This window comes from Leguminivora glycinivorella, chromosome 26 (assembly GCF_023078275.1).
Source record: "Leguminivora glycinivorella isolate SPB_JAAS2020 chromosome 26, LegGlyc_1.1, whole genome shotgun sequence".
Lineage (NCBI taxonomy): Eukaryota > Metazoa > Arthropoda > Insecta > Lepidoptera > Tortricidae > Leguminivora > Leguminivora glycinivorella.
In genome coordinates, this window is record NC_062996.1 from 8551448 (window position 1) to 8623536 (window position 72089).

Here is a 72089-nt window from a genome sequence, read left to right on the forward strand (position 1 = left end):
TTTAGAGTACTTCAAATTAAACAACATACTCCTATATAGTCTGAATTTAACTATTTATATTACATGAAATGATCGATTGATATGATAGGTCAGATATATACATCTGATCCTAATACATACATCTTGTGAAATAGTAGTTATCTATATGATTTGCATAATTTATGGATAATTCTTACTTGACATATTTATTATTCCAGATCTGCGTCCTGTACTTTGGTTAACGAGTGCCGAAAATAGTTATTAACCAAAAAAGACCGCCAAATTAACAGCATTTCACCGACAAAAGCTGCCTTGCACCATTTTTGTAAGGGTTATAGGTATATCAAGGTGTCCATGTATGGGGTCAACTAAACCCAATTCAAAATTTGCCATTATTTTCTACTTGTGGCTGGACGAAAGTCTGTAACAATTGGGATTTGGGAGCCTACTTGCCCGCAACGTTGCCTGTTGCTGCAGAAACATGCCTCGAAATTGTCGGATGCAGGTGTAATAAAAAACAGTGCCGCGTAAGGTGCAACCGTAAAAAAATACTTTTTAAATTAAATGTTCGGAGCTGATGTGCTTATGCAGTGGATGTTGTGATATATACATAATTAAATTCAGACTATTCATGTTGTTTTATTTGAATAACTCAAAATAGCTACACTTTTTGAGAGCCTTGAGTACTAGCCCCGATACACATTTCTTTTCGTCTAGTCAGACCATTTTTTGAGGTTCTCCTTTGTACAAAAGCAATGTCTTAGTTCAAAAATCATTAATGTTTAATGCTAATACGAATCTAGTTTATTTTTTATGGCACTATTGCGCAATAACTAACTATCATTGATACTGAAAGGAAGAATATGACGATTTTTATTTTATCTTTTATGGATGGGTAAAACCGATTTAAGGGGGCCCAAAGGAAGACTAAATTCTGCTAGTAAACTAAAAAATCTTCAAGCCTATGCATGCAGAACTGCTTTAGGAGAGGAGAACGTGATTAAGACATTTTTTTGCAATATAAGTCACATGCAATTTTATTTTACAATCAAAATAAACTATATTATAGGACTTTTACAATTTTCTGTACTGGGTCGTGATATACCTACATGTGTAAACGTTATTAGAATAAGTATATTTCTGTATTACTAGACGAACTCCACTGCATAGCGGGTAGTACCTTTACCTCACCTCATCGAATAATGCAACGTAAGATGTACATTAAAATTTTCATTTTCATTATTTTTTATCTCGCGTTTCGTAATATATTTATATAACAAACTATATATTTTTATAAACTGTATAAATGTGGCTTTTTATTGATATTTATTGCTTTTAGATATATATTGTGTAGAAAGAACAAAATAGGATAATGTTAAAAAAAATATCACATTTTTAATATTTTTTAAAAATTTGTATTTTTTTTTATTTTAAGTACATTAATCACTAAAATAGCCATAAACTACAATGATTACGGCTTTCGTGTGTTAAAAATAGTGATTATACCTGAAATCATTGACAAAACTTATTGAAATGAGCATTCAAATCACCCTATCGGGCGATGTAAATTATTTTTTATCACTCGTCCTATAATATATTTCTATAACAAATTATACATTTTCTAAAACTAGATAAATGTAGCTATTAAATAATATTTTTTATTTAGAAAAAACCATTACAGTTTTCATAAAATGTGCAATAATATGTATAAAAAAAAATCTCGTTTTCAGATTTTCCCATTTTATTTTGTATTTTTGTTCTAAAATACATTTTTTTTGTTCCAAAAATGAATTCCTCGTCCTTCATTTATCCGAAAATGATATATCGCATGCCCTATTTTGTATAGTTTTAGAGAAATATGGTTTCAAAGGAAGCGCGGCGGCGCCAGCCTTCCCCCTCTTCCCTCCTAAATTAAGGGGGCTCTCAATGCCTCCCGATCTTTATCTACTCAGGGCCACCCAAGGAACAACCTGTGCCAAGTCTCAGTGCTTAATCATAAAATGCAGGGTGTTGTGCAATAGCGTCCCCAGTAGAACGATTTCCTTTTAAGAGCATTTCTTTTTTTTTGCCAATATTTTTTTTTGTTTTAGGGAATTTTAGGTCAATTGTACTCACGAGTACTTTCAATCTCACTGGGAGACAAAGTGTCCCAGAATTTCCATACATTTTTGTTACTTTCCTCTTTTGTTACCCCATACAAAATGTACGGAAAATGGTAACAAAATAAGAAAAAAATCGTATGGGACAATTTTTTTTACTACTTACTAGGATTGAAAAGGCCAGTAATTCTGAGTAGAAATAGCATATTTTTTTTCAAAATATCACACTTCATAAAAGTGGCAAAAAAAAAAAATGCTCTTAAATTACTTATTACAGAGTTTGACAAAAATAAAACATTTCGCACGCTGGTTCCGAAAACTCATTAGCATTACATGGAGCCCAGAACCTTCGGATTGAAAGCCTTACTCTCTTACTGCTAAGCCACTAGCACTTTTTAATCCCCGCCGCAAAAACGAAGGGGTGTTATAAGTTTGACGTGTCTGTCTGTCTGTCTGTCTGTCTGTCTGTCTGTTTGTCTGTCTGTGTGTGTGTCTGTCTGTGGCATCGTAGCTCCCGAACGGATGAACCGATTTAGATTTTGTTTTTTTTTGTCTGAAAGCTGAGTTAGTCGGGAGTGTTCTTAGCCATGTTTCATGAAAATCGGTCCACTATGTCGCGGTCGGGGGTTTTTTCAAAATTTTAATTTTTAAATACTAGTGCTATAACTTAATGTATAACCTAACCACAAAATTAAAATTTTGAAAAAACCCCCGACCGCGACCTAGTGGACCGATTTTCATGAAACATGGCTAAGAACACTCCCGACTAACTCAGCTTTCAGACAAAAAAAAAACTAAATCAAAATCGGTTCATCCGTTCGAGAGCTACGATGCCACAGATAGACACACACACAGAGACAGACAGACAAACAGACAGACAGACAGACAGACAGACAGACATACACACAGACAGACACGTCAAACTTATAACACCCCTTCGTTTTTGCGTCGGGGGTTAGAAAGCAACCACAAACAAGAGATATCATTACAAAGGAAGTATTTTTTTAAAGACCAAAATTTCTAAAATTTGTGAATGTTTTCACGGGTACAGTACGATACAAGTGCGCAAATAATACATTACGATACAATATATTGATTTAAACTAACACGATCTTCACTCATATTATTACGGACGTAATGTCATGTCCGAAACGTCGGGTTAAATATAAAACGTAAGTTTTACGCGATTAAGTCCCGTTTTAATTTAATAATATTACGATACAAGTGCGTAAAAAAGGAAGTTCGAAACGAGTGGCGATAAATTAAAACACGACCGAAGGGAGTGTTTTAAATCGACACGAGTTACGAATGTCCTTTTCGCACGTGTATCGTACGACATTTTTCAGTACAGATGACCCTCCGAAGTTTCGACCTGACATATAATGAACAGTGCGTAAAAAAATCACCATCTGTACTGAAAAGTTCTTGGTATCTATTGTTCTTCGGGTTCTTCACACATTTTTTGCCAACGTTTAGGGTTTTCTTTAGGTACAAAGAGCCAGTGTGTCACTCAAACAAGTTTTTTTTTTAATAGACTACGTCGGTGGCAAACAAGCATACGGCCCGCCTGATGTAAAGCGGTCACCGTAACCTATGGACGCCTGCAACTCAAACAGTGTCACATGCGCGTTGCCACCCCATTAGAAACTTGTACATTCCCCCTTGCTGTGTGTGTTTCCAGTAATTTACGGAAATTTTGAGAATATCCTGCAAAGTTTTTTTTTTAATACCACGTCGGTGGCAAACAGGTATACGGCCCGCCTGATGGAAAGCGGTCACTGTAACCTATGATGTTGGCAGCCTTAGATTACGTTGACTTAAGCGGCGGTTACATTAGATTTATTATGCTATATTTACTTTAGCCATTGCCAAATGTTCCGGTGTAATTGTACGATTAACCGCCCACTTACCCGTTAGTCTGCCACTAATTAGGCCAATTTACCCTATTATTTAGGTGTTTATTTGTACATAAATATGGGTAATTATCTCTCATTTCGTTTGCGCATTTGAACAGCAGTGAGACAATATCAATGTGACTATTACCACAGAATGTAATAATAGTACAAGTACTTACTACAATAATTAAAATTGCTGTCAACTTAGATTGGTATCCTAGCTCTTTTAGCCCTTCAGGTGGCAGGCGAAAGCCGGAAGCCGGCCGCACGTAAAGTGGCAGATAACCGTGAGCCGGATTTGAAATAAAAAGATGCTGAGTGGCAAGGTTACCGATAAAATGACAGAAATAACAGTAAATTGTAGAAAAAAGTAATTTAAGGGCTTAAATATACATTTTTTTACACTTGTAACCCATTTGTTAACATATTACAGAACATTTTTTGCAAAATAGACGGTTTTTGGTCGGTCCAATCAAATTGGGTCATATTTCAGGTTGTTTTAAAGTTGAAGGTGTGGAACCTTTACTGAATGCCGTCCTTGTTAAGCGACGGATGCTCCTTACAAGTATGAGGAAGCTAGATATAGTTTGGACGGTTTTAAGTATATCGTCGTAAAGGTCCATGAGCCGGTCCCTGCCAATTAACGGCATGTTTTTTCCAGAGTCTGGCTCTCGGCGCCTGCCACATAACGGCGTGTTTTGTCCAGAGTCCAGAGTTTTTTTTAAAACGGCCGCGCCACTTCTCCGCTATGCAAGTTGTAGCACTGCCACCTGCAGGGTTAGCACATGATTGCCTCGAGAGTATGTCGCCGCGAGATAGACTACCCGTCCTTATGTCTTTAATACAGTCAGAAGAAGACGTGTCTATACGTATCTATCTCGCGGCCATCATGTGCTAGACCTACTAAGGGGTTAGATAGTGTGGAAAGAAAATTTCAGCGTGTGATAAAAGCTTGTAGAGTTGAATTTTTTTTGACGACGTACTTATATCAACTAACCAAAAAAAAATTGAATTTCGCACCATTTCTTAGTGCCGAGATTTGGTTGACTGTCATTATATTTTAGAAGTTAAAGAAACAAAATATTAATGCAGTAAAACGAAGTCAAACTTACGTTATTCTTTGATCAAAGGATCACCCTACTCACCTACTGACAGGAACCCAAATCTACATTTGAAACCAACCCACCTGTGTACTTTAATATCCAATTTAACTTGACCACTATTTCTATACAAACTACTTGAAAATACAGGCCAAGCTTACCTGGTTGATGTTCGTAAACACTCAAACAAGTCCAATATATCGTAGACCCCTTGGTCTATATCAAGAACCATGAACGATATACGACTTAAACTGGTTTTAATCGGTAAATATCGTTCACAATTCTTTTGTCGCTCGTCGTTACGCATAAATGAATAAATTCGCGATACAATGCTGGACTATCGATGTTTTAGTGATGTACCAGTTTTGGCAATATTAGGAATATGGCCATATTGCAAAAAAAGATACGGGTTAACCGAAATAGTCGATAACTTAAATGTTATAAACGTTAAACTTTCGTGAGAGTGAAACCAATGTCCAAGATGCAGATAATTCTCAAAATCTGCGCAAATACTAATCGGACCCTCGTTGAGCTCTGGCAGCCTTACTCGCCGGCAGGAACACAACACTATGAGTAGGGTCTAGTGCTATTTGGCTGCGGTCTTCTGTAAGACGGAGGTACTCCCCCAGTTGGGATCTGCTCTAGAATAGAGCAGGGGCGGCTCACTCTGATTCTATCCGATTCTATCGCCGCGCTACACGCGTTCGGCGGCGCGCGTTCTTACGGAACGAACGTTCGCACTTTCTATTGTTACTTTATGTCGCGACGTTTTTTCTAGGTTCATAAGCGATTTCTAATAAAACAAATACCATAGGACATTCTTACACAGATCTACTATTGCTTAAGTCCCACGGAAAAGTTGAATAAGGCTTGTGATGTTGGAAATATATAAATACTGTATATATATACCTAGACAGTGCCCAAGATTTGAATATAATAGTATAAAATTTTATCTAAGCATTCATTCGTCGCACACGTGCGGCTCGTTTATTTGTAAGAATTTTGTAGGCATTTAAAAAGGCGGCATTTCGTGAACATCAAAGCAGTGGGCCTTCTGTACTTGTACTATTAATATATCCTGTGATTCGAGCGAGATGATATCCGCTGTGCTGTGCTTATCCGTAGGGCGGTGGATTATTGGTCCAGGTTTCCTATTGTAGTTTGTATCAAACCTTCCTTTTTAGTTACCAGATTTCTATACATTTTCGTTAACAAAAAAGGAAAGTTTCATACAATCGACCAAGGACATTTTGGGACACCTAGTGGATCTTGCTCAGCATCATGGACTCTATCAGCCTACCAATTTTTATCCAAATCGGAGACGTGATCCACATGTACAAACTTAGCAGGAATTGCTGTAATATCCTTTCCCATCACTAGTTCTCCAGTTTCAATCTGAATTCAGGTTATTCCCGTACACAGCAGGAAACCGATACCAAAGCTGTTATGCGACTGATTTTAAAACTATTTAAAATCGATAGCCAGGGGACCGATTTTTAAATCTCGAATGTCGATGGGAAACGGTGAAAAGCTATTTTTGAAAAAACGAGTTTATAATTCTACTAGCTTTTGCTCGCGGCTTCGCTCGCGTTAAAAAGATAATAGGTTTGATGTTTTCATTATGAATCTGAGCAAAAAAAAAAAAACCAACGAATTTTCCAAATTCCAAAACTTTTTTTTTTTTTTTTTATATGATGGGTGTTGTTGGAGTTTGGAGCAAATGCTCCATTCTATCCAAAGTCGAACCCGAAGGGACATCCCGGGGTAATTCCAAAACTAACATGAATATTTACAATTTAACTACACATAATTAACCATAGAATGTCGTTCGCTAGTTTGTAGGTGGTACAGCGACATCTAGCGAAAAATTTGGACATCAAAAAATACTTAATACATTTTACGACAACAAGAAATTACCCAGTTTGCGGGGTTAACAGTGACATCTAGCGAACAACTTGCACTACGGCATATAATTATTATTTGACGACCGGTCTGGCCTAGCGCGTAGTGACCCTGCCTGCTACGCCGCGGCCCTGGGTTCGAATCCCGGGAAGGGCATTTATTTGTGTGATGAGCACAGATATTTGTTCCTGAGTCATGGATGTTTTCTATGTATATAAGTATTTGTATATTATTTATATCGTTGTCTGAGTACCTGCAACACAAGCCTTCTTGAGCTTACCGTGGGACTCATTCAATCTATGTAAGAAAGTCCTATAATATTTATTTATTTATTTAATTGTTTTTTACGTCCTCTATCGTTGAGTTTCCTAAACATATCCTAAGTACATCGGATTTACTATTTACTTTGACTGAAAACACCGTGGTATGTACAAATATGCGGCAATTTTAAATCTCAACAGCCCGCAAATACCTAAAATAATAGCATCATTGTGAAACCCCGTTTATTTTGTGTAATTATAACACCTTTTACCAGAGACAAAGGAATAATAAGAAGTGCAAACTGCTATACACGTTAAACTTTCGTGAGACATATTCAAATAATTAATTAAAATACGGTTATTATCGCTATTGCTGCGACATGTTTCGGGCCAATTTGGAGGCCCCTCTTCAGGCATATAGGAGTTCACGCGACGGTTAAACTCCGCAGACTAACCTGCGCCGCCCGCTGCGCGCGCGCCCCCGTCCTATCAGCGCGCGCAGCGGGCGGCGCGTATTTTAATTAATTAGTGCAAACTGCTGTTTCATCATTCATCATCATCATAAGTTCAGCCGTTAATTGACCACTGCTGTTGCTCTAAACCTAAAATAATAGTAGCGTGTAACTACTGTAACTTTCAAATCATCGATTTAAAAATAGTTTAGATCGATGTTTCAAATATGTTTGAATTAAGCGAACTTGTAACACATAATTATTTTTAAAAATCGGGACTTAATCGCGTATAACTACATATTAAACTGACCTCCAACGTTTCAAGGACGGCGTTGTCCCCGTGGTCTCGGAGAAGACTGGCTTGAAATGACATCAGCACCTTCTGACAGCCGCGCGAGTTTTCCGAACTACCCGTACTTGGTTTTGATTATCAACTTGAACTGTTTGCGCACTAGGGATGTTACTCTGTCGACATACAACACTGACGATATTCGATTTTATTTTCGGCTTACACTTATTAATGACAGGATTCCATGTGGAATCCTGTCGATTAAGTCCTAAGATTTTAAAAATAATTATGTGTAATAATCGTGAAAGTTTAAATCAACTTGTAACACCACTGAATCACAGAATACAATAATAGTTTACAAGTCAGAAGGCTCACTCCTTTGAAGTTTACAAAATGCCGCCATTCTAAATTCTTAGCTACGACATTGAATTCTGAATGTGGGTAGGTACGTGCGTAATTGGATAGTTGGTATGGAGTTATCAGTCAAGATTTTGTCCCGGGTTCGAATCTCGGTAAAGGCATTTATTTGTGCGATCAGTACAGATATTTGTTCCTGAGTCATGGATGTTTTCTTATAAAAGTAATTATCATTCAAACGTATATATCGTTGTCTGAGTACCCACAACACAAGCCTTCTTGAGCTTACCGTGGGACTCAGTCAATCTGTGTAAGAATAAGAATGTTTAATTTATTATTTATCTTATTTATTTATTACCTACCTGCCTGTGCCTGTGTGGTGACGGGTTAAGAATTTCACCACCCCCTTTCTTCCCGTGGGTGTCGTAGAAGGCGACTATGGGATATGGGTTAAATTGTGGTGTAGGCGAGAGGCTGGCAACCTGTCACTGCAATGTCACAGTTTCGTTTTTCTTTTAACCCCTTATTTGCCAAGAGTGGCCCTGAAGCTAAAGTAGTTTCATGTGCTCTGCCTACCCCTTTATGGGATACCTACAGGCGTGATTGTATGTTGTTATGTTGTATGTTTATTTATTATTTATTTAACACGTATTTACCTATATAATACACAGCTTAGTGTACCAACATAATATATATTCAAAATAACGTAAGGTACATCGGGGCAAATCTAGACTGGGGGCAATTGTAACTAATCCATTTTTTTTCGTTATTACACTATGATATTGAATTCTACGTGTATCTACTGAACACGCCTACCATATATAACCGGTGGACAATCTATTTAATAACGCAAACATTGGAAAAAATGGACCAGTTACATTTGCCTTCCAGTCGAGATTTGCCCCGCTGTACCTTAGGTAATTCACAAATGTGTGGTAACTGGTAACTTATTTATAGTCAGTCTGCGCCAACTTAAAACCGTCTTAAAATCTGTCTCTGTGTGTGTATTTACCAAATTTATACGTCTTAAAGCTCACTTTCCATCTATGATATATATGTAGGTATATCATACGCGGTTTACACGAGTTCGCACATACATATACATTCATACGCGTAACTCCATTAACTCGTACTAAATATGAGGCCGTGCGGGGTAATATGCTGAAATATTCATGGGACACACTGACGGATAACATAGCTAATAAGATTTAGATTTTAGATTAGACACTTTAGATTTTTTCTTCTTCTCTTAGTTACGATATACATGCCAAATGGGACTATGAGTGACATCTATCATTTTCGCTGGAATCAATAGAGTTTCGTTTTGACGGTCGCATTTTGTGGTACGGGACGAACTAGTCTGTATATATGTGGTTTGTGGATATACACATATATACATACATATAATCAAGCCTGTATCTCAAAAAGGGGTAGGCAGAGCACGTGAACTACTAAGTTTCAGTAAAAAAGGGTAAAAAGGGGTTGAAAGAATCCACATTGCGGTGACAGGTTGCCAGCCTCTCGTCTACGCCAGAATTTAACCCATATCCCACAGTCGACTTCTACGAAACCCACGGGAAGAGAGGGGTGGTGAAATTCTTAACCCGTCACCACACGTCACGTTACGATATAAAACATAATTTATTGATTTAAAGGATTAATTGGACTGAATAGAGGTACAAACTGAATAATTGAATATTCAGCACATTCTTCGTCAAAATCGTCCTCCATGTCCAAACATCTAATGTCTCCATGTCCCTTAGCCTTCGGAGAGATGTTGGCTCTCTGTGCTTGTTCTACCGTCTGTACAACGGGGAGTGTTCTGAAGAACTTTTTGACCTGGTGCCACCGTCGCGCTTTTATCACCGCACCTCCCGCCAAAGAAACAAAGTTCATCTTCACATTCTCAAAGGTCGGCAACGCATAAGTGACTCCCTTGATGTTGCTTATGTCCATGGGCGGCGATGACTGCTACCCATCAGGCGGCTCGTCTGCTACTTATTTCATAGAAAAACTACAATATAGATTTCCATGGGCATCACATGGACACCCGAAACAAAGAAGGGTTGGAGGTGCGTTGCCGGTTTTGAAGATGGGTGTACGCTATTTTCTTGAAGGTTTGAGGGTCGTATCTGTTCAAAAATACCACAGGCGACGGGGCATTCCACAGCTCAGCTGTGCGAGGCAGGAAGCACACCTCGGACACTGGCGATCAAATATATGAAAGAGGCGCGTTCCTAGCACACAGTCTAAGCTCGTGTAGGCGAACGCGTGCTATGCTTGTATGAGTGAAATATGACAGGTCGACTGTTCGCGTTTTTTTGACAGGCGGTAACTGTGAGGTAGCCGAGAGGGGGTGGGCGGCACTTTCAGCGGGGAGCGGAAGTGGCCATAATTTACGATAGTACTCATTATTATACTGTGCCGGAAGCTTCTGGGAAAAAATAAAAATTACATATTCTTTAAATTATAAATACCTAAATCAATAAATATTATAGGACATTTTTTACACAGATTGACTGAACCCCACGGTAAGCTCAAGAAGGCTTGTGTTGTGGGTACTCAGACAACGATATATATAAGATACAAATACTTATATACATAGAAAACATCCATGACTCAGGAACAAATATCTGTGCTCATCACACAAATAAACGCCCTTACCGGGATTCGAACCCGGGACCGCGGCTTAGCAGGCAGGGTCGGGTAGTGACCCTAGCCTAGCTAGGCCAGACTGGTCGTCTTTTGAGATTAAAATTTTGAAAAAACCCCCGACCGTGACATAGTGGACCGATTTTCATGAAACATGGCTAAGAACACTCCCGACTAACTCAGCTTTCAGACAAAAAAAAAACTAAATCTAAATCAGTCCATCCGTTCGGGTGCTACGATGACACTGACAGATAAACACGTCACAAAAACTGTCCATTTTATAAGACCGTGTGTCCCCCGGAGTTATTTTCAGCGTTATTACAGCCACAAAAGCGGTATTAAGGCGATATTGCTGCTAAATCGGTTTAATTATATTACGATTACGCGAACCTTGAACGTACTTCACATGACAAATAAGGGTACATAAGGAAAACCTTTGAAATTTTCAATTAATTTAATGAAATCTGTGATAAAAATAAAATTTTGAGTTCGTTAATCAGCCTTTATTTATTTATTTATTTAATCTTTTATTTCACAAAAGAAAAATCTTACAGTACAAAAAGGCGGACTTAATGCTTTAAAGCATTCTCTATCAGTCAAACTCGAGGCTAAGCAGAGAGACTGTAAGCGGTGCTACAATTTCAACAGTAAAATCAAAACAAAGGGAATAAAAGAAATCATATTAAATAAACTAAACATAAGTACACACCTTTGTATTTACAGTACCTTTGTGTGCTTTTTATGGCATGTAAGTAAACAAGCATACAGCTAAGTTGTCCTAACAGCATATGGATGCCTGCAACTGCAGTTACCCTTTAGGCACTGCCGGCGCAATCGTCGCAGGGTACGTAGTCGAATGGCACAAACGCTCACGAAACGCTCACGAAACGATGAAGACGCTCGTAGATATATATCTCTATCGCTCTTGCGTATTGGCGCAACAGAGCCAGACTACTTTTCACGTCGTATCGCGTCACAGAAATGCCATTCGGCTACGGAACCAGGCCCCGTAGCCGAATGGCATTTCTCCGACGCCAAACGAAAACGAAACGTAGTCCGGCTCCGTCGCGCCAATACGCAAGAGCGATAGGGATAGATATCTACTAGCGTTTCGTTTCGTGAGCGTTTGTGCCATTCGGCTACGCACCCAGGTGCCGTAGCCAAATGGCATTTCTGTGACGCGAAACGAACTTTTTTTGTAACATGGATATTTATTACGCGGTTGATACTCAGAATCGCGAGGTCTTTCGATCCTGATAGGACAAAAGAAATGTCCCAAGATTTCTATACATTTTTCAGACCTTCCATTCCGTTACCGCCGTTACGTATGAAAAAATGGTAATGGAATGGGAAAAAACCTTGGAACACTTTTTTTCTCCTATTGAGAGATTCTCCTGTCACCAACCACGACCACCCGGGACAGAGCGTCCTGGCGCCGAGCCATATAAACTAAAATCCATAATCCTACGGACCAAATTGACAAGTAAGTTTGAACAAATGTTGCCACAGTTTGGCCAGTGCCGTTCTTATCGATATTAAAATTATTATTACACCGTAGATTTAAGGTGCACCCAGACGGTACAATCAAATTGGCAATTTGATATTTTAATCAATATACCAACTTTTTTTGTGATTTCGACAGATCGAAAGGTCTGTAGACCCCTAATTAGATATAAAATGTTAATTTCAAACCAGCAATAATGTAAATGAAATTTATATATTTATTATGATAGTTTATTGAATCTTTACAAATGAATTATTACAATAATTATTGTGTTACAGCCGAAAGATGAAAAGATTGTGTAAATCACATAATAAAAACCGAGGACAAAATGTTACAACTCGACCATTTAGTGGACAATGTCTCGGATCGTTTTATTATAAATGTAACTGATGATGATGATGAAGATGACGAAATAACGGAGCTTGGAAATGAATAATATTTTATAATAAAGACTACTCATTGTCGGACAACATATTTTTTTTACTTACTGGTTCGGATACCTTTTTATGCTATAAAACTAGTGGGTAAAAACGCATTTTATCCATCCACTACCTCGAAAACCGAACAAACCAAAATGTTTACCTTGTATTTAAAAGTAACATTCGTATTTTTTTGATTTAAACTAGTCTGTTATTTGTACTTTACAACTTGTCGATATATTGTTATCGACATATACCCTTCACTATTTTTATTTCACTGTTCCTGGTAACATTTCATCTGTCAGTCATTTGTCAATTTAGTCCGCAGAATTGTGAATTTTAGTTTAGAATACCTATCCAACAATATATCACACGTTGGGGTTGGAATGAAAAAAAATATCAGCCCCCACTTTACACGTAGGCGGGGTACCCTAATAAAACATTTTTTTCCATTTTTTATTTTTGCACTTTGTCGGCGTGATTGAAATACATATTGGTACCAAATTTCAGCTTTCTAGTGCTAACGGTTACTGAGATTATCCGCGGACGGACGGACGGACGGATGGACGGACGGACGGACGGACGGACGGACAGACAGACATGGCGAAACTATAAGGGTTCCTAGTTGACTACGGAACCCTAAAAAGGCCCAGCTACAGTCTCTGGCTCATCGGCGGAAAGTGGCCATCGCCAGTCTGTCGGTGTTTTACAAGTTGTACTTCGGGGAGTATGCTCAAGAACTATATAAATACATTCTGTTTTTATTGAATTCCGTTAACTTTAAGGGATGGTTCTTTAGATCAAATACAATTAATTTCTCTAAGAAACAAGCGTCTTACGAAACTCTTAAGGTTATCAAGTTAATAAAAAAATAAAAATAATTACTGAACACGTGTGTGCCAGCCTTTACCACTTCCTAATGTTATTTGTTTTGACATGTGCTGTCAGTTACTTGACACTACCTTGAATAGTATTCTTAAGGGTCTCTCACACTAATTTATTCATTTATTATGTATGAAAACGATGAAAAAGATTTTTTTGCGAAATTAACTAAAAATTATATACAGGGTGGTTCCTGATAACGAACCTAACGACATGTCGAATTTCTATATGTCAGAACGGCGTTACAACGATAATTATGAGTATTTAGTTGTTTAAAATATGATGTCTATTTATCAACTACGTAATATTTATATATTTCACTTTATATTATATTTAATACATTCACAGACCTGTTTATATATTATTCAAATAATTGCTATCCACTTCCTTATTTTAATCAAATTACTTTTTTTGTTCCTTATATTGACACTGCCTTTAGTTTTCTGAGCTATCTTCTTAGTTCCTGGGCTTCACGGAAGACCAGCGCTGTAGCATTATATGCTGGAGCATATGCTGAGTGGAGTCCTTTTGTGGCCTCTATCTGCAGCATCAGCATCTTTTGTTGTATTGTAATAAGCAATATAGTTTTAAGTATTTAGTTCATAAGATCTCTCTTTTTCTCTCTTTTTTTAAAAATGTATGTGATGCTGTATGATGGTTTCTGCAATAAACGTTTTTCTATTCTATTCTATTCTAATTTAACGGAAAACAAATAAAACACGGTGTATACACGAACTTATTCCACCGTCCCCATTCTACTACTACAAAGTTCTTAATGTTTCATAAGTATATAATCGGTTACAAGCTCTTGAAAGCTTTTAGCTCAACCAATATTGAATTCATGGAACTTCGCATACAGTTTCTAGGAATATTGTTAAAAATATTATTGAAGATGTGTTTACCAGTTGCCGAAAAATAAAAATATATTTTTTAAGAGATCATTCCTAAATGGTAAAAATGGAATTGCGAGTCGGACTCGCCCACTGAGGATTTCATTTTAATCGTACTTTTTAGTATACTGAGATATAAATGAGATACAGCTTGGGGACGTAAACGGGTGGACGGACAGCGGAGTCTTCGTAATAGAGTAGCGTTTTTACCATTTATGTACGGAACCCTAAAAACTACCACACCGGACACCGTCAAATTAAGGGTTTGAAATAAATACAAAATAATACATTCTGCCTGATAACGCTCGTTGTTTGAGCTCTTAACGCTTGACCTAAGCCTTCGAGGTTCGAGGGCTTAAACTCTCTATGAAGCCCGAGCACAGAATATATAATAGTACAAGTACAGAAGGCCCACTGCTTTGATGTTTACGACATGCCGACTTTTTAAATACCTACAAGATTCTAACAAAGAAACGAGCCGCACGTGCGCGGCGCCCGGCGATAGGGTTGCCTACGGATTAAAACGATTTAATACTCAGATAAAATGTTATACTATTATATTCAAGTCTTGGGTACTTTCTAGGTATTTATATGGTATTATATATGGTATTTATATATTTTTGTTTAAGTTCCAACATCACAAGCCTTATTGAATCTTTTCGGGGGACTTAATCAATAGTAGATCTGTGTAAACATGTCCTATGGTATTTATTTTATTCATGATATCTATTTAACTAAGCATTATTAGCCATTCCACACGCGGACATAGCATATGAACCTTAAAAAAAACTCGCGACGTAAAGTAACATTAGAAAGTGCGAACGTGCGTTCCGTGAGAACACGCGCCACCCCTGATTAGGCCGCGAACTCGCGGCCGCTGGCATGTACTTGTAGCGCGGCGATAGAATCGCGGAGTGAGCCGCCCCTGGCCCGAGTCTTAAGAGGATACGGTAGCGAAAATGCTAAAATGGAAAGGGCCCCCCTTTCAACTTGGAAATTTTAGTTAAATATACAAGTGTTAATAACTAGATTTATCGAAAAAAAATTGTCCATTAAAGACAACTCAGTCAAAAGATATTTCAAAAAAATCGTTAAAATCGAGGTTCCGCTCTCGACTCTTTCCTCCTTCAAAACTTAATCAATCGGAACAAAATTTGAGAATCTGAATAACAATGAAATAATCTATGTCGGACCGTTTAGCTTTTTTGGTTAATTGTTACCAATCTCGAGTATCACACTTTTTTTTGCGCCACAATGAAAAAGGCCGTTTTTGGAAATTTTTGATTGGCTCCAGTCTTTAAAAGCAGAATATCAAAAAAATCAAAACAGCCCGACACAGATAAAAATAATAACAATCTGTGTTGAAAAAATCATTGCTCTATCTTCAAAAACCAGGGAGGAAATAGTCGAGAGCGTTTGTATAAAGTTGTTAAGGTTCTGAACCGTTTTTGAGCTCAAACCTTTAATGCTCGAGTCTTCAAAGCTCGAACCTTCAAGGTTTGCAAGTCTTTAAGGTTTAAAAGTCTTCGACTAGTCTTTTAACAACACTATATTTTTATGTACTTATAATTTATAATGTAATTTTATATTATGAAATAAATAAATCTAAATCTAAATCTAGAGTTATAGACTTGTACTATTATGTATTCTGTGGTTATAGACAGGTTTTTCCATTTAGGTACAAATAGTTCGTTTTTATCGCCGATTAGTCCATTGCTTAGGTACTCGCTTTTGGTGGGACCAATGCCATGACCTTCGTTTGATTATAATTATAATGTATAATAATTTACTTATGAGTTTTTTTTTTAAATTCTGTAACTTCTGATTCCAGTCCCCGTGAATGATACGGGCGGCTGAATTCCATTAATCATTTTTTTTTCCTGTATGCACATATAAAATCTGTGTGTAATAATGAAATATGTGAAATAATGTAATGATGAATAAATGAATGATAATGAGTTATGTACCATTACATTTTTTGAGTTTGTTAACTATATAAGTGATAAATTAACAGAATGATTCTAGTCGAGTTTTTTGTAATAATTTCCAAAAGGTTATAAGGGTCAATTTTGAGATTTTGACATATGATTTCGTGGTCGAGACGTGGGTTCATAAATTTTCCCCTCACTAGCTCGGAAACACGTGTTTTGTCCTTTAATACCAGCGGGTAAAAACGCATTTTATCCACTAGTGGGTAAAGTGATTTGACCTTGAATAAAGTCAAATTAACTGCTTTAAAATTGACAAAAGTAGGTGAATCTAGTAATAAAGATGATTTACCATCTGTGGAACTACTGGAAGCAGTGATAAACGCATTTTTTGCGTTGTAGTTTCCTCGTTATAAATAGTGAGGGGAAAAGTTTTGTGTTACACTCGGGTGCAAATGTATTTTACGTCTCGTGTGTTAAAAAACTCGCAAGTTCAGGATTCTATTCTCGAACCACTCGCTTCGCTCGTGGTTCAACTATAGAATCCTTTCACTTGCTCGTTTTTCAATTCCACACTCGGCGTTAAAATACAACTTTGCCCCCTTGTATAACAAATAACTATCTGAGGAGATGGTCTATGGATTGTGGAGTGGTTTGATCGCATGGGCATAATTCATCGGGGGTGATTTTGAAGCGGTGGAGGTACGTTTTGTGATAGCCATGGCCGGTTACTTATGAGTATGTAAACTATTAAAATATGGTTCGTTTAAAAAAAAAAATACGTTATAACTGTTATAATGTATCAAAATACACATTAACCCACATGTGCTCAACCCATATATTTTTTTCCCTATTTTTTGAGGTGAAAACCTCATTCCCCTGTGGGTCGAAAACGACCCTATGGCCCATATATATGGGCATATATTATTATAGACATGAACACAATCACATAATCGTTAAACCAAGTTATCACCAATGTTGGCAAGCATTCAATGTAATATCACACAATCAAAAGGACTTGTCTGTGAAATATTGGGCCATATACTTAAGTCATTTGAAGTTTATTACTATAACTTGGCACACCTATAGCTGCAGTTTGATATTTGATATAGCAGTCGCGATTAAATGCGAACACTGCGGAATTCTCCATACCAACGTCCACCCCCCATTTTAGGGAAGTAGGGGGTTAGAAAGAGACAAAAAGTAGCCTATGTCACTCTCCATCCCCCCAACTCACGCCATTTAAAAAATCACGTCAATTCGTCGCTCCGTTTTGCCGTGAAAGACGGTCAAACAGACACACACTTTCCCATTTATAATATTATTATTTAGTATGAATAAGGTTCTTTTAAGAGCGGTAAGAGCGGGCGACTTTCAATCCGGAGGTCGCGAGATCGAACCCCGAATCGCACCAATATGAGTTTTTCGGAATTTATGTGTGATTTCATCATTTGATATTTGCCAGTCGCTTTTCGGTGAAGGGTTTTCCTTGAAGGAAAACATCGGGAAACCGGACTAATCCCAATAAGGCCTCCTTTGGGTTGGAAGGTCAGATGGCAGTCGCTTTCGTAAAATTAGTGTCTACAATCAACGCTACATAAAAATGACATGTCGACTGTTCACGTTTTTGAGGCGGTAAGTGTGTGTGCTGTGAGGAGGGAGGGGTGCGGGAGTGGTCATACTGTACGATAGTTCTTTTTATTATACTGTGTCCAAGTTCTCCTACACACTTTCGCTCCGTCCGCTTCATTTCTTCGTAGCATATTAGGTATGTAACTAGGTACATAAAATGCAGCGGGCTCTCAGACCGCAGACTGTCATAAACAATCTGACCAAACTTGAAAAGTTTTTATTGTTGAGAAGAAGATTTGCATTTTGATGGTCAAAGTTTGGGCTACAAATAACATTCACGTTTCTTGCTACAAATGGTATGGAAATATGTGGAATTTATATTGAGCATAACGTGAATTTTGACGCGATTTCTAAGTTAGGTATTTCATAAAAACTTCTGATTTTGAAACGGTAGATTATTTAGAATTTGCTTTGAAGTTTATGTTGTTAGTTTGTGTATCACTACCATTGTTCGCTATAGACGATATTGAAGCTTAAAACTATACGGCCCCGTAGCGAATGGCGTTTCTGTGACACGAAACGACACCGAAACGCCGCAGAAATGTAGTCTGGCTCAGTCGCGCCAATAAGCAAGAGCGATAGAGATAGATAGCTGCGAAAGAGATATTATCGTGAGCGTTTGTACATTCGGCTACGTACACTGGATATTGGTCGATTTTTTAGCAAAATACTTGGTGATCGAAGAGCTGGCGACTTTCTCGACAACGTTTCAGCGCTGCTATACAGCGAGGAAATGTCACTAGGATCCTGGATTCAAGAGTCTACCTATTTTAGATTTAAGGTAGGCTACTTATAATAAGTTTACCCGGCTGGTACCAATGAGTTTTTCGGAACTTATGTGCGAAATGTCATTTGATATTTCCAGTCGCTTTTCGGTGAAGGAAAACATCGTGAGGAAATCGGACTAATTCCAATAAGGTCTAGTTACCCTTCGGGTTGGAAGGTCAGATGGCAGTCGCTTTCGTAAAACTAGTGCCTACGCCTAATCTTGGGATTAGTTGTCAAAGCGGTTTATTTTATTTATTTATAATAAGTTTTATGTTTAAAATACATATACTTACCGGAATTCTAGAGGTAGTTTTTTTTTGTTTTTAAGTGAAACCTCTTATGCGACTTCTAACTGACAGCGTTAGATAGTAACAAAATATAAAACCATTTTACACGGAAATAAGATTTTTTGCAAAAATTTCATTTTTGGCACAAGCTTTTATCGCTGACTGTACCTTTCTTTCAATAGTCATCTACTGCTCTCCGAGGCGTTTCTAAAAGTCCGTTTTTACATTATCCGGTCCGATATCGGATGTCGGAATGATTCCTATGGAAAAAATGCAAGATGGTGCCTGTAATGTATGGGATATCCGTCCGACGTCCGATATCGGATCGGATAATGTCAAAACGGGAATTACTCGATGGGATACGACGTTTCATGACAGAGTTCCTATGACCACCTTTCTGCTCCATCATCAGATCAGCTCCACGATCCTACCATAATATTTCATTGTCACGTGATTTACATATGCGTGCAAAATTTCAGCTCAATCAGAAACCGGGAAGTGGTTCAAATTTAGCTTCTACGTTTTGACGCACGCTAACAAGGCAAGTTGAATAGCTAAGCTAGCATACTAAGAAGCAAAAAATAGGAACTAGTGAACTAAACAAATTCTATTTTCATCTTTTATAATAAAATAATACTAATAGAGCTTTTACAGAATGGTTGCCCTCGGGCAGTTGAAATATAAATCCGTTTTTATATTTATATTCCGAGTTTGTAAAAAAAAAGGTTGGAAAATGGATTTAATAACAAATTTATATCACGATCACTTTCAGCATAAAAGTTTTTTTTTTTGCTAGTAAATAATGAAAATTTATTCAATTTATTGATAACATAATAGTACATTGGGATATGGGTTAAATTGTGGCGTAGGCGAGAGGCTGGCAACCTGTCACTGCAATGTCACAGTTTCGTTTTCTTTCAACCCCTTATTTGCCAAGAGTGGCACTGAAACTTTAGTTGTTTCATGTGCTCTGCTTACCCCTTTATGGGATACAGGCGTGATTGTATGTATGTATGTATAATAGTACATTACGATACAAGTGCCTAAAAAAGGAAGTTCGAAACGAGTGGCGATAAATTAAAACACGACCGAAGGGAGTGTTTTAAATCGACACGAGTTACGAAATTCCTTTTCGCACGTGTATCGTACGATGAGCCTCCGAAGTTTCGACCTGACATATAATGAACCACTTCTCGCACTAGTGCGTAAAAAAAAAACACCATCTATCTGTACTGAAAAAGATTAAACATACCATTAAAACTAAATTTGATCTAAAAATAAGTAAAAGCTACATAACAAACTATACCTATATACATATAAAAATACTTACCTAATAAGTTTAATTGTATTATTATTTATAAATTGAAACAGATATCATACACGAAAGAAAAACCGACAAGGCCCACTGGTGGCCGAGCCGGGAATCGAACCAGGGGCTTCAGCTTATAAAGACGTTAGCCGCGTAAGCTGAAGACCTGGGTTCGATTCCCAGCTCAGCCACCAGTTGGGCCTTGTCGTTTTTTCTTTCGTGTATGATATCTGTTTCAATTTATAATTTATGTATAGTAGTGTAGAGTAGTGTGACTACTTGAAAAAAAAAAGCAAATCAAAAAATATTCAATAAAATAATTTGATTTTGTTCCCTAGTTGTGTATTATTATTTGTTATAAGTGCTAATACTGTACGCTACGTACAGTCGAGTTCATAAATATGTGTACCTACATTAGGCTAGTTTCCTACTAGTCAAATCCGCTTCTTTTTAAGAACTGTCAAAACGATTATATAGACAACTAATATGGAATTACTATGAAATACTGAAGAGTGACGTCACGGTCAATTCATTTACTTTATATATTTCTCTTTGACTTATTAATAGAAATTATGTTTAAACATGTGGTGCTTTATTATGTGGCGCTTCATAAAATATTTTAAATGTTTCCGCTCAGAATCAAACTGCATAAACCAATTAATTCTGAAATCAGATGCATATGCATACTCATGTGTTGCATACGATGCAATTGAACACAGAATGCATTCGGGGCACGTTCTAATACCGCACACCGGTTTCCTACATTTATGGTAATACCTACTGCGATAATACATTAGCAGACATACGTGCACATTGTATAGTACAATTGTACATGTACAGTACATACATAAACACACGTATGTATTCTCAAAATGGGTAGGTAGATAAACAGAGCTTATGAAACTGTTCAAGTTAGAGGATTGACAGAAGGGCATTTTCGCGAGAACAATCACCAAAGATCACGAAGAGATCTTTCTTTTCATGAGAGTATTTGCAATTTTAGAAACAACTGGAACTACTTTTATTAAAAAAAATTAAAAATTAAATTTTTTTAATTGCTATTAGTACCTATTATATAATTTTATTATTATTATTTATTTATACATACAATTTACACAGCATTACAGTTTGCACCAAAGCGCTGGCAAATTTAAACATGCGCAGTGACAATAATTACAGTATTAATTATGATTAATTCATGCAAATACACAGTATACACAGTATATAATTGTTATTTTAACTCCTGTAAGCAGCTATTAAGTCATTACCCCTGATAGTTAGCAATTCTTTTTTCATACACTCAAAGAAATAGGTACGGGCTGAAAAACAGCGCTGTGCAGTCACTAGACTCGCGGCACAAGCTGAGTCTTGAGCCTATTGCCGCACCTAGTATTTAACTGTTGGTAGTTACTTAGTTATTTTAGTCCTCAAAGTTGTGATAGCTAATATAGAATATAGACATGATTGTACTGTATCATAGCGTAGCTTACTCTTAGTTGCATGATAGAAATAAATACTTAAGTAATTGTACTTTAAAATTATTTGCGACAGTAAATGACTTTTTTATTTTTTATTTTTATTATGGGACCAATGCTGAAGACCAATCAAGAAAATAAATTTAAGCGTTCCACAGAAATGAGTGGCATCGCTTCTGTCGGAATGTGTGGAACTGACATTTTTGTCCGATTTCAGTTAGAAAAAAAAAAACCGGCCAAGAGCGTGTCGGGCCACGCTCAGTGTAGGGTTCCGTAGTTTTCCGTATTTTTCTCAAAAACTACTGAACCTATCAAGTTCAAAACAATTTTCCTAGAAAGTGTTTATAAAGTTCTACTTTTGTGATTTTTTTCATATTTTTTAAACATATGGTTCAAAAGTTAGAGGGGGGGGACGCACTTTTTTTTCCTTTAAGAGCGTTTATTTCCGAAAATATTAATATTATCAAAAAACAATCTTAGTAAACCCTTATTCATTTTTAAATACCTATCCAACAATATATCACACGTTGGGGTTGGAATGAAAAAAAAAATCAGCTCCCACTTTACATGTAGGGGGGTACCTAATAAAACATTTTTTTCCATTTTTTATTTTTGCACTTTGTTGGCGTGATTGATATACATACTTGTACCAAATTTCAGCTTTCTAGTGCTTACGGTTACTGAGATTATCCGCGGACGGACGGACGGACGGACGGACGGACAGACAGACATGGCGAAACTATAAGGGTTCCTAGTTGACTACGGAACCCTAAAAAGCTGTTCATTACAACCTCAAAAGTTACTATGCAAAGTATTTTACCTTTTAATTTAACTATTTTTAGGGTTCCGTAGTCAACTAGGAACTGTCTGTCCGTCCGTCCGTCCGTCCGCGGATAATCTCAGTAATCGTTAGCACTAGAAAGCTGAAATTTGGTACCAATATGTATATCAATCACGCCAATAAAGTGCAAAAATAAAAAATGGAAAAAAATGTTTTATTAGGGTACCCCCCCTACATGTAAAGTGGGGGCTGATATTTTTTTTCATTCCAACCCCAACGTGTGATATATTGTTGGATAGGTATTTAAAAATGAATAAGGGTTTACTAAGATAGTTTTTTGATAATATTAATATTTTCGGAAATAATCGCTCCTAAAGGAAAAAAAAGGGCGTTCCCCCCCCTCTACCTTTTGAACCATATGTTTAAAAAATATGAAAAAAATCACAAAAGTAGAACTCTATAAAGACTTTCTAGGAAAATTATTTTGAACTTGATAGGTTTAGTAGTTTTTGAGAAAAATACGGAAAACTACGGAACCCTACACTGAGCGTGGCCCGACATGCTTTTGGCCGGTTTTTTATATGTATGTGTGAAGCCCTCATGAATATACTTATTTGTTTTTAAACTGGAAACTGAAATGAATGTCATATACAAAGAAAAAATGACCAATGCCTCCAGTGTCCAATGCTGGATTCAAACCTGCGTACTCCGTTATAGCCACGGATGCCTAAACCACTCGGCCAACTGAAACTATTTCCTATGAAATAATTGAATTTGTTCTTAGAGTGTTATTTGTTTTTGTTGCAGACAAGTCGCTCGGCAGTCGCTGGTGATGTGTCGCTATGTGGGCGTGGTGTGGCTGGCTAGTGGCTGTGCACGCCGTGGCCGCCGTGTCGCCCGTCATTAAGATAGGTACGCCTCAATGTCGCTTGCATGTCGCTAGTATGTCACCGTTGTGCCGACTGCTTTGAAAAGTCAGCAGTCTATAAGTCAAATATATGTGAGTGTGCACGGGAAAACGTCCCAATTCGTCGATTGCTATAAAGCAGCTTTGTCAGTTTATTCATATAAAAATACAAGTAAATCTCGCCTTAATGGTAACCGACAAAGTGGCACGTTTTACTAAACACACTCACATATGTATAATACTCGAATTTTCTCTATTGCCGATTTTATGTTGCTAGCATGTCACCTGTCGATTGCATGTCTCTATCATGTCACCAGGTTGTGTCCACTGTTTTAGAAAAGTCTCCTGTCATTGAGTTAAATTCATGTATACAGTCGAATTTGCTCTATTGTCACTTTCATACATGTCTTGTGCAAAACAGTGCTATATTGTCAGCAATCATTAATGTCGTAGTCAATCGTATGTCGCTAGCGCGAAGCCAGTGCTGGCTAGTGGCTGTGCACGCCGTGGATGCCGTGTCGCCCGTCATTGCACGGGTGTGCACGGGAAAACGTTCCAATTCGTCGATTGCTATAAAGCCGCTTTGTCAGTTTTTTCATATAAAAATAGACATATACATAGACATAGACATTTTGCCAACTGTTTTAGAAAAGTCTCCTGTCATTTTGCTCTATTGTCGCTTTCACGTGTCTTGTGCGAAACAGTGCTATATTGTCAGCAATCAGTAATGCCGTAGTCAATCGTATGTCGCTAGCTCGAAGCCAGTGTTGCAGACCAGTCGCTGGTAATGTGTCGCTATGTGGGCGTGGTGTGGCTGGCTAGTGGCTGTGCACGCCGTGGCCGCCGTGTCACCCGTCATTAAGATAGGTACGCCTCAATGTCACCTGCATGTCGCTATCATGTCACCAGTTTGTGTCGACTGTTTTTGGAAAGGTCACCCGTTATTAAGTCAAATATACAAGTCCGATATAATACCTACTTGAATTTGCTCTATTGTTGCTAGCATGTCGTGTGTCCTGTCCATGGTTTTAGAAAAGTCACCCATCATTACCTACCCAGTGGCAAACAAGATATTACAGTGATTTATTGTCTTGTTTGCAATTGCTACTAAATAATATAAGTAGATATAGAACCTAATGTATTAGGAGCCTCGTCTGCCAATAAATGGTACTCTGGTTTGGCAGAAGTTAAAATTTAGTTTTAAATTTTAGTTTCAAATAAACATTTATTTCATTATTTCATTTCATAATTTCATTAAATAACATATATAACAAAGTTGCTGAGTAGTCGCTCGCGTGAAGCAGTAATATAAATCAGTCACCACTCACCAATCATATGTCGCTAGCTGGTATTTCATTTATTTAATTCACAAGCAATATAAATCGTATTTGAAATTATTACACAATAATTAAAACTAATGATACAAACATATTTTATCTAAGTAAAAAAACAAATGTTGTCAATAATAAAGTACCTACTCTATAAAAAAAACATATTTAAAACGTACTAACAAGTATTTTTAAAATAATAATAGTATTTGGATGTCAAAGTTATTTTTTAAAACATAATTAAGGTAATATCTAGAATCGCAGACAAATCGCTCGATGAAAGTGGCACTTTCCTGTTCTAGGCCTTTAATATAAAATGTAAACTCAACGAAAAATGTTGGCACATAATAATTGTAACCTGTTTTTCTTCAGAAACTTATTTAGTTTTCTTTTCAGGTGCAATATTAACAGAAGAAGCGCGAGGTGGCAGCACTGAACTGGCGTTCAAATACGCCGTATACAGGATAAATAAGGAGAGGAGCGTACTTCCAGATTCGACGCTTGTGTACGCTCCCATACAGTATATACCGGCTGGGGACTCCTTTAGAAGCTATAAGAAAGGTTTGTTCCAACTTCTTAATTTTCTTATTAATATATCGATACCTCTGGGTTCAATTGGCGTAAAGGACATTTTGGCGAAAATGAGTTATATATACAGTTTTGTTTAGAATTTCAAGCGCTATCGATCTGTGTAGTTAAAATTTCGATATCTCTTAAAAAGTTGCCTTTACGACCAAGATTTTCTACTATGGACTTGCAAAAATAGCTTTTCTGAAGGGGCGTAAATATCAAGTCATTAATTGTAAATTATTATTTGTGTCGTAAAGGAAATCTACAAATAAAAATATAGTTGTAAGTCACCTTATTATATATTGTTGCCCTTTAAGCCCTTACTTTCTAAGGATCACTTTCTATAGTAGTGTGATAAAGTTGGGCGCAAAGGACAAGTTTTTTTGTTCTTCGTCCTTTACGACCAGCACTAAAAATATTTTATCCGCAATTGTAATCGATATCTTTGGGTTCAATTGTCGTAAAGGACATGTAATGCAGGTAAGGCAAGAGAAAGATAAACCCACTTTTTTGTTTTTTTGACCTATATTTGTGACGTGTATAAGAAAAATATGCAGATTACGAGTATCTTTAACCTAGTGTAGCAACCGTAGTGATAAACTAAACGATTTAGAAGATAGATGGTTGTAAAGGACACGTCAAAATGTTATAACGTCCTTTACACCCATGATTTGATAGGGTCGTAAATGACGGTCTTAGATGATTTTTATACAAAGTCGGGGCGTAATTGTAACCGAAATGGTACAAATGTTGTTCTAAGTTTACAATTAAAAACTGGAAAAATGTATCAAAACGTACTTAATATGGCATATAATAGCTCTACATCAGTTTAATGCAGTGTATTATAAATTATATAAGCTATCTTAGCAACAAAAAAGAACAAGACTAATATTTTATATCCAGTTTTGTAATAAAGAAACAATATTTGCTTAAAAACTATCTAATACTTTGGCAACAAATTCAAAGTTATTTTTTTTGTATTCGCCGCTGTCTGAATAGTCAGTACTGTCAGTAGGTTACGCATTCAGTCTTTAATTCTAGCAGGGAAACGCTTTCGTAGTATTATTATACTGCGGCGAGATGTAGGTAATTAAAAAAAAACATTATGGTAATCAGGGTACGTACCCAAATGCACAAACGCTCACCATAATATCTATTTCGTAGCTATATATATATCTTTATCGCTCTTGCGTATTGCACCAGACTGCATTTTTGTCGGCGTCTGTCGTCGACGATTGCCATTCAGCTACGCCGGCAGTAAACTTTAACAGTAGACTATACTAACATTTAGTGCGACAATAACAGGTGCGTTTCGCTAGCGAATGAGCGTTAGCGTTTGGTGACTTGGCTATGTACCCAGGTACTTAAAGCATTTACTATAATATTTCTAGGCTTGAACTCATAATTAAGATTATTCTTATTTAACAGGTTTACGACTAAATAACAATCTTCTGTTTTAAAATTATCAAAAATATGAATCAACATAGTAGGTAGTCTTGACTACAGTTTGTATACGCGTCCTAACTTGCGTTTATAAATAAGTACTTAACTCTTAGTTATTCTTAAAACTTCTTTCTACTTTAGACTTAAAATTACTGTCCTATTAATATAGTCTACTATTCACAGTTGCTGATTAAAGTTTACGCGATTACAATTAGTGTTTTACTTAAACTACGAAAGCGTTTCCCTGCTAGAATTAAATACTGAATGCGTAACTTATTGAGACAGCCGAGCGGCGAGTACTAAAATAATAACTTTCCAAAATATTAGATAGTTTTTAAGCAAATGTTGTTTCTTTATTGCAAAACTGGATATAAAATAGTCTTGTTCTTTGTCTCTGCTAAATATTTAGATAAATATACACTGTAACACTAATGTGGCTATTCTATGCCATATTAACTACGTTTTGATACATTTTTCAAGTTTCTCAATTGTAAACTAAGCTAAAAACAGTTGCCATTTGTACCATTCCGGTTACATTTACGCCCCGAATTTGTATAAAAATCATCTAAGACCGTCATTTACGACCCTATCAACTCTAATTGTACAAAAAAATCGTGGGTGTAAAGGACGTCCATAGCATTTTGACGTGTCCTTTACAACCATCTAACTTCTAAACCGTTTAGTTTATCACTACGGTTGCTACACTAAGTGAAGGATACTAAAAATCTACATATTTTTCTATATACGTCACAAAAATAGGTCAAAAAACAAAAAAGATATAAACATTTTTCTAAAAAAAAAGTTGTTTTTTGCTTCTCCTGAAAACCTGCATTTTGTCCTTTACGCCAATTGAACCCAAAGGTATCGATATGTGTCAAGTATTATTTCGTACAGGTTTTCAACTATACGGGGAAAATCAGTTTTATAATCTAAAAATAAAAATGGACCTAATATTGAACCCTGTGGTACACCCAACCTTAACTATAGTTTCTCTTGGCTGGACTCTGTTTACGACAACTGACTGTGTTGTTTTGATACAGTAAGTGATAGAAAGATTGAAGGTAGTCTGGTAGACCATAGTATTCTAATTTCATAATGACAATTTCATGATTCACTCTATCAAATGCTTTAGAAAGTGCAATAGGTCGATGGCAGTTAAATTTTCATTGAAATTCCTTATGTACATTTCTGAGGTTGTGCAATAAAGTGAATTTGTATTGTATTGTATTGTATTGTAAAGCTGTAGAAGAGCAAATACACTGTATACAGTACACATACTTAATACATACTTAATAAAAAGATATATACATACATACTTAATAAAAAGAAGGAAAAGGAAACTGTAACCTAACTAAACTATGGATAAATGAATATTAAACTTCTTATATTGAGTACGATTGGAAAATTAGTAAGTACGATTACACACATAATAACCACAAAATTAAAATTTTGAAAAAAACCCCGACATAGTGGACCGATTTTCATGAAATGGTTAAGAACACTCTCGACTAACTCAGATTTCAAACAAAAAAAAATCTAAATCGTTTCATCCGTTCGGGGGCCACGATGCCATAGACAGCACACACACAGAGACAGACAGACACGTCAAACTTATAACACCCCGTCCTTTTTTCGTCGGGGGTTAAAAACCTTTCTATGCCATTTTCTATGACGACTGGTCTGGCTCAGTCGGTAGTGACCCTGCCTGCTAAGCCGCGGTCCTGGGTTCGAATCCCGGTAAGGGCATTTATTTGTGTGATGAGCACAGGTATTTGTTCCTGAGTCATGGATGTTTTCTATGTATATAAGTATGTATTTATCTATTTAAGTATGTATATCGTCGCTTAGCACCCATAGTAAAAGCTTTGCTTAGTTTGGGGCTAAGTTGATCTGTGTAAGGTGTCCCCAATATTTATTTATTTATTTATTTATTATTTTATTTGCACAGTTTTCAACAACAAACACAAACATCACTTTTCCACAATTCACTTTATTCATCCAAAAACCCCTTTTACTGGCAAAAACTGTGCTCATATTTCACCACAGCAAAAAACTAAAAATAGTAAAAATGTAGCGCAAAACCGACCGGAAGCGGAGCGGCGGGAAAGCAATATGGCCGCCGGAAACTGTAAATTTGAGGGTGCTTGACACGTTCGTTTAAAATAAGGGCTTTGTATTCTGACGAGTCGGGGAAAAGTGAGAGAGCTGTTATGTAAGTGAGAAGGGTAGCTAATTGGACAACGTGATAGAAGAAATTATATGACACTTATAAATTAAATAATCTTATACCTTTAAACGAGCAATGCTTGTATATTTATTTATTTATTTATTTGTTTATTTATTTATATAATTACTAGCTTCTGTCTGCGGCTGCGCTAGCATTCGAAAGAGACAAAAAGTACCCTATGTCACTCTCCATCGCTTCAACTATCTCCACTAAAAAAAATCACGTCAATTCCTCGCTCTGTTTTGCCGTGAAAGACGGACAAACAAACAGACACACACACTTTTCCATTTATAATATTAAGTATGGAAGTATTGATGGCATTTGAAGAGTACTTATGATACGATGACATTCAAAATCGTGACGTATTGTAAACGTTTCTGTAATTCTCATTTTGTTTGGAAAATCGAAGTTCACTCTCCATATTTTCAGTGATTTTTATGCTATCAACTAATGCATTAAAAACTGGTAGTATAATATACTAATAACATTTTTTTTTTCTCTATTCTATTATCTGATCTAGTGCCGTAGCCGAATAGCATTTCTGCGACGCGAAACGAAAACCAAACGCCGCGAAAGCTAGTCAGGCTCTGTCACGCCAATACGCAAGAGCGATAGAGATAGATATCTACGAGCGTTTGGTTTAGTGAGCGTTTCGTGAGCGTTTGTGCCATTCGGCTCCGTAGCCTGAACTCTCTGTTGAAAATGTTTCAAAAATGAAACATCAACTTTTTGAGGAATAATTTTCCAATTTACATACATACATACAATCACGCCTGTATCTCATAAAGGGGTAGGCAGAGCACATGAAACTATTAAAGCTTCTGTGCCACACTTGGCAAATAAGCGGTTGAAAGAAAACGAAACTGTGACATTGCAGTGACAGGTTGCCAGCCCCTCGCCTACGCCACAATTTAACCCATATCCCATAGTCGCCTTCTACGACACCCACGGAAAGAAAGGGGGTGGTGAAATTCTTAACCCAATCCAAATGTTATCCAATAATTTTCCAATGTATCTATTGTTTTTTTCAGCTTGTCACGAGATAAAGTCCGGTGCAGTAGCCCTCTTCAGTAGCGGCGGGCCGACATTCAGTCGATCGCTGAGCGCCCTCGCTCGGTCACTCAACATAATACATCTGTCTTCCTCAGCAGACACGGCTAGTCAAGGTGAGTAGTGAGTAGTCAAATATAGAAGACGTTAAGCTTATTATCGGTGGGCGCTATCTGTCGTCCACTGAATATGACATACCTCTGTCTTCCTCGGCAGACACGGCTAGTCAAGGTGAGTCATAAAACTATTAATAAAAGCTTTTTCCCCTCACTAGCTCGGAAACACGTGTTTTGTCCTTTAATACCAGCGGGTAAAAACGCATCCTATCCACTAGTCCGTAAAGTAATTTGACCTTGAATAAAGTCAAATTAACTGCTTTAAAATTGATAAAAGTAGGTGAATCTAGTAATAAAGATGATTTACCACCTGTGGAACTACCGGAAGCAGTGATAAACGCATTTTTTGCGTTGTAGTTTCCTCGCTATAGAAAGGGGAAAAGTTTTGTGTTACACTCGGGTGCAAATGTATTTTACTTCTCGTGTGTTAAAAAACTCGCAAGTTCAGGATTCTATTCTCGAACCACTCACTTCGCTCGTGGTTCAACTATAGAATCCTTTCACTTGCTCGTTTTTCAATTCCACACTCGGCGTGAAAATTCAACTTTGCCCCCTTGTATAACAAATAACTATTATTCAACTTGCCTTGTTAGTATGTTAGTGTCCGTCAAAACGTAGACGCTAAATTTGACCCACTTCCCGGTTTCCGACTGAGCTGAAATTTTGAACACATATGTAAATCAATTGACAATGCAATATTATGATATCATGGAACTGATCTGATTATGGTGAGGTGAAAGAATGGTGGTCATAAGAACTCTGTTATGAAACGTCATATCGCCATCGATTAAGGGGTTTTTAGAAACGTCTCGGAGAGCAGTAGATGACTGTTGAAAGAAGGGTACAGTCGGCGATGAAAGCTTGTGCCAAAAATGATTTTTTTTGCAAAAAACTTATTATAACTATCTGTTTCTTCTTTGGCTGGCTGTTTTATCTACAGTTGTATCCCGGAGTTAATTATGTAATACTCGTAATATTGTATATTTTATAATTTAAAAATTACTTCTATGCCGTATCAAACCCACACCAATTTCTTGAATCTCAATCCCTTACTATTTAAATTCATGAAAAACAAAGACTTGCCATTGACAACTATTCTATTCTTGGCGTTACCCCAAAAGCTAGCAAGTTAAATCTTATTACGAGGCTGCAACAACTATTCTTCTAATGAAGTGTTGAAAATGGCACTTTTGTGCCAAAACTGTCCTGTTTTATACTCCACTTTAGTGCTGACAATGCAACGAAATGCTTCAAAGTTTAGGAAACAATCTCTGCGGAAATGGAATGGATTTCAGGCAAATTTTAAGTTATAGAGCTGTGCATTTTTATGACAAACTGCGATCAAGACAGAGTTATGCTCGACTTGGATTAGGAAACAATCTTTTTGGAAAATTTCAAGTTATTGAGCTATGCATTTTTATGACAAACTGCGATCAAGACCGGGCTATATTTTGAGTAGTAAGGCACTGGTCCCACCGCGATCTTAGTAAGCTATGACCTATCGGCTATAAAAACGAAGAAAAGATAAGCACTTCCGTGCAAATAAAAGAGACACGGCGATATTGATAGTTCACCGCTGGGCGAGTAACTGTAAACATTGCCGTGTCTCTTTTATTTGCACGGGAGTGCTTTTTAAGTCTTTTGTTCGTTTTTATAGCCGGTAGCTCATAGATTACTAGCTCGCGGTGGGACCAGTGCCTACGGCTGGTTTTGAGGGCAGCACCAGTCGTGCACACAGCGAATACTATGAAACTACTTACGCGGGGGTTTAGTGCACCGGACTAATATGTATTAAGTTCAGGGAGCGTTTTAGGCACGCCACAGACAGACTGAAAAATTCATTAATCTTAAAAAAGATTTGTATGCATTCTGTCAGTTCAAACTTCAAACTGACAGATCTGTTAGAGTGGCGCGGTGGCGCGGACGGGTCCGCGCGGACGACAATATCAACTTCGTACAATTTCTTCGTGCGTATCGCTCCGCGCGGTCGATCCGAGTGAAACTAAAACCAGTCTAAGTAGTTTCACAGTATTCGTGCACGACTGACAAATAGAATAAAATAGAATAGAATAAACGTTTATTCGTGAACACAGGTAAGACAAAATACACATAATAACAACAAGATAGAAAGGAATGAAGTGCCACGAAATGGCCTCATCTCAGCGTGTTGCTGGTGACTAAATACATACTTATATACATTAGAAAACATCCATGACACAGGAACAAATATCTGTTCTCATCACACAAATAAATGCCCTTACCGGGATTAGAACCCGGGACCGCGGCGTAGCAGGCAGGGTCACTAAACGCCAGGCCAGACCGGTCGTCAAATTAATGAATTAACCGTCATGTTTTTCGTTACAGAACACAACGACCCAGACTCTTTCACCGTGAACCTGTATCCATCGAGGAGGCTCATGGACAAAGCGTTTGCGGACCTCACCGCCTACCTTAATTGGACGAGGATGGGGGTCATCTACGAAGACTATGGTTATGGTAAGAAATAAAAATTGCAACAGTTATCTAAATACTGACAAGATTCTACTGACAATTATGTAAATATCTCTAGGAAATTTAAATTTTCGAGGCACTTGATTGGTGAATTTCGTAGATTTCTATAGGGGCCTTCTTTATGGTTAATATTTTCTAGATTTCATTTAGACAACTTTAAAGGGGGAAGGATCAAGGATGATCGTGTACATTTTATTTTAACGCTTTTAATTTGCTACTAAAGAGAAATTCTCTTATTTAAATATGTAGGATGGCGCCAAAAGATTATATGGAATTTAATTCACACTTACGTCTTTAAAACAAATAGTAAAAAATAAGTCGAAATAACCTAAAAACTTTAAAATACCCTCGGAAGACCCGTGTCTACGTTGATAGGCAGTACATTTTAAACAATTGAATTTTCAGGTGAACTAAACATAGCCAACATCGCCAAAGACGGACGCGACATGTATTGCGTGCGCGCAGCCCACGAGTATCGCCGCGCACTGACGCTGCTAAAAGCTCAGGGCGTCACGCATATCATTGTTGATACAGATCCGAAGAAACTACGCCAACTGTCGAGAGCTGTAAGTACTTTTTGTGTTTATAATATAATGAAAAGGGTGTGTTACATTTTGGTGCCGTGAGCAGAATACTGACAAAGGATATGAAGACTATAGGCTTTTCCTAATTTAACCAATCCTTCGCTAAGTACCGCCGCGTACCGACGCTGCTCAAAGCTCAGGGTGTGACGCATATCATTGTCGATAGAGATCCAAAGAAACTGGGAACTGTCCAGAGCTGTTAGTACTTTTTGTGTTTAAAAAATAATAAAAAGGGTGGCTACAATTTGGTGCTGTGACCAGGTTACTTATTTAGATATTTGATTTCTTATTGTTGTTAGGTAACATTTGTGTCATAAATCGTGTAAGTGACACTTTATGGAAGCCCTAAAGTTATTCCATAATACTGTTTCATGAATGAAATCAATATGGACAGTATCAATATAGATCAACTGTGAATATCATCCTTGTTTCTTAAATATGCACATCTGTCATATTATGCTCAAACTATGAGCTATCAGCTATAAAAACTAACAAAAGATAATCACTCCTCTGTAGGGTTGCAAAAAAACGGTTTTTTTTCTGGCTTAAAAAAAGACATGAAAAAAAAAACCGTGAAAAAAAACAGTTTTTTTTCTGCAGTATGTTTTTTTTCTAAAGTATGAAATCTCAAAATTTACCAAGTAGTTAATACTTTTATACGGTTTTTTAGACTTAATGTTAACTATTAAACGAATTTAATCAAATAACTTTAATTTCTGTTCTTATAAAAGCAACATTTACGAAATCTGTAGTTGGTAGTTATCACTATTTACTGTTGGAAACACCACCGCCTCTCCACGATACACGCAGCATCAGGGATTCCCCAATAAACGTTTGTATACTGAATGTTAATTGAATTAAAATGTAAGTTATTGTTGTTGAAATACGTTACAACTCACGAAAAACCGTTATTGTCGTATTATTTGTTCATCTGAAAAAACATATTTAGAAAAAAAACCATGGTGCTCGGTTTTTCTTTCATGTTTTCTTTTCACAATTCTGAAAAAAAAAAAATGTTTTTTTTTCTATTTACAACCCTACTCCTGTGTAAATAAAAGAGACTCGGCGATGTTTATAGTTACTCGCCCAATAGTGAGCTATAAATATCGCCGTGTCTCTTTTATTTACACGAGTGTTTATCTTTTGTTTGTTTTTATAACCGATAGCTCATAGCTTACTAGCTCGCGGTGGGACCAGTGCCTTTACTTATATGTGTTGTATTTTTGTTTCAGATTCTTCAACTACAAATGAACAACGAAAACTATCATTACATTTTCACGTCCTTTGTAAGTGTTTTGTATTATGTTTATTATGTATTAAACGCACGCAAATATAGCTTAATCGTTGTTTCTGGAAATCTTGACAATTTAATTTCGTAACAAAAGAATTACGAACATATTTGTCTATTGTTTTGACAGGCTAAAGAAGCTTAAGATTTTTGAAGTAGACAGATACCTAGATTAAGACAAAAGGGCACAAGAATTAAGACAAAAACTAATATATTGATCTTTATTATATGTTCGCTTCAATATTTTCAGGACATGGAACTCTTTGATCTTGAAGATTTCTACTACAACCGAGTAAACATGAGCGGCTGGCGGCTGGTCGACCGGGATTCTGACAAGGTCAAGGACACGCTGCTGGTCATGGAGAAGTTCCACCCTATTGGCGCCAGTATACTTACTGGAGGTCATATCAAGGTCAGTCAAGGTCAACTTTAGTGATTCAAATGCATAAATCAGCTTTTCAAAATAAAATAACCTTGGGCCATGTTGGACCATTCACTTTTTTATAACATGGGTAGTTTTTAAGCGATTCATGCATTCAGCAGAATTGCGAGGTCATTTGATCCTGATAGGAGAAAAAAAATGTCCCAAGATTTTCATACATTTTTCAATCCTTCCATTCCGTTACAAAATGAATGAAAAACTGGTAACGGAAATGGAAAACTTTTTTTCTTCTACTAGGATTGAAAGAGCTTGCGATTCTGAGTGGAAACCACATAAAAATTTCCAAATCCAAAAAAAAGTGGGGTGGACAACTTTGAAAAATGAACGCGAAAGTTTTAAATTAGGTTAATAACATAATATGACATAATCTCGCCGATCCTGTATGTAATTGAAACCAGCGTGCGTAGCCGAATTCACAAACGCTCATGAAGTGAAATTCTCTTGCGTATTGGTGCGATAGAGACAGACTACCTTTCGCGGAGTTTCGTTTTCGCTTTTAAACGTCATACAAACGCCATTCGGGCCTGGGCGTCACGAGGGTTTCCAAAACAGGATTTTGGTCTTAGCAATTCAAGTGTAAAAGCATAAGGCGGATATTATTTAAATTATAACAACTAACCATTTCAGACTGAACCAGCTCTTCTCTACGATGCTATACAAGTCTTAGCCACGGCGTTGGCAGCAAGCAAGGAGGTGGGTCCCACCAACGCATCTTGTGATGATGAGACTACGTGGAGCCATGGGAAGGATGTTATGGAGAACATCAATAAGGTGAGGGGTTTCTTTGAACTTTCTAGATTCAATTGTACCAACCACCACTATGTATATTTAAGTGCTTAGTATAGTTGTGATACTGTAATTTTAATAATATTTGTTACAGTTTTAAAATTTTATATAATTTTATATATAAGTTAAAATTGCAGTGCCCTACAGGGTTTCGTAGCAGACCAAATATAATGTACCACCTGTATAACCTACGAAAGCAATAAACATACTGATTACTGTATCCATACTAATATTATAAATGGACACCCCTTGAGTTGCGGGCGTCCATAGGTTACGGTGACCGTTTTCCATCAGGCGGGCCATATACCTGTTTGCCACCGACGTGGTATAAAAAAAAATGGGAAAGTGTGTGTGTCTGTTTGTTTGTCGGTCCTTCACGGCAAAACGGAGCGACGAATTGACTTGATTTTTTAAGGGGAGATATTTGAAGGGATGGAGAGTGACATAGGCTACTTTTTGTCTCTTTCTAACGCGAGCGAAGCCGCGGGCAAAAGCTAGTCATATTATAAATGGGAAAGCGTGTGTGTCTGTTTGTTTGTCCGTCCTTCACGGCAAAACGGAGCGACGAATTGACTTGATTTTTTAAGGGGAGATATTTGAAGGGATGGAGAGTGATATAGGCTACTTTTTGTCTCTTTCTAACGCGAGTGAAGCCGCGGGCAAAAGCTAGTAGTTTATGTGTATGTCATAAGTCATAACATAATATCACATCCACAATTCTTTTACAGATCCATGCACACGGCCTAACCGGACCCATTCAGTTCCAAAATGGCGTCCGCACGAACTTCAGCCTCCAGCTGATGCGGCTAGTGGGGGGAGAGAAGGGGGGAACTGTGGTCTCAGGTCACTGGAACCCGGGAGATGGTCTGACTATCACTGATCCTGCGGCGTATAAGAGAGACCCACCACCTAATGTTACGCTGACTATTGTTACTGTAGAGGTACGTAATTCGTAGTCTTTTGTGCCTAGTAGGGGGAGAACAGGGGTACTGTGGTCCCTGGTCATTAGAACCTGGGAGATGGTCTGACCATCACAGATCCTATAAGAAAGACCCATCTCCGAATGTGACACTCACTAACTGTTACTGTAGAGGTATGTAGTTTGTTTGTAGTACACTATAGCTGGGGGGGGAGATAAAAGGGGGACCTGTATAATTGAAATCCAGTTGCTGGCTTGACTATTATGGACGCTGCTGTCTCATTTAGTTTTTGTACATTAACAACACAAAATTGCGGACGGTTTGGACGCATTTTATCCAATATTGTACGTCTATTATTTGAGTCTTAGCGCAGCGTGGTGTTCCGGATCCGATCCCTTAATTTTACACCTAATATGCTGCGCTTTATAGCTCTCAACCTAAACTAAACGATATTCTCCATGACATCCTACTTTACTAAAGTTGTATTAATTTTCAGGAGAAGCCTTACGTTATGGTAAAAGAAGGTTGGAATCTTCAAGGCAACGCTCGTTTCGAGGGTTTCTGCATCGACCTACTAGCCAGGGTGGCGGCGCAGGCGGGCTTTGCGTATCGACTGCGGCTTGTTCCAGACAACATGTATGGAGCCAGGGACCCGGATACGGGACAGTGGAACGGGATAGTGCGAGAGCTCGTTGATAGGGTAATTTTATTATTTTCTTGAAAAAATTATTACGTATTTAAAATATTTTAAGCGGATTACTCACGTATTTATTAAGTCGATATAAAGCTCTACATGTTTCGATCCATTTCCGAGGATTTGTTTCAAATAGTAACGACCCCGCCTTCACTCGTCGAAAATTAAAATTTTGATAAAAAAAACCCCCGATCGCGTCATAGTAGACTGATTTCCATGAAACATGGCTAAGAACACTCCCGACTAACTCAGCTTTCAGACAAAAAAAAACTAGAACTAAATCGGCTGATCTGTTTGGGAGCTACGATGCCATAGACAGACACACACACACACACACACACACACACACACACACACACACACACACACACACACACACACACACACACACACACACACACACACACACACACACACACACACACACACACACACACACACACACACACACACACACACACACACACACACACACACACACACAGACACACAGACGGATAAACAGAAAGACAGACAGACACGTCAAATTTATAACACCCCGTCGTTTTTGCGTCGGGTTGGTGAATGAATGATTAATTGATTACGCACTAAAAAGTGTGCCATTGTGGTCATTTCGTGTCATGGGAGTCTGATGGTTTGAAGTATTTAAAACGTTTATAATTTCGGTTTCAGAAAGCTGATATTGCGGTGGCATCTATGACGATAAACTACGCTCGGGAGGCAGTTATTGACTTCACTAAACCTTTCATGAATCTTGGAATCGGCATACTCTTCAAGGTGAGTTGATCGATTAATCTTAAGGATTTACGGCCCAGCCACGACATTAGTCTAAGCGCAACAGCTGTGAGCGGCAGCTATATGTGCGAATGAAAAGTCCCATCGCTGTGTCTCGCTCCAATATACGACCACCGCTCACAGCTATCGCGATTAGACCAATGTCGTGGCTGAGCCGTTATGGCTCCCTCATATCTAGCATCTTGATCGAGCGTAGCGTCGGGCCAACTGTACCTGGAAAAGCCTGACGCCGCAACTATACAGTTGGCACTTTTGTATACAGTTGGTTATACGCTCGCGAGACGCTAGATGTGGTGGGGGGTGGGGTTAATGTAATACGTATTAAGCCCCATAGGGGGCAGCGTACGTACATACGTATTAAGCAAAAGGAACAACAAATGGTCTATCCCGAATTTATCTTTTTAGGTCCCAACGTCGCAACCAACTCGTCTCTTCAGCTTCCTCAACCCACTGGCCATCGAGATCTGGTTATACGTCTTGGCAGCCTATATCCTGGTGTCTTTCACGCTGTTTGTCATGGCACGGTTTTCACCGTACGAATGGTACGTATAAGTATACGTACCAAAGTGTAAGTACACTTTATGTAATTATATTGATTTAGACTAACACGATTTGCACTCATATTTTTAGAACAAAACGGGACTTAATCGCGTAAACACTTACATTTATATTTGGCCCGACGTTTCGAACATCACGTTACGTTCGTGGTCACGGGTACACACTTACACAGTCTACTCGTGACCACGAACATAACGTGATGTTCGAAACGTCGGGCCAAATATAAATGTAAGGGTTTATGTAATTACTTTCAGAAGTTACTAAATATTTTGTATTTGCATAAGAAACGAAATTGTGTTTCATATTCGAGGCATTTTTCTGACAGTTTGTTCCATAAATCATAACCCATCTTCGAATTATATGAAAACGACACCAAATTCGATCTGGTAACTTTCTGAGGGAAGATATGGAGCGCATAAAGTAGTGTGGGTCTTTCACCCCTACCCCTTCTACCTGCCGGGGGGTACCGCGTGTCACCCGGGCTTGAATAGCTCAGAGTAACCCAAGGAACAACTGGGTCAAAAGGCTTCCTTTGCGAATATTTTGCAAGGGGCCCCATACAAATCTGTCACTAAAAGTCCTACTAAAATGACTGAAACTAAACCAGATAAAACCCCGAACTACTGGAGAATGTTGCTTGTGCAAATTTGCATCTCACGCCATTCGAATCTTGAAAGATTTTGACACCACATGAAGCTGTTCCGATGATTAACCATTGCCATTAGAACTCTGTGATAAAATGCGGTTGGGGTTTTGACTCTTTGAGTACTTACCTGGAAAAAATATTACATGCATACCTTTAGAAATATTATACAGATTAGTAATGATTAGGACTATATTAAAACTAAATTATACATGACATACAATCATGCCTGTTTCCCAGAGGGGTAGGCAGAGATTTCCATTTGCTAAGATGCTGATAAACTACTTTCGCTTCACACACTTTCCTAACGTGAGAAACGTTACATGATCGTCGGTTTCCAGTACTTCTGACCAGCCGGCCGAATGGAAATTGCCGACGCCAAACGCCGACAGAAATGCAGTTTGGCTCTGTTGCGCCAGCCAACACGCAAGAGCGATAGAGATAGATAGCAACGAGACAGATATTATTGTGAGCGTTTGTTCATTCGGCTATGTACCCTGGCCTTTTTGCGGTATTTCCCTGATTTGGTCGAGAAAAGTTCACCTACAAGTGTGTTTCCATGACAACCCATACGATATGACAGCCCCTGGGGCCCGTTTCTCGAAAGGTACAAGCCTTGTATTACAAGTGCGCGAACTGTCAAATCGTATGGGTTGTCATGGAAACACACTTGTAATACAAGGCTTGTACCTTTCGAGAAACGGGCCGCTGGTCTTCTTTCCAAATTAAATTATGATCTTAATATGTCGGTTTGTTCATTCCAGGTCATCAAGCACGCATGTCTGCGGACACGAGACGAAGTTACTCACTAATCAGTTCAGCGTCTGTAACTCTCTGTGGTTCATCACGGGAACATTCTTGAGACAGGGCTCTGGATTGAACCCGAAGGTAACTTCTTTTCTCTTTTGGTTTAATCACAGACCTTAGTAAAGTGCGTGGGGGCTGGGCATGTCATTAAACTACTTAGGCATGTCCAAAATATGCCATCGGATGTGGTAAGGAACTTCAGAGAGGATGTCACTTCAGATTTAGAGCAGACCCTAACTTTGGGAGTAGGGATTGCAATCCGGATAATCCGGAGTTCGAAAATCCGGATTATCCGCTGTTTTTGCGATCCGTTCATAAATCCAGGTTTTAAAACCAAAATTCAACCAAAATAAGGGATCCGAGAGTTTATGTTTGTGGAATCTAATGTTATAGCAACTGTAAATGTGAAAAAAAATAGCCAATTCTCAAAAATGATTAAAAAGAAACTAAAAATAGTTGAAACTATTGAAATAATAAATTATATTATATTACAGGGAGTAACTACACCTTATAGATAATCGCTAGATCCTACATTGTGCCCATTTATAATAATAAAAAAGCCAAAATTCGGTGGTCGAGGTGATGTAGGGGTCCAACACGTCAGCCGCGATATCTGGAGACCCGGGTTCGATTCCCGGCTTCCCCACTAGTGGACTTGATTGTTTTTTCTTAGTGTATGGTATCTACTTCAGTGTTTAACTAATAACCCTTCTTTTCAGGCGACCTCCACCAGAATCGTTGGAGGTATCTGGTGGTTCTTCACCCTGATCATCCTGTCATCGTACACTGCCAACCTGGCCGCGTTCCTGACAGTGGAGAGGACAGTGCTGCCAATACAGAGTGCTGCGGACCTAGCTGCTCAGAACAGTGTGCAGTATGGGACGCTCAATGGAGGGTCCACTATGACTTTCTTTAGGGTAAGCTTCATTTTACAGCCCGTCGATGCTTGCGTTTTCAAGAGATGTTTTAAAAGCGCTGGTGGCTTAGCTGTGTGTCTTTCGATCCGGAGGTCGCAGGTTTGGACCCTGGCTTGTAAACTCAAGACTTGCGTTATGGCAATTTAGCTAATTATGGTTTAAGATATTTACTACGCTTTGACCCAAACTAACAGGTAGTAAACAAGGCAAGTTGAATAAAAGCTTGTAAAAAGTATGAGATGTAGGGTGTATTTGGAATGCTTAGGTATTTTTTGTAATAAACCTTGTTGTGTCTGCCAGCATAGAGGAGTTGCGGGTTATTTGTAGTGACATCTAGCGAAAATCACGCGTCAGTCACGCGTCAAATAGCGTAAATTATTAGTACCACTACTCGATACTATTGTCCCGGAGCTGTAAGTTCACATTTTTGACACATTTGTTTTGAAGTATGTCGCGATGTGGCTAAGACGTATCGTTTGCCAAATCTAACGATTAATTTCGAATTGGTTGAATCGATTAGGCCCTATGTTACAAGGAGGCGCTTAAACAAATATACGATTTCTATCAACTTACTGAAATGTCATTTCAATCGAAATGACAGACAGCCACAGCACTAGTTTAAGAATAAAAATGAATGATAAATGACATGATAAGTAAATCCTGCGTGATAAATTAATATCGTAAAATACTCACTAACGAAGATCCGCAAAAATGTAACATGTAGGTACTAGATTACCTATGTTTAAAGTAAGCGAAACATTGTTTTTAAGTACTTGATTTTTTTAAATATTATTACAGGATTTTATTTAAAAGTTCATCAGGTTGTGCGAGTTTGCGTATTGTGGACGCTGTCATGTGTCAAAAAGAGGTTCTTAGAAATCTGGGACTATAGGTGTCAAGTGTCTCGTCTGTCAAAAATGTAATATTAGAACAATTTACAACTTATATTACAAGCAGAAGGAATTGAAAATATAGTACTGATTAATACTATTGTAATATTAGATAAAAATTGGTGAGCATTAGACTCTATCTCGTCGCGAAATCTATTGACAAGTACTGATAGTTTACGCCGTTTACGCTATTTGAAGCGTGATTTTCGCTAGATGTCACTACAAATAACCCGCATTTACTGATGTATGGGGTTACAACTGTTCCCATACTTATTCCTCTATGCTGCCAGTGAAAAATAATTATTGTTTTGTTACCAGGATTCCAACATCGACATCTACCAGAAGATGTGGCAACACATGTCCACCACCTCCCCCCCTGCTCTCGTCTCCTCATACGAAGAGGGGGTGCGGAGGGTTCTTCAAGGGAATTATGCATTCCTTATGGAATCTACGATGCTGGACCATAGGGTGCAGAGGGACTGTAACTTAACACAGATCGGGGGACTTTTGGATTCTAAGGTAATATTTCAAAACACTGCAAAATTTAATCTGGGGGAGAAAGCCCAGGTTACGTAGACAAGAGGCCAAAAAAGAGCATTGTAGACAAAATACTTTTTTTTTTAAATTATAAATGGGCTTACTCTTGACCACAGACTAGCCAAAGGCAAAGACGTGGCCTACGATGGAGTGAGCTCGCCCAGAAGATGCCTGTTCACTCTTGATTTGAAGGTTGACTTAAACGCTTTTGTGTTAACGGAGTTCATCGTTGACACCAGTTTGATTAGCTTTATGATTAAGATGTACACCTTCACATAAAGTCTACGAATTGCAAAGGGGTGTAGAGAGGACGAGTGTTGGCTGATCTTGTTATCATCATCATCATCATCATATGTCCTTTATCGCCCACTGCTGAGCATAGGCCTCTCTTCTAGTACGCCACTTGTCCCGGTCCTGAGCTAGGCTCATCCAGTTGTGACCCGCAATTTTTCGGATGTCGTCCACCCAACGAGCCAACGGATGCCACAGGCTCTTTTTTTTTCTTACATTTGTTAGCGGCCAACATTCCGTTAACATTTTAGTCCACCTGCCATCACTCTGCCTAGCAACATGTCCCGCCTAACTCCATTTTAGTTTGGTAATAACGAAACTTACGTCTTGCACCTTAGTGCCTACGTATTCCTCAATCGATCTTGCATCAGATTCTTGCTTTCAACTTGGGAATTTTAGTTAAATATACAAGTGTTATTAACTAGATTTATCGAAAAAAAATTGTCCATTAAGAACAACTCAGTCAAAAGATATTTCAAAATAATCTGTAAAATCGAGGTTCCGTTCTCGACTCTTTTCTCCTTCAAAACTTAATCAATCGGAACGAAATTTAAAAATCTGAATAACAATGAAATAATCTATGTTGGACCGTTTAGCTTTTTTGGTTAATTGTTACCAATCTTGAGTATCACACCTTTTTTTGGGCCACAATGAAAAAGGCCGTTTTTGGAAATTTTTTAATGGCTCTAGTCTTTAAAAAGCAGAATATCAAAAAAATCAAAACGGTCCGACACAGATAAAAATAATAACAATCTGTGTTGAAAAAATCATGGCTCTATCTTCAAAAATCAGGGAGGAAATAGTCGAGAGCGTTTGTATGGAGAATTGACCCCTACCGTGTTGTTGAGCGGCAACATGTCCCGTCCAACTCCATTTTAGTTTGGTAATAACGAAACCTACGTCTTGCACCTTAGTGCCTACGTATTCCTCACTCAATCTTGCATCTTTCTTCCTATCATGGTTTGGTTATTAAAATAAAATTAATCTTTAATTTCAGGGCTACGGAATCGCGACGTGGAAAGGCAGTCCATGGCGGGACCGCATCTCTCTCGCCATTCTGGAGCTTCAGGAGAAGGGCGTCATACAAATACTGTATGATAAATGGTGGAAGAACACTGGTGATGTGTGCAACAGGGATGGGAAGGACAGTAAAGCCAATCCACTTGGAGTGCAGAATATTGGTGAGTGTCTTTGTTCTCAGTGGCAGGGTTTTATTGTGAACGAAAATGGTGCTGATTTTTGATGAGTGCAGTCTTTAAACATCTTGTGTAGTTGTTGAGACATGAGTACTTTGATTTTTTCGTACCAAGATGGTCTAATTACATACATTAACTGCTAGTATTTCTGAAGGAGCTCCAATAATACTCATTTTTAGGGTTTCGTAGTCAACTAGGAACCCTTATAGTTTCGCCATGTCTGTCTGTCCGTCCGTCCGTCCGTCCGTCCGCGGATAATCTCAGTAACCGTTAGCTATAGAAAGTTGAAATTTGGTACCAATATGTATATCAATCACGCCAACAAAGTGCAAAAATAAAAAATGGAAAAAAATGTTTTATTAGGGTACCCCCCTACATGTAAAGTGGGGGCGGATATTTTTTTTCATTTCAACCCCAACGTGTGATATATTGTTGGATAGGTATTAAAAAATGAAGAAGGGTTTACTAAGATCGTTTTTTGATAATATTAATATTTTCGGAAATAATCGCTTCTAAAGGAAAAAAAAGTGCGTCCCCCCCCTCTAACTTTTGAACCCTATGTTCAAAAAATATGAAAAAAATCACAATAGTAGATCTTTATAAAAACTTTCTAGGAAAATTGTTTTGAACTTGATAGGTTCAGTAGTTTTTGAGAAAAATACGGAAAACTACGGAACCCTACACTGAGCGTGGCCCGACACGCTCTTGGCCGGTTTTTGAAGACAGAAGATGTATTTACTACTTACTACGTGGTTACATTTGTCGTGATACTTTAAATCGGATAGGAGACCAGCGCTAACTACTTTCTTGATAAACGCTTTCAATTATATTCTAAAGTGTCACTTTCTTTTCCAGGTGGTGTGTTTGTGACGCTGCTATGCGGACTGGCTTTAGCCATAGTGGTCGCCATCTTGGAATTCTGCTGGCACACTAAGAAGAACGCGTCACAGGGGAGGCAGTCGCTGTGCAGCGAGATGGGACAGGTAAAACACAATTAACAAGAGATGTTCCTACTGCTAGAAGATCCTTAGGAGTTCTGCAGCTGTGACTTGAATTGAAAGCGAAGGTTTTTTTTTTGTATGAATAGGTAGACGTTTGACCACGATCACACCTGATGGTAAGTGATGATGCGGTCTACGGTGGATCACGCTTACCTATGAGATACCTATTTACTCTTGCTTTAAAGATACCTGGATTGTACTCATGTGGGAACACAGACTCAGGCAGTGAATTCCACTCCCAGGTTGAAATAAATTTACGTAGTTATAATGCAGATCCTACACTTTGCGCCGGATCTATTTAGCATGTTCTGCCATAAAGTGGCTTGAGTATAACTTTTGAGGTTTGATGCACATAATGACGGTAGTATTAAAAAAATTATAAAATGTAGAATGGAACCTCAAAATGTTCTTCTAAATCTCATTGCAAATTTATTTTTGTCTTCCTCTGGACGTATATCTTTTTTCACTCTAAGAACAAATTAAATTACTTTCATAGAAAATATTTTAACTTGTTATTTTAAGTAGTAACACTACTATTATGTTCTTTTTTTTTATTATAAAAGGGCTTACTCCTGACCACAGACTAGCCAAAGGCACAAACGTGGCTTACGATGGAGTGAGCTTGCCCAGAAGATGCCTGTTCACTCTTGATTTGAAGGTTGCCGGATATCCCTAAAGTAATTTTATTCCTAACCGTAAAATCGTAATCAGTAAATTATTTTTGTTCTTTCAGGAGCTGCGAACAGCGATGCGCGGTGGATCGTCAAGTAGGACGGTCCTCAGGCCGGGTTGTTCACGGTGTTCCCCCGCCACCCACGTGCCCCCAGCACCTTCAAGATACGAGGTAACTATACTTGCAGCTACCAAATAGACTTTTGCAGTGCAGTGGGGTTACCATGAAGAAAGGGACACAGCTATAGCAGTTATACTAGTTTTTTAAAGGTGCGCGGGGCCCGAGGGCCCCGCGGTCTTTCTTGTTTTTTTGTTTTTGCTTTTGCTTTATGCTTTTTAGTTTTTGCTTTATGTTTTTTTGCTAAGCTTGTTTGTTTTATTGCTTTGCTTGTTTGCTTTTTTGCTTTTCTGATCTATCCGGGGTCGCAGGACCAAACTCTATACGACCACACCAAACACTGCCACCCGCAAAAACCCCCTCTGCCTATTTTTTGAAAAATGTCAGTCGGGTTGTAGCTTTATATTATATAGAATAGCTCCGCCCCTCTCCCCAACCTAAACTGAACAACTTTAGCGCTTCATGAATACCCCCCTGAGGCCTGTTTCTCGAAAGGTGCAAGCCTTGTACGTATATTACAAGTGCGCGAACTGTAAAATCGTATGGGTTGTCATGGAAACACACTTGTAATACAAGGCTTGTACCTTTTGAGAAACAGGCCCCTGGTCTTAGAGCTGTCTTCCTCAACTTCAAATCAGCTGTATGACCTTTCTTCACAATCTTAATAGTAGTAGGGTTCCACGTAATAAAAAAAAACGGTCCCATCCGGAAGAAAGCCGTATTTTCAATTATGGACACCTGTAGTACCTTCAGCAACGTACAGCTATGAGATAACTGGTGAATACCCTTCTTTGCCTAACTGGTGCCGTAGCCGAATGGCATTTCAGCTACGCAAAACGAAAACGAAACGCCGCGAAACGTAGTCTAATCTACGAGCGTTTCGTTTCGTGAGCGTTCGTGCATTTGGCTACGCACGTTGCACAGATAACAAACTAAAATATATAATATGACCTTGAATTTCATCTCATCCAGGCTCAAGACTTATCCAACAGCGTGGTAGAGCTGAAAGAGCTCCGCTGGTCGTAGCGACACTCTCGCGGGCCCGCCTCCGCGCCCGCGTCCCCCGCGCGCCGCCCGCGCCCCTGCAGTAAGTCTCTCTCTTTCTCTCACACACACCCATACATACTAGCCATCTCGCTCTGACACTGCCTAGTATACAGGTGCCAAGCTACCTCCACTGGAAGTGACACTCCCGCCTGCGCAACCAGGATAAGTATGGAATTTGTAACAAAATGCAACATTCCCGCCACCAAAAAATATTAGAAAGTAGAAACCGACATGGCACAATAAGGATCTGGCTCTCTCTATCACACACACACTAGTCATCTCACTCTAACAGTAAGAGCTTCGCTGGTCGTAGCGACACTTTCGCGGGCCCGCACCATCCGCGCGCCGCTCGCACCCCTGTAGTAAGTCTCTCTTTCTAACTCACAGCCATACATACTAGCCATCTCGCTCTGACTGCCTAGTAAGTCAGGTGCTAAGCTACCTCCGCTGATCGAAGCGAATTTCCCGCCTGCGCAACCAGCACGGGAAGCATGGTCGAGCGATAGACGATAAAATAGCAGGCCGTCCCTATCGCACTATTTGTAAGTGCGATAGGGACGGCCTGATATTTTATCGTCTATCGCGCGACCATGCTTCCCAATCTTCCCATGCAGGATAAGGTATGGAGAGAATTTGTAACAAAGTGCGACGTTCCCGCCACCAAAAAATATTAGAAAGTAGAAACCGACATGGCACAATAAGGATCTGGCTCTCTCTATCACACACACACTAGCCATTTCACTCTAACAGTAAGAGCTCCGCTGGTCGTAGCGACACTCTCGCGGGCCTGCGTCCCCCGCGCGCCGCCCGCGCGCCTGTAGTAATTATCTCTCTTTCTAACACACAGCCATACATACTAGCCATCTCGCTCTGACTGCCTAGTAAGTCAGGTGCTAAGCTACCTCCGCTGATCGAAGCAAAACTCCCGCCTACGCAACCAGGATAAGTATGGAATTTGTAACAAAATGCGACATTCCCGCCACCAAAAAATATTAGGAAGTAGAAATCGACACGGCACAATAAAGATCTGGCTCTCTCTATCACACACAGATTAGCCATCTCACTCTTATCAGTAAGAGCCAGGGACCGGCCCGCTATCCCTTATACGGGGTTTTGTATGGGTATTTCGTTAGGCTTAACTTACCCTACCCTTTTGACGCGATACCCTTTCATTTTGCTTTTAAAGCCCTAACGAAAGCGCTTACCTAAAATAGCCCAATACCCTTTCAAAACCCTTATCATCGGCTCAGCCTAACGCCATAAGGGTAAGCCTTATACTGGGTTTTATTTGCTTTCCCTTATAGCATATCGTGCGAGTTTAAATCCTGTACCTCGCTCATAAAGCACACATTACTCCGAACGAAATAACATACGATCGTTACCTACGGTGGCACTGTGTGTGATATTTGCGCGTTTCTGTTTGATGGAAACGGCTGTAGATAAAATAAGGTTAAATTTTCAATACCAAATACTTATAGTTATGATATGATAGGCTCCTTCTTTGCTCAGGTGTAACACAGGCAAACGCTGCTTTTTAGGGTTCCGTAGTCAACTAGGAACCCTTATAGTTTCGCCATGTCTGTCTGTCCGTCCGTCCGTCCGTCCGCGGATAATCTCAGTAACCGTTAGAACTAGAAAGCTGAAATTTGGTCCCAATATGTATATCAATCACGCCAACAGAGTGCAAAAATAAAAAATGGAAAAAAAAATTTGGGTACCCCCCCTACATGTAAAGTGGGGGCTGATAATAATTTTTATTCCAACCCCAACGTGTGATATATTGTTGGATAGGTATTTAAGAATGAATAAAGGGTTTTAGTAAGATTGCTTTTTGATAATATTAATATTTTCGGAAATAATCGCTCCTAAAGGAAAAAAAAGTGCGTCCCCCCCTCTAACTTTTGAACCACAAGTTTAAAAAATATGAAAAAAATCACAAAAGTAGAACTTTGTAAAGACTTTCTAGGAAAATTGTTTTGAACTTGATAGGTTCAGTAGTTTTTGAGAAACATATGGAAAACTTCGGAACCCTACACTGAGCGTGGCCCGACACGCTCTTGGCCGGTTTTTTTTATCGGACTTGTCTTGATGAGTACCCGATGTCTAGCTGATGCTGAACCCTGGCTGCACCTAGGGGAACTCGGGTTTAGTGTAATACAGGCAAACGCTGATTTCGTCATCGGACTTGTCTTGATGAGTACTCGAGTGAGCAGTACCCGAAGTCCAGCTGATGCTGAACCCTGGCTGTACCTAGGGGAACTCGGGTTTAGTGTAACACAGGCAAACGCTGGTTTCGACATCGGACTTGTCTTGATGAGTACTCCAGTGAGCAGTACCCGAAGTCCAGCTGATGCTGAACCCTGGCTGCACCTAGGGGAACTCGGGTTTAGTGTAACACAGGCAAACGCTGTTTTCGTCATCGGACTTGTCTTGATGAGTACTCGAGTGAGCAGTACCCGAAGTCCAGCTGATGCTGAACCTTGGCTGCACCTAGGGGAACTCGGGTTTAGTGAAACACAGGCAAACGCTGTTTTCGTCATCGGACTTGTCTTGATGAGTACTCGAGTGAGCAGTACCCGAAGTCCAGCTGATGCTGAACCCTGGCTGCATCTAGGGGAACTCGGGTTTAGTGTAACACAGGCAAACGCTGTTTTCGTCATCGGACTTGTCTTGATGAGTACTCGAGTGAGCAGTACCCGAAGTCCAGCTGATGCTGAACCCTGGCTGCATCTAGGGGAACTCGGGTTTAGTGTAACACAGGCAAACGCTGTTTTCGTCATCGGACTTGTCTTGATGAGTACTCGAGTGAGCAGTACCCAAAGTCCAGCTGATGCTGAACCCTGGCTGCACCTATGGGAACTCGGGTTTAGTGTAACACAGGCAAACGCTGTTTTCGTCTTTGGACTTGTCTTGATGAGTACTCGAGTGAGCAGTACCCGAAGTCCAGCTGATGCTGAACCTTGGCTGCACCTAGGGGAACTCGGGTTTAGTGAAACACAGGCAAACGCTGTTTTCGTCATCGGACTTGTCTTGATGAGTACTCGAGTGAGCAGTACCCGAAGTCCAGCTGATGCTGAACCCTGGCTGCATCTAGGGGAACTCGGGTTTAGTGTAACACAGGCAAACGCTGTTTTCGTCATCGGACTTGTCTTGATGAGTACTCGAGTGAGCAGTACCCGAAGTCCAGCTGATGCTGAACCCTGGCTGCATCTAGGGGAACTCGGGTTTAGTGTAACACAGGCAAACGCTGTTTTCGTCATCGGACTTGTCTTGATGAGTACTCGAGTGAGCAGTACCCAAAGTCCAGCTGATGCTGAACCCTGGCTGCACCTATGGGAACTCGGGTTTAGTGTAACGCAGGCAAACGCTGTTTTCGTCATCGGACTTGTCTTGATGAGTACTCGAGTGAGCAGTACCCGAAGTCCAGTTGATGCTGAACCCTGGCTGCACCTAGGGGAAATCAGGTTTAGTGTAACACAGGCAAACGCTGTTTTCGTCATCGGACTTGTCTTGATCAGTACTCGAGTGAGCAATACCCAAAGTCCAGCTGGTGCAGAACCCTGGCTGCACCTAGGGGAACTCGGGTTTAGTGTAACACAGGCAAACGCTGTTTTCGTCATCGGACTTGTCTTGATGACTACTCAAGTGAGCAATACCCAAAGTCCAGCTGATGCTGAACCCTGGCTGCACCTAGGGGAACTCGGGTTTAGTGTAACACAGGCAAACGCTGTTTTCGTCATCGGACTTGTCTTGATGAGTACTTGAGTGAGCAGTACCCGAAGTGTAGCTGATGCTGAACTCTGTTTGCACCTAGGGGAACTCGGGTTTAGTGTAACACAGGCAAACGCTGTTTTCGTCATTGGACTTGTCTTAATGAGTATTTGGGTGAGCTGTACCCGAGATAGAGCTGATGCTGAAACCTGGCTGTACCTAGGGGAACTCGGGTTTGGTCATCAAGTAGTTAGAACAAATTTATTAATTGCCATACATAAAACACTTTATTTATGACTAAAAAAATACGTATGTATATCCATTTGAATATCAAAATTAAGTACAATCGATTTCACTAATAGTAACACAGGGAATAAAGAGAATACTGGAGTTCCAAGCGTCCATAGACTGCGGTAACTATTTACTATCAGACGGGCTGTATGGTTGATTGCCACCAGAAAAGTATTTCTGTTTCAAACGATCTTCATAGAATTCACAACAATCAACAGAAATAGTTTGACAGATTCTATGGTACTACTCAACTCAACCAAGTACCATTCATAAAGACGAGTCTAAGATATTTCACACGAAACATACTATGAACAGAAAACAGCGTTTATTTATATTGCACCGGTACCACCAGGTCTCAGCTACAGCACTGGCTTGGGTACTGCGCACCCAAGTCCTCATAAAGGCAGGGCCTATAACGGAAACCGGGTTTGTCTATGTTGCACCAAACCTAAGTTCCCCTAGGTACAGCCAGAGTTCTCAGCTTTACCAGTACTCATCAAGACAAGTCCGCTGACAAAAACAGCGTTTACCTATGTTGCACGAAACCCGAGTTCCCCTAGGAATAGCCAGGGTTCAGCATCAGCTCTACCTTGGTTACTGCTGACTCAAGTACTCATCAAGACAAATCCGATGACGAAAACAGCGTTTGCCTATGTTGCACGAAACCCGAGTTCCCCTAGGAATAGCCAGGGTTTAGCATCAGCTCTACCCTGGTTACTGCTCACTCAAGTACTCATCAAAACAAGTCCGATGACGAAAACAGCGCTTGCCTATGTTACACCAAACCCGCGTTCCCCTGGGAAAAGCCAGGGTTCAGCATCAGCTCTACCTTGGTTACTGCTCACTCAAGTACTCACCAAGACAAGTCCGGTGACGAAAACAGCGTTTGCCTATGTTGCACGAAACCCGAGTTCCCTTAGGAATAGCCAGGGTTCAGCATCAGCTCTACCTTGGTTACTGCTCACTCAAGTACTCATCAAGACAAGTTCGATGACGAAAACAGCGCTTGCCTATGTTACTCCAAACCCGCGTTCCCCTAGGAATAGCCAGGGTTCAGCATCAGCTCTACCTTGGTTACTGCTCACACAAGTACTCACCAAGACAAGTCCGGTGAAGAAAACAGCGCTTGCCTATGTTACTCCAAACCCGCGTTCCCCTGGGAAAAGCCAGGGTTCAGCATCAGCTCTACCTTGGTTACTGCTCACTCAAGTACTCACCAAGACAAGTCCGGTGAAGAAAACAGCGCTTGCCTATGTTACTCCAAACCCGAGTTCCCCTGGGAAAAGCCAGGGTTCATCATCAGCTCTACCTTGGTTACTGCTCACTCAAGTACTCATCAATACAAGTCCGATGAAGAAAACAGCGTTTGCCTATGTTGCACGAAACCCGAGTTCCCTTAGGAGTAGCCAGGGTTCAGCATCAGCTCTACCTTGGTTACTGCTCACACAAGTACTCATCAAAACAAGTCCGATGACGAAAACAGCGCTTGCCTATGTTACACCAAACCCGCGTTCCCCTGGGAAAAGCCAGGGTTCAGCATCAGCTCTACCTTGGTTACTGCTCACTCAAGTACTCATCAAGACCAGTCCGATGACGAAAACAGCGTTTGCCTATGTTGCACGAAACCCGAGTTCCCTTAGGAATAGCCAGGGTTCAGCATCAGCTCTACCTTGGTTACTGCTCACTCAAGTACTCATCAAGACAAGTTCGATGACGAAAACAGCGCTTGCCTATGTTACTCCAAACCCGCGTTCCCCTAGGAATAGCCAGAGTTCAGCATCAGCTCTACCTTGGTTACTGCTCACACAAGTACTCACCAAGACAAGTCCAGTGAAGAAAACAGCGCTTGCCTATGTTACTCCAAACCCGCGTTCCCCTGGGAAAAGCCAGGGTTCAGCATCAGCTCTACCTTGGTTACTGCTCACTCAAGTACTCACCAAGACAAGTCCGGTGAAGAAAACAGCGCTTGCCTATGTTACTCCAAACCCGCGTTCCCCTGGGAAAAGCCAGGGTTCAGCATCAGCTCTACCTTGGTTACTGCTCACTCAAGTACTCATCAATACAAGTCCGATGAAGAAAACAGCGTTTGCCTATGTTGCACGAAACCCGAGTTCCCTTAGGAGTAGCCAGGGTTCAGCATCAGCTCTACCTTGGTTACTGCTCACACAAGTACTCATCAAGACAAGTCCGATGACGAAAACAGCGCTTGCCTATGTTACTCCAAACCCGCGTTCCCCTAGGAATAGCCAGGGTTCAGCATCAGCTCTACCTTGGTTACTGCTCACTCAAGTACTCATCAAAACAAGTCCGATGACGAAAACAGCGCTTGCCTATGTTAAACCAAACCCGCGTTCCCCTGGGAAAAGCCAGGGTTCAGCATCAGCTCTATCTTAGGAACTGCTCACCCAATTAACTCATCAAGGCGAGTTGGATGACGAAAACGGCTTGTTTTTATGTTGGCAATTAACGTTTTCAATGTGTAATGTTAATGGTTAATTGTATTGATTTTCGCCCAACACTGTATATTTACATGCATACATACATATTTACATAATTATATTCATACATACATACCTACATACATTCATACATACCTACATACATTCATACGTACGAACGTACATACTGATCTATGGGCGACGATGATCATTTACCATCAGGCGATCCATCACTTCCTTGTCTCCCAGTTCATTAAAAATAATTTCTAGCCGTGTTCTACTTTTATCCAACGAAAACATGTTTCGTTGCAAAATTAAAAATGGGGCGCATAGTGCGGAGTGGCAACAGCGCATTTTCCTTCCTGTTCTTACAATAGCTTAGATTCATAATCCTGTCTCTTTTACGCAAGGCTCGACTACGCTTTAACAAAAGGGAAAGCCTTATAAATAGCGCTTAAAATAAGGGTAACCCTTATTAAAGGCTTGCAAGCCGTATCGGATAGCGCTAAGCCAATGCACAGGGCTAGCTTTATTGTTTTGCTTAGTTTTTTGTAAGGGCTAGTCAAATGAATGGGCTTGCAGTTCGAAAGGGAGAGTCTCTCGATTGGGTCGTCCTTACGTTAGGGATTCCCAATGAAAGGCTTGTAGCGCGGAAGGGTAATTATATTTCCTCGCTTCATTGTTCGATATAATTATTAAATTTACATTATTGTAGTTTATTTAATCTACTGGCAACATATTGCACGCTTATTTTAGAGATTTATAAAAAATAAGTATTTCAATTGGCTCTAAACCAACATATTGCACGCTTATTTTAGAGATTTATAAAAAATAAGTATTTCAATTGGCTCCCCCCCACCCTCAGGTCGGTGTCAACCGGCGGTGGGATCCTCATTATTTTTTCGTGCACGGCAACAGACGCACGCGTCTACTGCACTATCTTTTGATACTAAGTTTATCTTGGTCGTTGGCAATGCCAAAGCGTAAAACGCACTGACCAAGAAAAACAGTGTATCATCATCTACGGATGATCACACAACGCGTACTTTTAACAAGACGCGAGCCTGGGGGTTGACCGTGAGTCAACACGAAGGCAGCCGGGGGGTTGACCGTGAGTCAACACGAAGGCATAACTCATGTAAGACATGGTGATTCTATTACGAACACATGTTGATATGAACATTAGTTACTGAATGTTATCCGCGAGATAACACTAAGTAAGACGCGCATTCGCGCATATGGGTGAAATCTACACTGAGAGAAATTTGCATTGTGGATTTAACAAGTTCGACTTGTTGCGGTTTATCCGTTTGAATCAGCCAAACGTATGTTTAAAACAATATGTGTCAGGTTGTTTTTATAAAATCGACTTGTTGATTCAAATGACAAGTAGCTTGTTGTTTGAACCAAAAAGCACGTAGGTGCTATTTTAACCAAAAAATTTGTTGAACGAACATGAAACTGGTTGTATTTTCTCTCAGTGTACCCACAATTTTGGTACTATTTTTATTTTAGTTTTTATAAAACTAAATTATGGCTTGGTTTTTGTTCTGTTCAGAAAGCATCGTTGCTTTCTCGAACAAGAAGTCACGGAGACCGAAATGGTACATTCCGGACAACCAACTCGATTACCAGGACTCGAATTCTCCATACATCGAGAATGTTCCGGAGATCTTACCTGAAGACGCAACACCCTGCGGGTACGGCGCCAGGCTCAACTCCTGAAAATTCAGCTCCAAAAGTACCTGATTTGGACCCAGACCTGGTTACCGTGTTTAGGTGAGGCTATATACCGAACATACACCCATACTTGGGGAAAAATTCACGGTAACTTAGCCTCCCCTTGGCTATCATTAGTCCGCAAGGGTTTACCAAATATTTGAAGGATAAGATATTAAAAGAATACCTTATCTCCGAAAATTGTACGCATTTAGATGCTTCATGCAGAAATTTCTGCGGCCATTACAGCCATGCTGTTTGTGGCAGCTGCCAGTTGGGTGTAGGCATTACAGCCATAAACCGAGCTATTACTGTTCTATTGACGTCTGATGATATATAAGATCACTGCTATCAAGCTGTTAAGCGACAGTTGTCGCATCTTATCAGACTTGCATTATTGCAAAACCCAAGCACGTACAAGGCTTGTCACACCCAGGTTATAAAAACCCTTCTTGACCATAATTCAAGATGCGGGCGATTTACTCTATGGAAGTAAACTCCCGGAAAACATAAAAGCCTCAAAAGTAATTGAGAAACAATGGCTACAGATAAAAAAGTCTGTATATTCGGGAAAGAGCAACACGGCTCCATCAACTTCGACAACAACGTCGGCGCGCAACCAATACCAGTTTCAGGGAAATGGGTCAGGCCTTCCAGAGAAAGGGCAGCAGTCAACCAACCCCGAACCCTCCAGCTAGACCAGCGGGCCAGGGCAAGCCCCGTGCCACTCCTCAACAATGAGTCAGTTACCTCACGCTGGTAAAATAAAATATTTTTTATGATTGCTGGTCAAAAATAACATCAAATGAAGTTATTTTAGATTCGCTTAAAAACGGTTGCTCTGTAACTTTTGAACGTCCGGTTTTTCAAGCCGTTGTACCCCAAAAATAAATTGGAGTAGTGGAAAAGCCGTTATGGAGGTACGTCCAAAATTTAATTCAGCTGGATGCAGTTGTCCCTTGCATCTCACAGCATGACCAGTTTATTTCGAGACCGTTTTTGTCACAAAAATCTATGACACCAAACGTTTTATTCCAAATCTCGAAAAGCTGAACAAATTTATTCCTAGAGAACATTTCAAAATGGAAAACCACAGACTAACTGTTAAGCTTATACTTACCAACAGGTAGCTTCATGGCTACAGTTGATTTGAAGGAAGCTTACCCACTGATTCTTATTGCGAGACATTGCCGCAAATATCTGAGCGTCCATTTTGAAGATGAAAACCCTAGTTTATTAACTTAAATGAATTTACGGCTTTGTCTTATGGTCTTTTTTAGCGCGGTATTTTATGTGTCGGGTACTCTTATGTAGAGTGTTTACGAAACGTAAACGTTAACCCTGTGCGTTAACCTACTAGAATGCTTGTGCTTTGTCATAAACTATACTAATAGGACATTAAAACCGCGACAGGTTTGTCGAGACTTAGGTTTTATGTTCAAACTCAGTCGATTTTTTTTACTTACGGGAAAAACGAAAGAAAATCAACGTGATGGTTAGAAAATCTCTGTCACTACACTCTTGTTCCGTTAGAGAATTATCTCAACTGATCGGAGTACTTATTGACGCATGCCCTGCAGCTAAATTTGGGTGGCTATATACTAAAATTCTAGAACGCCAAAAATTTCTAGCCTTGCAACGCGACCCAAACTATAGTAAGAAAATTAAATTACCGAAACTAATATTAAATGATCCGAACTGGGGGATGAATATTATATTCTCTTGCACACGGAGCGTCGAGATCCGAGGAAAAAGCTTTCCACATAAACCATTTGGAAATGTTAGCAGTATGTTTACCTCTTAATATTTCTCTAATGACCGTCGTTGTGACTGTTTTATATTAATTCGTATAGACAATACGAAAGCTATAACTGATATAAGCGATGAAAATCGCATGGGCAGCGTTCAATTTCGAAATTTGAACGACCCTTTCAGACGGATTTGGCAGTGGTGCGAAGAAGCGAAACCTTTGGTTTTTTTTTGCATCGTATATAAATATTAAATATACGAAAGACATTATATATTATAGAAGTGATACCCGGTCTGTATCATGAAATGTGAATCTCGATACTGAATGGGAACTATCTCATGAAGCGTTTATACTGCTACGCATAATGTATACTGCTGGTGAGCCTGATGTTGATCTTTCTCTTCTCGCTCCAATGTCAAATGTACACTTACTTATCATGGTGGAAATACCCAGATGCATCAGCTGTAGATGCTTTTACACTAGACTTTTATAGTTTCCCTCCATTGCCGATCATTTTAAAATCTTTAAAAAAGATAATCTATGACAAAGTAACAGGAAGTTTAGCTTCCCCGTCTGGCAATCCCAAGCGTAGTTTCCTTTGTTAATGTCACTAGTAAAATCCGATATTATTTACATGAGCCCCGAAGAACATAAGGCCTGTTATGATCACAGCACCAGGAATCCGTTCCACGAGCGCCTTTTCCTGGGTGCAGCGGTGCTCTCCGGTAAAGGTTATCTGAGGAAACTTCATGTGATCGCATCTATTTCTAAAAATACCATTCAGCAATATAACGTTTCGTTTAAACGTGATTTAAACTATGGTGGACATTTTGATCACAGCAGGATCGTCATATTATGGATCCATAAACAATCATAAGGTCAGCATTATCCCTGTTTCTCAGGACCAAAAAAAAAAAAAAAAAACAGAACATATTAAACGTTTGTTTAAAATGAGAACGCATATTTAAAATGAGACCTAATTTTCCAAAATATCCCACTCCAAAATATACTCACTCTTGGGATCCAAAAATAGTATTGGATTACATTGATGAATGGTATCCAAATACGACTATATCTTTAGAGCAGATTACCTAGGTACTAAAAAGCTTGTCGTATTATTGGCATTATGCACTGCCCATCGCGTGCCAACATTCTTACTGATTAAATGAGTGAATATACACTACCCAAATGGGGTAAAAATTATCGTGTCAGATATAACCATCTGCCCCGACATACTTATACTGTTCCTTTCGTACCTTAAAGAAACGTGTCGCGCGACTTCGGTCCTTCGCGAGTATCTCACTCTAACAAGCAATAAAAGGCCTCCGAACTCAGAACACCTCTTATTAACTGCGAAGCGCCCTCACAGGGACGCGATGGCACAGTCAATAAGCAGGTGGATAAAACAAGTACTAGCGGAGATCGGGATGGACGTGGCAACATTTAGTGCACACAGGCACTCGCCATGCTACCACGTCTACTGCCGTTTCGGCATGGGTCAATGTTTGACATTATCAGAAAAACTGCGGGTTGGACCTCAACCTCGCAAATATTTCCTAAATTCTGCCATCGTCAAATAGTTGACGAAGACCTATTGGCAAGATCAGTTTGCTATAATTAATTATGAACTGTGTTACTGAATAAGACTGATTTTGTGTATAAATTACATAATTATGTAATTGCTAGTTGTTTAGTAATAATTATGTAACAAAATTTAATGATAAATATTTAATTTTGTTTTCACAATTGGCATCCGCAAAACTTTGTCTCTAAACAACTACAATAATGTAAACTTAATAATTATATCGAACAATGAAGCGAGGAAATATAATATATGATCAAACGAGCTTCGCAAGCGAAGTTCGATCGATATTATATGACTCGCTTCATTGGAAGATATAATTACCCTCCCTCCCGATACACCCAGATTCCAAAGTTTTGCTTAGAATAATCTCTGAAAATAATGAGGATCCCACCGCCGGTTGACACCGACCTGAGGGTGGGGGGGGGAAGGTTTAGAGCCAATTGAAATACTTATTTTTTATAAATCTCTAAAATAAGCGTGCAATATGTTGCCAGTAGATTAAATAAACTACAATAATGTAAACTTAATAATTATATCTTCCAATGAAGCGAGTCATATAATATCGATCGAACTTCGCTTGCGAAGCTCGTTTGATCATATATAATAGTCTTTGAAGGAGCCTAGAGAGGGACAGAAGAAACACGTCCAAATCATCGCGTAGTTAGTACTTCTAGTCTAAGATACAGGGTTGCCCAAAAATATGTTGATAATCTGTTTAACAGTTTTTTTTTTCTTCAAAAAAATATAATAGGCTAGTTTCCTACTAGTCAAATCAGCTTCTTTTTAAGAACTATCTAAACGATTTTCAAATATGGAATTAATATGAAATACCGAGGAGTGACATCACGGTCAATTCATTTACTTTATATCTTTCTCTTTGACTTATTAAATAGAAATTATGTTTAAAAATAACTACTGTCCATATTTTCCTTCTAATTATTTAGTGCTTTATTACGCGCTCTGCATAAAGTATTTTTAGGAAATTGTCAAGTGAATTTCCTTTTTAAATTTTCCTGTTGTCTCGTTGAAGGTTACTTATACTTAGCAGAATTTTATATACAGGGTGTCCCGCGACTACGGGACACGAAGGGAAATATCTTAAATATTACTGATAGGGTATTTTGCTGACATCCCATATACGCATACAGGGTGGTTACCATGACGTGCTAAAGCCGTTCAGTTTAGGTTGAGAGAGAGGGACGGAGCTATGTAACTGCTATAGCTGTGTCCCTTTCTCTCAACCTAAACTGAACGGCTTTAGTACGTCATGGTAACCCCCGTGGTATACAGCATATTTTTGGGCGGACTTTAACTGACCTGGTTCTTTAACCTTTCGAGTTTGTTATTTTTGATTCAATATAACTAAGTCTCAGAGAGTTTTAGTCATATTCATATTTTAGTCAGTACGATTGTTATACTGTTATTACTGGTACGCAGTCATGAGTATAATTTAGTAATTTATGATATGTATTTAAATTATTTCCACAAATGAAAAGATTTTGCTTGAATATTTAATATTAAATGTCAAAATGTCTGACATGACAATAGTTATTTGTTTTACAAGGGGGCAAAGTTGTTGTTTAACCGCACATGCCAATATTGATACCCGAGCAAGCGAAAGATTCCAATATTGAACCGCGAGCGTAGCGAGTGGTTCAAAAAGTGGAATCTTGAGCGTTGCGAGGGTATCAAGGCACGAAGGTTAAACAAACTTTTCCACCGAGTGAAACACAAAGTTTTTCACCACACCAACACTATGAAAATATGAACTGTAAAACATCAAAATAAATAAAATACTTCAATTTATTTAACGTTTATGATTCAAAATCATCATTTATACGTGAATTCCAACACTCAGCTTTAGAAATCAAGTTAAAATTTGTATGAAATTACTTTTTTGCACTCTTGTGGATAAAATTCAATTTTGCTATCTGCTTTCGAATAGCAAAGAAAGCCTTTATCAGTTGGTGTGGTGAAAATTTTTTTATTTTTTATTTGATTAAATCCTGAATAGCTAAGGCAAATGCAAAACAGCCTGACTGATGTGAAAATGAAATCTTAGTGAAAGTCGAGTAGGCCCTTTAGTAATTTTATATAGCAATTTATAATGTTAGAAAGATTCTTAGCACCTTATTCATAAAAAAGTTCCTGAACTGATTGGTTAAAAAGTGTTTTGTCCTTTTCTGTCATGTTTATTTATGTATTTGTGAGAAAGAGACAAAACATTCAATTGAGTAACTTTTTTATGAAAGAAAGGGTTAGGGTATAATTTGCAATGAATGCGAAGCTATTACTCTTACTGCCTATATTTTTAATATTTCTAATATGTAGCAAAATTATATGACTTAAATTAAAATAAAGTCATGTATCTATTTTATATAATACTTTCTATTTACATATTATTCGGAACAAAAAAATGTCATGAATGAAATATTCATGTATATGTTTGGACTTTTAAAATTTCGAAAAAGTATATTTATTAAAGTTGTGTAGAGTTACGTTACGCAAATTATTTAATTTTTGTTTAAGTGAGATACTTATATCAGTTAAATGCAAAAAAAAAATATTTTAATGCAAAGCTAGTTATTATAGTATCCTTTACTTGGCCTAATACTTTTTTCCATTTTTTTATCTCCTTTGGATAATGATTTTTCTAATAAATAAATAAATGACTTGTATTATTTTGTACTTGAATTTAGCATTTTTTTAACAAATAACTAATGGTAGATTTAAAATAAACTGCACTGACTTGGTAGTGATAAACTAACAGAACCACTTTAATTTATATTATAAAATAAAATAAAAATCGGGTACAGAATAATAAAAGAGACATACTTGCGTTTTTCTTTAGTGAATAGTCGAGTATAGAATTATAATTATGTTAAGTAAAAAGAAATATACAAACAAAATGTGTTCTTTTGTAAATATTTATTAATGTTTTGTATGTACGTGTTTGATGTATACTGTAAGTATATGATATTTAAAGTATTTATGTGGTGTAAACAGATTGCTTATAATGGATATTTTAGACAATTACGAAAATAACAGAGCAACGAAAGTTGAATTTACTTTTTTATAATTTATTATATTTTGTTTAAATGATTTTACTGAAAATTGGAATAAAAATTCATGTAACATTTAAAGTCTTGTTTGTAGGTCTTACAAAAAATTTAACAATTGTTAAATAAAAAAAATGTGGCGAAAGTTTTAGTTTTATTAAATAAATTTTGTAAAAAAAAAACATTTTGTAATCGCTTCGTATAAATAAAGGCACGTTTTTAGGGTTCCGTAGCCAAAATGGCAAAAACGGAACCCTTATAGTTTCGTCATGTCCGTCTGTCCGTCTGTCCGTCTGTCCGTCTGTCCGTCTGTCACAGCCGATTTACTCGGAAACTATAAGTACTACAGTGATGAAATTTGATGGGAATATGTGTTGTATGAACCGCTACAAAATATGACACTAAATAGTAAAAAAGAATTGGGGGTGGGGCCCCCATACATGTAACTGAGGGATGAAAATTTTTTTTTTCGATGTACATACCCGTGTGGGGTATCAATGGAAAGGTCTTTTAAAATGATATAAAGTTTTCTAAAAACATTTTTCTTAAAGTGAACGGTTTTTGAGATATCAGCTCTCAAAGTCGTAAAAAGTATGTCCCCCCCCCTCTATTTTTATAACTACGGGGTATAAAATTCTAAAAAAAATAGAGGTGATGCATGCTAATTAACTCTTTCAACGATTTTTGGTTTGATCAAAGTATCTCTTATAGTTTTTGAGATAGGTTGATTTAACTGTAATTTTGGCAGGTGTATAAATTGACATAATAAGTTTATTATATTTGCTGCTACGGAACCCTTTGTGCGCGAGCCCGACTCGCACTTGGCCGGTTTTAAATTAACATACCTGCATATATTTACAATAAATTTAAAATGTAATTATTTAGCGTTGAAAATATTCATTATAAGCATAACTGTGCGTGTGTTTTTTTATGTGTTAAAAACGCTAGATTTTATAATATAAGTATTTATCACATTTTATATAACGAATTAAGTGTAAACTCATCGAAATTATTCAGATATTTGCTTGAATATTACTTTGAAAACTAAATAGTAAAATATTGTTCTGGAGTTTAAAAGAGAACAATCAAACTTTGAAGTGAGAACAAAAATAAAATATTAGGTGCCAAAAATGTAACGGCACTGTAATCTTTATATTTTTATGCAACACTTTGGCATAAAAGTTTCGTTGCTAAAAAAAACATTCAACTTTGAATTGTGTTGGAATTAAAAAGAGGAGCCAAATAATAAAACTATGACACATCACACAAATAACTTTGGATGAACTTATTTATAGAACAAAAGTTTCATTATAAAACATACATGAAACAATGAGGAGGCAAACTCAAAGGTATGACAGATGGCGCCACCACGAGTCCATTGCACAGATAAAGAATTTCATACGTAAGAGCGAGATGATTTTTTTCTCTCTCTCTCTCTCTCTCTCACATATAAATGACAGTGACATACCTATGCATATGTACAGGCGCCGCCTGGCGAGATAAAATGTCAGTGTGTCTCATTGACATTAATGATGGTAATATTTTTTTATTGCAAACGCTAAGATAATTTATCTCTGTTTTGCTCCAACCTAAGAGATGATATTTTGACAGTATTAAGCACTCAGTACTCAAATAAATTGCTCATTTACTATTGTATCAATGATAAAAAAAACAAGTTATAGTTCTGATAAAAAATATGTCTATGATTTGTTTTAAATATTTTAAGATAAAAATGTTGCCAATAAATATGCCAAACGTAACGTCAAAAATAGTTCCAAATCGGACTAAGTATACGTTTTATAACTAATATTAGAAAAGTATTGTTCTGTTCAAAATTGCGTGCAAATTTTATACCAATTTATTTATTATTTGTTGTTTGTTTAGTGTAAGTGTATAATTGTGAGATTTTATAATAAAACGACATGTTAATATGCTTATGTATTTTATTTAGTTTACTGTTCCTTATAAATCTATTCTTATTGACTATATTCCTAGCCATTGGGCAGAACAACTACTAATACTTATATTTTATAACTAAACTATACATATAATGAGATAAATGTCCATTTGTGCTTCTCCATCTGTATGTTAGCCATTTTTTTTAAGTTGTCTCCCCACTTTTTTTGGATTTGGAAATTATTTATGTGGTTTCCACTCAGAATCGCGAGCTCTTTCAATCCTAATTAATAGGAGAAAAAAAGTGTCCCAAGTTTTTTTTTGCCCATTCCGTTACCAATTTTTTCATACAATCATTTTGTATGGCGGTAACGGAATGGAAGGTTTGAAAAATGTATGGAAGTCTAGAGACATTTTTTTCTATCAGGATCGAAAGAGCTTGCGATTCTGAGTATGAATCGCGTGAAAAATACCCATGTTACAAAAAAAATGGGGTGGGCAACTTTAAAAAAAAAAATGGGCCATGTATTATTAATTTGTACTTTTACATTGGTTTAAAAAGATTTGTTGTTTTCAGTCTGAACCTGTCGAAGCGTTTTCTTAACCTTTGGAACTCTGGTAATATTTCCTGAAAAAAAAAAACAACCATTCACTACTAATAATTGATTAAAATAAGATATTAATACAAAAGGGCAATTTCAGAATTTGGATCCCCCCAAATAGCGTAAGTTGTTAATATTAACTCGCTGTCAGTTTTGTTACTAACACTAAGCATAAAATTTGTCTAAAAATTTACTTTTTTCACATTCTGAATGTAGATTATCGCTTAAAGTTTATGTATTAACAATATTTTCATTGAAATTTCATGTTTAATTATCGTCACAAAACTGACAGTGAATTATTTTTTGTTAATTGTTAACAACTTACGCTAATTGGGAGGTCCCAAATTCTGAAAATCTTAAAACACCTTAAATTAAGTGGTAAAGACCGTACGAAGTGTGCCTATGAAATCGGTTCCTTTGGGTTCGAATCCCAGTTGTAGAATGTATCCTATTTGTTGAATTCTAATCGACGTTTTTTTGAGCTTACAGAGGAGTTTGATTAATTTGTGCCTTATGGAACGACTACAAGATGTATTAAGCCAGGAAAAAATCTTCTAAATAATTTATGGAATTCGGTAGTGACTCTACGCTACATGACGTCATAAAATGTGTGGGCCTTTAGATTAAGAGTAATATACATACATACATACATACATATAATCACGCCTGTATCCCATAAAGGGGTAGGCAGAGCACATAAACTACTCAAGTTTCAGTGCTACTCTTGGCAAACCGGTGCTGTAAGAAATCGAAATGTGCCATTGCAGTGACAGGTTGCCAGCCTCTCGCCTACGCCACAATTTAGCCCACAGTCAACTTCTACGACACCCACGGGAAGAAAGGAGGTGGTGAAATTCCTCGTCACCACACGGGGTTCTATAAAATTATTGAAATAAACATCTTAATTCTAATGAACACAAGTTAAATTATAATCTATTGAAAATATTTCAACTTGTGCTGTCTTAAAGTAGTCACACTACTACGTATATAAATTAAAACCGAAATAAATTACATATATGAAAGAAAAAGTGACCAAGTCCTCTGGTGCCTGAGGCTGGAAACGAACCAGCGTACTCTCCTATCGCGGGAGATGCCTCTTAATCCGCTCGGCCACCCAGGTCACAGCTGTCGAGGTCGAAATTATCTCTCATATGAGTAATCTATACAAGGACTCGTAGCGCCCTCTGTCCATCCCTAGAGCAGAACGGTATGGTTCTTGCCCCCCGTGTGAACCAAACTCAGGTTGGTCACTTTTTCTTTCATATATGTAATTTATTTCGGTTTTAAACATCTTAATTTTTTTTATGCTTCTTCCTCATTAATTTTTGCCACAATCTGGTTTGACATACGTCCGCAAATCACCCCATAATATGTTTACCCGCATATTTCTCATTATGAATACGCGTGGCAATAACAAGTCTTTTATGCGTCATTATCCGAAAACTTGTTTTTACCCCTCCCTTAAATAGGTCAAGTGTGTAAGCACCCTTAATGAGGATAGTGGTCCCTACTTCATACAATTCCTCGTTGTAACTGAGTGGTAAACATTATTACACCAAATTGATTCTACATACGCCATTTTTATATTAATAGATAATAGTAGGTACATTATGCTACGTGGGGCGGAAGTAGAATATTGCAAGCGAGTGTAACATAACTTCATAAGTCCCATGACAATTGTACCGATTTTTAGGGTTCTGTAGTCAACTAGGAACCCTTATAGTTTCGCCATGTCTGTCTGTCCGTCCGTCCGTCCGTCCGCGGATAATCTCAGTAACCGTTAGCACTAGAAAGCTGAAATTTGGTACCAATATGTATATCAATCACGTCAACAAAGTGCAAAAATAAAAAATGGAAAAAAATGTTTTATTAGGGTACCCCCCCCCCTACATGTAAAGTGGGGGCTGATATTTTTTTTCATTCCAACCCCAACGTGTGATATATTGTTGGATAGGTATTTAAAAATGAATAAGGGTTTGCTAAGATCGATTTTTGATAATATTAATATTTTCGGAAATAATCGCTCCTAAAGGAAAAAAAAGTGCTTCCCCCCCCTCTAACTTTTGAACCATATGTTTAAAAAATATGAAAAAAATCACAAAAGTAGAACTTTATAAAGACTTTCTAGAAAAATTGTTTTGAACTTGATAGGTTCAGTAGTTTTTGAGAAAAATACGGAAAACTACGGAACCCTACACTGAGCGTGGCCCGACACGCTCTTGGCCGGTTTTTTAAATTTGGAATTTGGAACTTTCTTTTTGTAAGAGTTCAAAATTCGAATTTACATACATTACATACAATCAGTGACGTCACAAGCCCCCACTCCGGAACTTTGATGCTCTATTTCTTTGTATGCATTTTTCGTTAATTAAAAAAAGCGAAATATAGGTTTAGTATTTTTGGACGATCTAACTGACGGACAAAACAGAATGCCCTTTTTTTATGTAGTCGTCATCCCTATTGACTGGCATCTACGCGTCCCTTGTATCCTTGGCTTTACCTAATATGTGACCAGAATAAAGGGTTACCCTGTATTTTCTCCTTATTGTTAAACATAACTATGTATCTCCATTTTTATTTATAAGCTAAAGTATCACATAGAGCATGAAATACTAGTCACAAAATAGTCTGAATGTAGAGACAGAGTTACGTCGTTTTAGTTTTTAGCGATTAATTTGCAGGAAGGTACAAAATGGAGTTACTTTATGATAATAGTTGGTCGTTTTAGCCCTTTTCGTTCGCGTAATCCTTACAATTTAGGAGTTGTGGTGCATGATATTTTAATGTGGGAATTTCCGGAACATTTACATTTCAATTGAGCAGATTACAGGTTAATTATTTGAATTTATTTGTGTTTAAGTACTTTAGAAAAGCGCTGGTAGCCTAGCGGTAAGTTCATGCAACTTTCGGTCCGGAGGTCGCGGGTTCGAACCCCGGCTCGCACCAATGAGTTTTTCGGAACTTATGTGCGAAATGTCATTTGATATTTGCCAGTCGCTTTTCGGTGAAGGAAAACATAGTGAGAAAACCGGACTAATTGCAATAAGGTCTAGTTACCCTTCGGGTTGGTAGGTCAGATGGCAGTCGCTTTCGTAAAACTAGTGCCTACGCCAAATCTTGGAATTAGTTGTCAAAGCGGACCCCTTGCGGCCATGAGCCGTGGCAAATGCCGGGATAACGCAAGGAGGATGATGACTTTGGTAGAATATACTTACAGATATATCAAATCCATACTAATATTATAAATTTGAAAGTGTGTGTGTCTGTTTATTTGTGCGTCTTTCATGGCAAAACGGAGAGATGAATTGACGTGATTTTTTAAGTGGAGATAGTTGAAGAGATGGAGAGTGACATAGGCTACTTTTTGTCTCTTTCTAACGCGAGCGAAGCCGCGGGCAAAAGCTATTATAAAATATATCGTTTATATATTTATTTATTAAATATTTAACTAGCTTCGATCGCGTTAAATTCGTAAATTGCGGAATGCTCTATAAGTATACAAACTTCCGACCCCCATTTTAGGTAAATAGGGGGTTAGAAAGAGACGAAAAGTAGCCTATTAAAAATCACGCCAATTCGTCGCTCAGTTTTGCCGTGACAGACGGAGAAACAAACAGACACACACACTTTCCCATGGATTTCTATAATTTCTATTTACTAACATAGAGGAATAAGTAAAGGAAGAGTTGTAACTCCATACATCAGTAAATGCGAGTTATTTGTATAGGCATAATTATAGTGACATCTAGCGACAATCACGCGTCAAATAGCGTAAATTATCAGTCAGTACTCGATACTAGATATCAACAGTGTTTCGTCTGCCAAAAATTTAATATTGGAACAGTTTACAACATATATTACAAGCAGAAGGAATTGAGAACAGGATACTGATTAATACTATTGTAATAGCTAAAATTGGTGAGCATTAGACTCTTCGTTCGTCGCGACATCTATTGACAAGGAGCAGTACTGATAATTTTTTTTTTTTTTTTTTTTTTTTAATTTATTTAGAAACAAACAGTCTTATGAATAAATATGAATATAGGATAACAATTTTTCAGTAATAGACCTATAGTTTCCTGTATGTAAGCAAAATATTAACAAATAGACTAATTACTACAAAAATAACATGCATGTGCAGTTATACAAGAAGAAGAGAGAGAGAAAAAAAAATAGTTTTTTAAACATCTTAATAACAATTTCAAGCTATTAAATTACCTATTTAACATATTTTTATTTTAATGAAGAATAAACTAATTTCTTAAACATTCTTAATGAATTGCTAAATATATCTACATTTTGACACTTTCCATTATACAACCTACATGTGCGTTTAATGTATGAGTGCTGCGCATGTTTAGTTCTACTGCTTTTTATACTAAATAACATTTTGGGACGGCAACTACGTTCAGTTTTGCGGGGTACGCGTAAATCTATATTTTCAAGAAGTTCCGGGGCATCTACTAAATTATTTAAAATTTTATATAGGAAATTTAAATCGGTGCAGGAGCGTCTTATGGAGAGTAACTGAAATTGGTGTCTCGCTAAGGAGGAGGCGTAACTTTCGTATTGGTTACCTGTTCGGAAGTCAAGAGCTTTTATAAATAGTTTTTGCAGTCTTTCTATTCTGTCTTTGTGAACATCATAACAGGGGTTCCACACTACAGATGCAAATTCGAGGCGGCTCCTGACATAGCTATTATAAAGTAACTTATAATGATAATAATTTACGCTATTTGACGCGTGATCGTCGCTAGATGTCACTATAACTATCCCTATACAAATAACTCGCATTTACTAATGTACATTCTCTTCCCTTACTTATTCCTGTATACTAATAGGTACATAAATACAAAAGTTTTGGCAAAGAATACCTTTTTGTACCCTTTGGCGTAGAAACTCTAGGTCCATGGGGTCCCAGCGCGAACAAGTTGTTCACAGAAATCGCGAAGCGTCTGGTTGAGGTAACTGGTGACCGAAGAGCTGGCGACTTCCTCGCACAACGTATCAGCATTGCGATACAGCGAGGAAATGTCGCCAGTATCCTTGGTACAATGCCTCAAGGGCCTATTTTAGACAGCTAGCTTTTAAGTTTAGTCTTAGTTTCTTATATAATAATGTAAATATGTTCATGTAAATAAAGAGATATCATATAGGTACATTTATTTTACTTACTTCAGCGTCATAGTTGTCCTGCGGTTTCCTCAATCTGTCAGTCATAGGTACTTTTGGCTGCGGACGACGGTAATCATCATCATCAGTGTCTCCCTCTGCACTATCTCCGTGTGTTCCTGACTGTTTCTGGATTACTATACATCTGTAATAATTATGTTTTGACGACCGGTCTGGCGCAGTCGGTATTGACCCTGCCTGCTACGCCGCGGTCCCGGGTTCGAATCCCGGTAAGGGCATTTATTTGTGTGATGAGCTCAGATATTTGTTCCTGAGTCATGGATGTTTTCTATGTATATAAGTATTTATATATTATATACAGGGTGTAAACTTAATACGGGCGAACCTCTTAACGGTGGTGAGTATAGGGCATAAAAAATGGAATTAGATAACTTTTACTTAAAATTAAGATATTTTTTTTATCCATACAAATTAATTCGGCCCGCAACGTAATGCAAACACACTCGCGTTAAACGCTCGTTGACAGTTGTTATTGATTGTCATCGCAACTACGTTTACAGTACATTGCTGCTGGGAAAATTTTCAAAAATTCATTATGGGGTGAAAATTAAGAGTAACTCAAAAACACCTCTTAATTAATGATAACAATATTGAATTATATGCCTGGTTTCATTTATCGCCCTTATTACGTTTACGCGCTGTATATCGTTGTCTGAGTACCCACACCACAAGCCTTCTTTGAGCTTACCGTGGGACTCAGTCAATCTGTGTAAGAATTTCCTATAAAATAATATAATATAATAATAATATGTTGAATTTGATTTTAACATGTACAGTCGGGTTCATAAATATGTGTACGTTTTTCTCCTTATTGCATAGAGTTAAGGTAAAGAAATGTACGCATATTTATGAACATGTGTAATTTGCCTTGCTTGTGTTCACGAATAAATGTTTCTATTCTTTTCTATTCTATAGCGCTGTCCCTTCATGGTAACCTCCAAGGCCGTCTGATATCTGGCGCGGCCAGGTTTAAAGTAAAAGTTAAATAAATTTTGCGTAAAAAAAGTGTTGTCATGATGATAAAAATTCTGCTTACCTTTTTTGTCTCGAAAATCCTGCGTCGGACACGACTGAAAAAAGATAATTAATGACTTCAGATTACAAACTCTAACATACAATTTTAAATTATTAATATTTTAATTATTTTAATTAATATCCTCATGTCATATATATACATATTATAGTACCTACATATAAATCTCTCACACACCACACTACACGCAGCTCAGTGTTGATACCAAACACAATTATTTAAATATATTACGTTACCTACACAAAAAATAAAAAAATGTTATTTGTAAGCTTTTTGTACTTCCTTATGCAACTCACTGTACAAATTGTATAGTTTTATAATATAGATTAAGGTACTAGTGCGATGACACTGCGTCCTGTAACACAGAGTTTCCTAGCTCAGGACACAGGGTCGCGATTTTCTGTAATTGTTAATTTATATAATAAACTTTTTTTTTTCATTTTTAATTTTTTTCATTTTCAAATGTTTGCACATCACCTTTTATGTACCAGGATACCAAACTTAACATTAAAATGAACACTAAGGGCCCTGGCAAAAGTCACAAACGCTCACGATAAAATCGATATCGTACCTAGCTAGATGTTGTTTGACGTGTCTGTCTGTCTTCCTGTGTATGTGTCTCTGTCTGTCTGTGGAATTGTAGCTCCCGAACGGATGTCGATTTAGATTTAGTTTTAATCTACTATGTCGGGGGTTATTAAAATTTTAATTTTGAATTGTGGCTATGCGTTAAAGCCTTTTGGCGATATGTAAAGAATAAGAAGGGCCACTCAACAATTCCGCAAAGAATGAGTTACGGCAACACATTTGCCGACGACTGCTTAGGAATATGCAATCTTTTTTCCTCATACTTTGGGTCGGTTTTTGAGCCTGTTATGTCTCCTAACTCTAACTCTTATACCAACTTTTTAAAAAGTAGCTGTAATGATTCTTTGTGTAGCATTAATATTTCGCCAGATAATGTAGCGGAAAAAATTAAAGAGTCGTTGGATAAACATAAAGGCTCAGGACCTGATGGTATTCCCCCGTCTTTTGTCATTTCCTGCGCTAAAGAGCTTAGTTTGCCACTCAGTCTACTGTTTAATAAATCTATACAGACTGGTACTTTCCCAACTGCATGGAAGACTGCGTACATCGCTCCTATTCATAAATCGGGTGATAAGTCCTGTTGCGAAAATTATAGGCCCATAAGCATCCTGTCTTGTATTCAAAAACTTTTCGAATCACTAGTCTACACACATCTTTATAATCACTTTAGTACATTCTTTTCTGACAAGCAGCACGGTTTTGTAAAAAATAAGTCAACGATTACAAATCTCTTAGAATATAAAAACTTTCTATGTACCAGTTTTGCGAATAGGGGACAGGTTGATTCAATTTACACAGACTTTTCTAAGGCCTTTGATAAGGTAGATCACTATATACTTTGCGAAAAGCTTGCGTTTTACGGGATTCACGGTAGTTTGTTTAGGTGGATATGTTCGTACTTGAATGAGAGGAGTCAGCTCGTTGCTATCAATGGTTCAATTTCTATCCCCACGTTAATTACCTCTGGGGTGCCTCAGGGCTCGCATTTGGGGCCATTATTATTTGTCGTCTTTATAAATGACTTAG

General features: G+C 38.2%; 1 protein-coding gene across 1 annotated transcript; it reads left to right on the top strand.

Moving 5' to 3' along the window:
* Positions 1–32865: 32865 nt before the first annotated feature.
* LOC125239831 (glutamate receptor ionotropic, kainate 2) lies at positions 32866–47238 on the top strand. The gene is made up of 16 exons (XM_048147544.1): positions 32866–32997; positions 33418–33578; positions 34829–34882; positions 35135–35296; positions 35954–36097; positions 36841–37053; positions 37529–37732; positions 38399–38503; positions 38927–39063; positions 40487–40610; positions 41249–41446; positions 42655–42855; positions 44162–44345; positions 45216–45343; positions 46095–46205; positions 47124–47238. Exons 1-16 carry the CDS (start codon positions 32919–32921, stop codon positions 47175–47177), a joined length of 2259 nt encoding a protein of 752 aa, XP_048003501.1. The 5' UTR covers positions 32866–32918; the 3' UTR covers positions 47178–47238.
* The last annotated feature ends 24851 nt before the right edge of the window (positions 47239–72089 follow it).

Bases quoted from the DNA above. Each gene is read 5' to 3' on its own strand.
- LOC125239831 (XM_048147544.1), top strand. From the start codon at position 32,919: ATGGACAAAGCGTTTGCGGACCTCACCGCCTACCTTAATTGGACGAGG. The intron at 34,883-35,134 runs GTAAGTGTTTTG...CAATATTTTCAG, and splicing joins ATTACATTTTCACGTCCTTT to GACATGGAACTCTTTGATCT. The intron at 39,064-40,486 runs GTACGTATAAGT...TGTTCATTCCAG, and splicing joins CGGTTTTCACCGTACGAATG to GTCATCAAGCACGCATGTCT.